The sequence below is a fragment of the Momordica charantia genome (genome assembly GCF_013281855.1).
Source record: "Momordica charantia cultivar OHB3-1 chromosome 10 unlocalized genomic scaffold, Mcharantia_2.0 BLBB01000010.1, whole genome shotgun sequence".
NCBI lineage: Eukaryota > Viridiplantae > Streptophyta > Magnoliopsida > Cucurbitales > Cucurbitaceae > Momordica > Momordica charantia.
In genome coordinates, this window is record NW_028275158.1 from 20518501 (window position 1) to 20590589 (window position 72089).

At 35.4% G+C, this 72089-nt stretch overlaps 4 protein-coding genes across 9 annotated transcripts in view; 3 read left to right on the forward strand and 1 right to left on the reverse strand.

Annotated features, from left to right (window-relative positions):
- The first annotated feature begins 669 nt into the window (after nucleotides 1–669).
- On the forward strand, nucleotides 670–14271 carry LOC111021383 (O-fucosyltransferase family protein). Its single transcript, XM_022298334.2, has 9 exons — nucleotides 670–1458; nucleotides 1586–1676; nucleotides 2917–2993; nucleotides 3202–3290; nucleotides 3399–3588; nucleotides 3890–4071; nucleotides 11812–11914; nucleotides 12073–12401; nucleotides 13425–14271. Exons 1-9 carry the CDS (start codon nucleotides 1186–1188, stop codon nucleotides 13741–13743), a joined length of 1653 nt encoding a protein of 550 aa, XP_022154026.1. The 5' UTR covers nucleotides 670–1185; the 3' UTR covers nucleotides 13744–14271.
- A 1838-nt stretch (nucleotides 14272–16109) lies between these two features.
- Nucleotides 16110–42529, reverse strand: G2484-1 (protein). Its single transcript, XM_022298291.2, is given in 19 exon segments — nucleotides 16110–16401; nucleotides 16490–16586; nucleotides 17232–17327; nucleotides 17329–17552; nucleotides 17622–18078; nucleotides 18157–18269; nucleotides 18358–18425; nucleotides 27407–27587; nucleotides 27822–27930; nucleotides 28078–29843; nucleotides 29916–30023; nucleotides 30105–30157; nucleotides 30456–30730; nucleotides 30732–30917; nucleotides 31051–31427; nucleotides 33151–33291; nucleotides 34198–34719; nucleotides 34817–36615; nucleotides 42142–42529. Coding segments are annotated over 18 exon segments (6576 nt in total). The 5' UTR covers nucleotides 36606–36615; nucleotides 42142–42529; the 3' UTR covers nucleotides 16110–16387.
- Nucleotides 42530–57634: 15105 nt separating this feature from the next.
- On the forward strand, nucleotides 57635–65943 carry LOC111021361 (DWNN domain, a CCHC-type zinc finger). Of its 4 annotated transcripts, none has more exons than XM_022298299.2 (15): nucleotides 57635–58609; nucleotides 59036–59132; nucleotides 59428–59509; nucleotides 59601–59767; nucleotides 59856–59932; nucleotides 60064–60129; nucleotides 60262–60418; nucleotides 60502–60650; nucleotides 60839–61003; nucleotides 61086–61379; nucleotides 61579–61620; nucleotides 61755–62007; nucleotides 62644–62763; nucleotides 64144–64234; nucleotides 64938–65943. In XM_022298299.2, exons 1-15 carry the CDS (start codon nucleotides 58444–58446, stop codon nucleotides 65592–65594), a joined length of 2583 nt encoding a protein of 860 aa, XP_022153991.1. In that variant the 5' UTR covers nucleotides 57635–58443; the 3' UTR covers nucleotides 65595–65943. The 4 variants fall into 4 exon arrangements, with proteins under 4 accessions (XP_022153991.1, XP_087973759.1, XP_022153990.1 ...); XM_088117633.1 differs by having other exon boundaries at nucleotides 60073–60129; XM_022298298.2 differs by having other exon boundaries at nucleotides 57636–58609; nucleotides 64141–64234.
- Nucleotides 65944–69005: 3062 nt separating this feature from the next.
- LOC111021362 (formyltetrahydrofolate deformylase 2, mitochondrial) overlaps nucleotides 69006–72089 on the forward strand; it is a 4257-nt gene continuing 1173 nt past the window's right edge. The window contains exons 1-6 of one of the 3 annotated variants that reach the window (XM_088117635.1): nucleotides 69006–69344; nucleotides 69427–69755; nucleotides 69948–70060; nucleotides 71492–71642; nucleotides 71722–71795; nucleotides 71871–72030. In XM_088117635.1, coding sequence (XP_087973761.1) covers nucleotides 69606–69755; nucleotides 69948–70060; nucleotides 71492–71642; nucleotides 71722–71795; nucleotides 71871–72030 — 648 coding nt within the window. In that variant the 5' untranslated portion in view covers nucleotides 69006–69344; nucleotides 69427–69605. Of the gene's footprint in view, nucleotides 69345–69426; nucleotides 69756–69947; nucleotides 70061–70085; nucleotides 71386–71491; nucleotides 71643–71721; nucleotides 71796–71870; nucleotides 72031–72089 lie in introns of those variants that run through there. The other 2 variants (XM_088117638.1, XM_088117641.1) reach the window with 2 other exon arrangements.

Genomic DNA, 72089 nt, shown 5'->3' on the forward strand with positions numbered 1-72089 from the left:
TTTTAAAAAACTTATTAAAAAAAACACTCTTTTTAAATTAAAATTTACCAATATTAAATTATATCAATATTAGTACTATTTTGTCAAATTCTTTTATGGTATTACTAATATCGGTTCACCCCTTATATTATTTATTTATTATTTTTTTTTGGAGTACAATCCCTTATATGTTCTTATGTCAATATTGAACTATGATTATATAGAAATGTAAATGAAAATATCGACATGTCAATGCAAATTTAATACCCTAGCTAAAATATTATTCAAAAACTATAACAGCTAAATTAGTAATGAGATGTCAAAACGAGCCAAACGTAACAAGAAATTTCAAAAATAGCACAAAAAGAATACGTATTTATATATAACATTAGGTTTAGAATTTTACAAAAATACTTAATTACGAACTTATACAATCCTATGAGACCAACTAAAAATTATTTTTGCGAACTTAAACTTAGCTTAACTGATTAAAACGTCTTATTGTATTAAAAAAAAAACAGAAAACGCTACTGTGACAGTAAAAAAAAAAGGTAATGATATTATTATTGTAATTTAACAATTATTTATTTCTTATAAGGAGTGATTAGACTATATTGTCGAAACACCCAAAAAAAGAAAACGAGAAAAAAGAGAAGAGTGAAATGTCGATTCTGTCCTCGGAGAAATATGGAAATTCCCAGAAGGGCGTCGGCAATATGGACTGCCGTCAGGTGAGTGATCTTCTTCGGTTTCCTCATTAGCCGGAGTTCAGCTTTCTCTTTCTTCCCATTTTCAGTTATCGATCGCTTAATTCCCATTTTCTTTCCTCCATTTTCACTCCCATTTTCTCTTCAATCTTCTTCTAAATTCCTTCTGTAAATCCAAATCTTCTCCCCATTTCTACCACTGCAATGTAATGTAATCTAATCTGATTCTCTCCATCCTCCGACGAACTCTTCACCCTGCGCTCATTCGATTCAAAACCACGCTCTCCACTGCCCGATCACGATTTCTAGGGTTTCTGCTTCAACTTCCGAGTTCGCATTTGCCTTGTAATTGTTTGCATTGTTGTTTTTTTGTTCTCTCTCTCGCATTCTCTACCGGGCTTTTGCGTTTTCTTCATTCGGAATACGGGACCTTAGGGGAATTTCGACCATGGATATTGGTGTTATTATGCTCGTGTAATTAGGCGGGAGCTGGGGTTGAATGGGAGTGGCGAAATCTTGGAGGTTTAGCTTGATATCAGCGAACCTGGCTCTGTTACAGCCGCAGAATAGTGGGAATAGTTATGCCATTAGTAACAAGAATGTACTGTCGAGATCAGCGTCGACGCAGAGGAAGACGACGTTCTCCTGGTCGGTGTTGTGTGGCGTGATGCTATTTGCGTTAGGTTTAATTTCCTTGTTCACGGGCCATGTCGCTTCTGATCTTGAATGGTACTCTCAGCACTTAGTTAACAGGAGGCTCTACTCCAGTCTGGTAATTTGTACTCTATTTATCTCTGCACGTTAAATGTGTTGTCGTGGGAAATTGTGTGGGTTTTACTCGAAGGATGTTTTTCGGAAGAGCGGGTTCGTTAAAGTTCATCGTTGATCTGAATTTCTAGGATGGAGCAAGTCGCAGGCCGATCAATATCTGGGAATCTAAGCTTTCGAAGAACTATTATGGATGCAGCAAAAGAAGCCCAGGTTTTGCTCGTAAGTTGATACACTTACCATCGCTCTCTGTAGGAGGATTTTGGCGTCGCTTGTTTTAATTGGGCGTTTTTATTTTGAATTATTTTTTTATTCATTTTTGGTGATTTTTTACTTCCATGCTATTTCGATGTGTAATTTGGGAAGTTGACAATGAAGCCTACTGTTGGTGGTATGCACTCCCTTTAAACCCTTTCAACTAAGCTCCCAGAGATTGCTTTCTTGAAATATCTGCTTAGGATTTCAATACAATATTTTCTACCCTCCAGGTTGGAGGAATCTGTCCTTGTAAATTCTGTCTCCCTGTTTGTGGTCTTAATTTTTTGCTTCTTCACTATCACATTTGAAAATATTTTGTTTCCTAGAAGAGGTGCCAAATGCGAAAGCTGAATTCCTATTGATGCTTGTTGTTGAGGATTTAATTAATCATGGCTACTGGGGAGGCATCTATAGATGTTAATTCCTCAGGGACTTGTTGAGATTGGTGGTGTTGTCATTGTTCTTTCTTCTCTCTCTCTCTGTTTTTATTTATTTCTTTTTTTGGTATAGGTCACCCTTGAAAAAGAAAAATTCAGTTAAATATATGATACGATGGTTGATATATTTTTCCTCAATACCTTTTGGGTATTTTGGTGAGCTGGCTTGATACCTTTATTATTTCCTCATTCCTTATTACCTTGGGTGCTAGTAAAGTATATGATGTTAGATAAATATACTAGCTTAGATGGGACGCCAATGTCTTCTTTTCTTGTATGACTACCTTCATGCCACCCGAGTTTTTATTCTTTTGCATATATAATTATTTGTTCAACATGTAGGAGGTTTACTTTTTACCACGTATGTTCCCTTCCTCTCTACTTGAATGTTTTTCCAACTACTTAACTGCCTGGTAATTCATTTTTCATGTGCAACAAAGAATTGGGATCATTCTATTGCTGTGCATAACCTTTACAAGGAACACCTAGCTTGAGATGCATTTTTTCAAATTGTACCTTTGAGTGGAATATATGAGCATTTAGACTCCTTGATCGATGGTACGGTTGTTTGTTAGCTGTTAACAATTAGTTGTCAGTTGGTTAGCAGATGACAGTTGGATCCTGTCAGTATATAATATTGGTGTCCTGCTTAACTGCCAAAGTCAACACTCTTGAAACTTCTCATTGTATCCCTACATGATTCATTCTATTGATGTCTATAATTTGATATGGACATTTTCCCCCTAATACTATGACTGGAAATCCAGCTGCTGTTAATGAGAAGTCATCAAATGGCTACTTGCTTATTGCAACCAGTGGAGGCTTGAATCAGCAGAGAACAGGAGTAAGTGATGTTTTTTTTTGTAACATTTTTGTGTCAGAATGTAGAGTAGAAAATCTAATGCATAAATAAATTCTATCTTATCATGATTATGTCATCTTTGACCATTGACATCAGGTTCCAAAAGATTCTTGGATCAATTGTTTCCTAAAAATTTCCAATTATTAATAATCTTTGAAATTAATGCGTGAAATGTGTTTCTGTTGCTTAGATAACAGATGCTGTGGCAGTTGCCCGAATCCTTAATGCTACACTTGTGGTACCTGAGTTGGATCATCATTCCTATTGGAAGGATGATAGGTACTTAAAGATCATTGACCCATGAATTGTAGCTTTAACCTTTTTCCTAGTTTTTTCTATTTTCTTATGATAGTAATTGTTCATGCAAGTCTTTCTTGGTATGTGCAGTGACTTTGTCAACATTTTTGATGTTGGTTGGTTCATTTCCTCCCTCTCAAAAGATGTGACTATCGTTGAAAGAGTTCCTGATAAAGTCATGCGTTCAATGGAGAAACCTCCCTATACCATGCGCGTCCCTAGAAAATCAGAGCCTGAATACTATCTTGATCAAGTTCTCCCTATACTTTTAAGGAGACGTGTAAGGCCATTTCACCAACATTTTGCTGATGCATTCAGTGTTTATTTAATTTTTTTTTTCTGGAAATTAATCGTTTCATACATTTTTTTAGACAAATAATTTCTTGCACACCACTTTAAGATATTTCTTTCTAGAATACACAAGATTTGATAAAACCACCATGCTTTCAACTGTGAAGAACTAGTATTGGAATTGTACTGTGGGGACATAAATATCTGTGTTACTAATGATCTCATGCCATATTGAAATGTCAGTTTTATGTCATTACCAAAGGGGGAATTTTGTTGATGTAAATTTGCAGGTTGTCCAGTTGACAAAGTTTGATTATAGGCTTTCAAATATGCTTGATGAAGAGCTACAGAGGTTGCGCTGTCGAGCTAATTATCATGCCCTGAAATTTGTAAAACCTATAGAAGATCTTGGTCACAGACTTGTGAAGAGAATGAGAAAGATGGCAAAACGTTACATTGCCATTCACTTGAGGTTTATTCTTATTTACCTTATTCAGAATTTTGTTTGCTACTTGACCGTACCATAGTATTGTTGTCCTGTATTTGCAGTGCTAGTCATCTGGTAGTTATTCTATATGTTTTCATTTTCCTTTTTCTTTTTAATTAAGAAACAGAAACATATACGCTTGTCTGGTAAAAAATGTTCTTGGTCCGAACTTGATTGTACTGGTAATCTGTAGATTATATGTTAAAGACCCTGTTATCTTCATCACTCGTTGAGGGACACGCAAGCTTGACCACTTAACGGGGGAAAAAAATCACTCCCCCTCCCTCTTTTTAATTTTTAATTTTTATAACAAAAAACAAACTTTTATTAATGAAACATTACTAAAGTGCTCAGAAGATACGAACTCCTGGGGAGTTGGAAAAAGAAATAACACAATAGAACTATCTAAGAACAAAAGCTTCCCATGAGGTTAAAATGACGCCACCATTGAGATGCTTAGAACTTAGCTAATTCAAAACAATCAAAGACCTCTCCTTAAAAATACTCCTCTTACATCTTAACAATATACCCCCAAAGACCTTGCATGCCCAAGAACCATCGCTTTCTTTACAATTGGGGAATTACCAAGTGTTTCCCTAGAGAATCCTTATACTCTTGAGTTAAACACAAACTTAAAACTAAGCAACCATAGGAACTTGGCACTTGCTTATTCTCTCAATGATATTTTGGCTAATTTTTTACTTGTAACCTCTTTTGGTTTGGGGTTGGGGTTCGCTCTCCTCCCTTTCGATTGTATATTTCATTGATTTATGAAATATCTCTGTTTCTAGTTAAAAAAATGCAAAACAAAACAAAACTTGGCACTTACTACAGATACTGTGAGAAAATGGAAAGTGAATTGTTAAAGGTTGATGATCCTTATATCACTCGGACAATCTCATCTTCTGTGGCACATGATGTTTTAATTTATTTTTGTATATATAATGGTGATTATAAATAATTTTGATGTTTTTCACTTTTGTTTTATTTAAATGATGGGATCTCCGGAAGGTGATAATTACTGATCTTTGAGGAATAGTTGGCCTGAACTGGATTAACAAACTATCTTTCTGTAGACCCTTTTTTGGATGAGAAACAATAATTTGTTCTTTTTTTTTTAAATGTTTACGGGAATGAAATTTACAGAGAGCTTCCAAGGAATTACAGAAGGCATTTCAATTGGAAAAAATAATGGAGGCGGAATGATAACAAAATTCTGTAGATAAAGAACTCCAGAGGGAAGCATCAAAACAATAGCGCTCATATTTCCTCCCAATTCCAAACTCATGAAAAATGCTGTTTCCACTCGAGCCAAATGAACCTTGAGACCTTGGCTTTTTCTTTTATAACGGAGCTGCATGGCAAAGAGTGTAATCCCTTGCTGCTACAAGTGGGGGAGGGACAGATTCATGTTGAAGCTTTGAGGCAGTTTCCTCCAAACGTTGAAAGACAAAAAGCAGCTCAAAATAGGATCAACACTCACTTTTTGTAATTACGAAGGATGTACTAGCTTGGTTGGAGGGAACAATTAGGAAATCTACTTTGGACTTTGTCAATTCTTCTATCTTCATTAGTAGTATAGGAGCAACCATGAATATTCTCCATTAGTTCTAGCCAATCTTCCACCCTCCAGATCCAAAAGTTTCGTCCAGAGATCTAAAGTCCAGTAGCTTAATTGTGACTATTCTAGTCTGGACCTATCACAGCTTCTTATGCTTGGCGATGCTGAACAGATTGGAAATTTTTAAGCTGAGGGGACATCCATTAACCCAGAGTCCATCCAAAATAAGACTCCAGTACCTTGGCCTACCTTAAAGACCGTGCTCTTCATTAGATCATTTAAAGCAAGGATCTGTTTCCACGGACTACTATTGTTGGCAGTATTAGTTGATTTTAGAGGTCCCTCCAAAAGTCTCTCTTATGAGATCTTGGTGACCACTCTATGCCGAGAGTGGCTCTCTTTTCAATTATACTTCCACAACCATTTATATATTAGGGCAATATTTCTTGTTACAATGTCTTCAAACCTCCAGTCTCTGCAACAGGTTCTTGCCATCTCCATCAAACTAGGTGGCGACCCCCTTAAGATCTACTTCCTCCAAGAAGGTTCTCTTAGTTTCTTGGTTATATATTTAGCTATGCCAGTCGGTGCCTTGAATACAAACAAATAATACTGGCAAGTTCAAGGCCTTGGAAATCAATCTTGAAGCTTCAGAATCTGATTTTTGACTGTATATCACTCAAGATTGGTGATGTGGCAAACATCTCCTTTTGGGAAGATGTTTGTCTGTCGGATGATTCCTTAGCTCGAAAGATCCTTCTTCTTTTTTCACTTATCTTTCAGTGAACAGGATGCCGTTCGTGAATTTTGGGAGGCCGAATCGGGTGTTTGGAATCTCAAGGAATCTCAAATTGAGACAAAGTTTAAAAGATGAGGAAATTGATGAATGCGCTGAGCTTCTACGTTATCTCTCCACGGCTCATCTTATCAATCACCCGGGGACACCCTTTTGGAAGCTTGAAACAAGTGGTGTGTTCTCAACAATTCTCTCATAAGGGATCTATCTATGGAAAGATTGGTTGTTGCCTCACAATTGTATGGCTCCCAAAAAAGATAAAATTCTTTCTTGGGGGCTTAACCATAAAACTATGAACATCCAAGATAAACTCCAACTAAGGATGCCCTGGATATATCTCCGCAATGATTCTCACTATGCAAGAGCAATCTAGAATCACAACAACACATCTTCATTTTCTGTGAGTTTGTTGAAAATTCTTGGGCTCATTTTCTGACAACCTTTGCTATTCATATGGCTCTTCCAAATGATGCTCTGATTCTCCTCTAAAGCATCCCTGGAAATCACCCCTTAAAAAAGGAGCGCTCCTTTTGACCAGTTTTTTGATGCTGTAGTGTCCTTTTTTTTTTGGTTTTTTTTGTTACTTGGTGCAAATGTTCTCCCCTTTTTCACTACTATGTCTATCCTTCTCTGTTATCCAATTGGATAAGTTTTTTGTTTTTTTTTTGGGATAGGAAACAAATTTCATTGATAGCATGAAATATACAAAAATCCTATCCAAATGAAGTTACAAAAAAACTTCTCCAGTTGGATATAAGGGAATTAAGACTGTAACAATTAAAAGGATTTACACATTTAGACCAAGATAAAGCCAGAAAGGTAATGGAATCAATCAATTGTTGTGGCAAATGATCGATGTCTTAAAAAATTATGGAGTTCCTTTCTTTCCAAACCATCCAAATGAAAGCCCTATTGAATAAGTTTTTTGTAAATTCTTTGGATCAGGATTTGCCCCATCTTTTGTAATTTTATACCATCAATGAAATTGTTTCTTATTAAACAAGAATATCTGTAATTTGGTAAACTACTCAAGACTGCTTGACCTTAAGTTAATTTTCCACCTATTGAAATAAGGATCCTTCATTTATTCAGATAGGTTATACCATTATAGGCCTCCTCCAAACGAATCTTAATAATTTCACCTATTTTTCCCTCCTCCAATCCTCCTTCAACTTATTAGGAAGAAAAGTAGCTTAGAATTTAGCTATAGTTTTCAGCGAGCAAAACAGCTCGAGTATACACGGACTTCTGCACAAATTTTGAAATGGCCCGAGTCAAGCTAATGAGTGGGTAATATTACACGCCTTTTGCATCTACCTATCTAGGGATGGGGGCTATGAAAGCTTCATTTGTAGTAGTGTGGACTATTCTTCCCTAATAAACTCGTGGAAGAGTATCATGATATTTAGTTTGATAATGAAATTATGCAAAGAAGGATATGGTTTTCTGTTCAACGAAATACCTAATGTTTTAAAAGACTTCGGAGGCTTATGCCTCGAGGCAAGACTCTAACTTTTAGCCCTGAGACTTACGCCTTCTTTGGATCATAAGAGTCTTACATCTCTTTGAAGATGCATTGAGGCTTAAAGTCTTTACGCCTCGTGTAATAATTAGAATAATATTACTAATTTGACCAAGTTTTAAAAAATATGAAGGTTTCTTTGTGTATGGAATGATAATGCAGGAGCTGTAACAATTCAATCTATTACTACTTTTACTGCCTAGACTTTAAAAACATTGGAGACAAAAATTTATAGAATATAAGTCAATCATATTAGCAATAATAGTAGTGATATTAAGGATGCTCTTTTAGAATTTTTATTTAAGTGGCAATTAATAAGTGAGTTTATAATAATTTTATATAACTATTATATTTAGCAATACTTAATTACACAAATTTTAGATTTGTATAATTTTTTTAACTCAAATTCAGGCTTATGCCTCTTACCGCCTTGCGGGGCCACCTTTAGCCTTTTAGAATATTGGAAGTACCTATTTATTTCCACATGTTTTGTACGATCATGTTTCATTGGATTCTTTGCTGTGCTTACAGTTGTCTAATCTTCACAAAATATTTTTATTTGCTCTTCATTAGGGTTTGTGAGTTTAATAAGGACATTTTTTATCTGCGTTCCTTCACAATTCCATGACCCGTCGGTGTTACTTTTTCCTTTACACAGCTTCTAGGGACAACTAGTTGTTTCTTCTTTCTTTGCCACTTGACCAAATTTTCCATGTGCAATATCGAAAAGTGGACATCTTTAAGGAGTTAATTTTGTCCAGTCTGTCTCAATCTAAATCTCTACATTTTTTGTGTTCTTGAAGTAGAGTCCTTCACTTTGAATTCTTTGTAGATATATTACTATTTTGTAGAGTCTACATTTGTTCTTAAGTAGGAACCTTCATGATTAGCCTTATTCTACTTACTATAAATCTAATGTTGGATCCGGTCTGAGTTAAATTGATGAGCTTTCCGGCAAAATTGTTGATGTTTACTTTTGTCCCCAGTACTTGTATCTTTGAACTTCACATCATTCTCCATAGGAGCACTTGCTGGTTTACTTTCCATGATTTCAGTTTATTGTTCTGTTGCTGCTCAACTTTGGGACTAGGTTTTCCTCTCCTTTAATTAACTAGAAGTCCTTCCTAGAGAATCCAAAACTCTTTTCTCTTGTATTCACTATTCAGTGGTGGTTACCCTTTGAAAATGGAGAAAACATACTTTGGACTCAATTCATATTCATTACAGCTTTTCTTTGAGCCACTTGACTCGAGAGAAATAGAAGAGTTTTCCAGGATGAAGGAAGATCCTTCAAGCTTTTTTGTCTTTTATTTTTGGATAATCTCACTTTTGTTACTTGGTGCAAATTATGTGTCCGCACTTCTTAATGCATTAAGTTTTCTTTGAGTCATCAGAGAGAAATAGGTTGAGGCTTTTCTCCTTTTCGTCTTAAAAACTTATTATGTTCAATGAAATTAATTTTCCTCTGACAGTGCTAGTTTTGGAATGATTTTGTTTGTTATAATTTGATTCTTCTTTTTGGCAATGAAATTAATTGTCTATCGGAAAAGACAAGAAGCTTATAAATAAGAACAACAACAAGAAAACGTAAACAAGATACCAAATTTGAAAGAGTTCATATTCTTAGATCAACAATGCAATAGATAGGGTCACAGTGGCTGTAGCAGTTCTGCATGGAGTCTGAGGGCACTTTTAAGAATCTGTGGAAAGCTATTTAGGCTACTCCATTTATTAAGTGGATTGAAAAGCCATCATCGAGCAACCATCTTTGAACAGGGACTCAAGGATGCAGAGATTGTTGAGTTGGCTGCCCTTTTCAACAGGGACTCCATTGCTTGGAGATTGGAATCCCATGGATCCTTCACTACAGCTCCCTCATTAAAGACCTCCAAAGCATCAACACATCATCTACTCCACTGGATCTTTATAGAGCAATATGGAAGGAATCCTACCCAAAGAAGATTAAGTTCTTCCTATGGGAAGCTAGCCACCAAGCATTGAATACTCATGACAAACTACAGCGACGCATGCCATACATGGCCTTATCTCCACAATGGTACCCTCTTTGCAAGCAAAGTCCATCGGACATGTATTCCTCACATGCCCCTACACAGCAGCTCTTTGGAACTAACTCTTACCCCTATTTGGATGGTCGGCTGCCCTCCCAACCGATATGTCTCAACTGCTTGCTTTGACTCTTGTGGGCCACCCATTCAAGAAAGAAAAAGCTAGCCTATGGATCCACTTCATTCGGGCTTTTCTTTGGATTACATGGAATGAACGGAACCGTCGAATCTTCCAAGCTTTGGAGCGCTCACCACATGCCACTTTTGAATCCATTGTTTTTTTGGTGATTACTTGGTGTAAATCCTCCCCCCTCTTCCACTCGTATAGCTTTGCCTCCTTATTGACAAATTGAAGAGCTTTTTTGTAACCCGCCTGTGGGTCCTCATTCTTTTTTGTAATCATCTCTCCCTTTGTTCCTTCATTTGTATCATCTTTTGGGTATAAGGTTGTATTATATGGCCTCTGTTTTGCCTTATTCAAGTAATTCCCCCAAAATTGTCTTGGGTTTCTGTTGGTCTTTGTCAGATAGAGAGCCAAATGATGTGTCAACTCTTCTTGGTTTGTCAAGGGACTTCCATGTTAGAGGAGGAGAAGGACCTTCGTTTTTGGGCCCTCAACCCTTGAGGGTTTTCACCGAGCTCTCTCTTTCGTATTTTGTGTAACCCTTCCCTCCTAGATCCCCTGCATTCTCTTTTATTTGGAAGGTTAGGATCTTCAAGAAGGTCAAATTCTTTGCTGGGCAGGGCTCGCATGAAAAGTTATTACTATGGATTATAGTCAGAGGCATTCCTCCTTTTTGATGGGAGTGCAATGGTGTATCTTGTGTAGAGGAGTGTCTGGAGATATTATTCATATACTTTGGAGTTGCAAGCTTGCTCAAACGATTTAGGACCTTTTTTGGAAGTTGTTCGGTTTTTGTTTGGCATGTAACAAAGACATTAGTTCTATGATGGAGGAGGTTTTGATGCATCCTCCCTTTTGAGATATCAACAAAGTTCCTTGTCAAGCCTTTTTTTTGTTATCTTTATAGGGTAATTGGATTGAGAGAAACAAGAGAATTTTCTTTCCTCTAACACATGCTCCCAAGAAAGCATCCTCATTTCAGCAGAAGCCTGAACAGGCAATCAGAGGAAGACTTGCTCCCGTAGCTGGGAAATTGGCAAAAATTGAGGAAGAAAAATTTTTCAATGGGAATCCTACCAAATCAAATTCAAATGTTGTTGAGCCATGTAGATCTAACCACCATATTCTAATTCTACCTCTGAAGATATTATTCATATACTAGTTTGCTCAGAAGATTTAGGACCTTTTTTTGAAGTCGTTTCGTGGCATGTAACAAAGACATTAGTTCTATAATGAGGAGGTTTTGTTATCTTTCTAGAGTATTTGGATGGAGAGAAATAATAGAATTTTTAGAGGGGTCGAGAGGATTGAGAATATATTTGGTCTCTTGTTAGGTTTGTGTGGGCTTCAGTTTCTGAGGATTTTTTTTTAAAATTATTAGTTATCTTATTCTTTTAGATTGAAGCTCTTTCTGATAAGGGTAGCTTAGAGCTTGTTGTGGCTCCTTTTGTTGATCTATTTTTTTTTGTATGTCCTTGTATTTTTTTAAAACTTGGTTTCGCTTAAAAAAATTAATTGGTGACACTTTAAATACTTATGATTCTGTGGATGTCCATAAACACTCTTACATGTGCAGCATGTAGATTAACTAATAGATACATTTCTGTTAGTATAAGTTTTTATTTCTTTGTAAATGTATCGATTGTTTTTATGTAGGTTTGAGCCTGATATGCTAGCCTTCTCCGGATGTTACTATGGTGGAGGTGAAAAGGAAAGGCGTGAACTGGGTGAAATAAGAAAGCGATGGACAACACTACCTGTAAGTAGTATTCCACCTGTTTTTGGGTTTCAAATTTATCTTTTAATATTACCTATTGATTTTAAAAACTTACTTAAGTATTGCTTCTTCATAAACTCTGCATATTTGGACATGCATGTGTTGTGAATAAAATAAATAATTTCATCATTGTTTTACAGGATGTAAGTGAAGAGGAAGAAAGGAAGAGAGGGAAATGCCCACTTACTCCCTATGAAGTGGGTCTGATGCTACGAGCACTTGGTTTTAAAAATGACAGTTATATTTATGTTGCGTCTGGTGAAATCTATGGTGGAGAGGAAACTCTGAACCCTCTTAGAGAACTTTTTCCAAATTTCTATACCAAGGAGATGCTTGCTGAGGCAGAGCTGAAACCCTTTCTTCCATACTCTTCCCGTCTTGCTGCCATCGACTACATTGTATGCAATGAGAGTAACGTATTTGTCACCAATAATAATGGAAACATGGCAAAGATTCTTGCTGGCGAGAGGTACAAATCTCATTTCTTTTCTATATTTGTTGCTGCATCATTATCAAGAATGAGATCATTAGTGTAGAGTTAAAAAAAAGGCTGTCTTTTTTCATCTTCCTGATGGGCCTCTGTGCTCTGCATGAGGATAAATTTGTACTTATTGACATCCAAATCTTGGAACTCTCCTCCCTGACCTCTTATTATAAGCTCTATATGTTCCTTGGGTTGCTGTTAAATGAGAAGATTCATATGCAAACTGATTCCCGGACTGTAAAGATTAAGGGCTTGTTTGGGATAGAGTTTTCAAAGTAGTTTTCTGTTTTTGTTTTTAAGCATTATATTAGGGTAGGTAGCTTGACAATTATTGTATACTCGAAATTACTATTTATAAACCCCTAGAAAGGACAACTCTTGTTCTAAAAAACAGCCATCGGTAAAAAGAAATAAAAAAACTAAAAATGGAAAAGAACTTTTAGAAAATAGTTATCCAAATATGTTTTTGTTGAACTTTTGTTCTAGAGCTCCCAACACCCCTTAATTTTTCACAATATAGCTTTTTTTGTATTTTTTCTTGAACTTTTATTGAGAATTGTTCAATATAGCACAACCAGTGTTTTAAAAGGCTGTAGTTCCTTTTTGAGGCGTTTTCTCCATAAGTGTGAGACATAAAGTGTTGAGACAATATAAAAAATATTGATAATAATTGATAATAATTATTATATAAAAATAGAGAGAAAATAACTCACTTCTATGCATTGTCATCCTAAAAGACTTTTAAAGTCTTTCTCAATCATGTATAAGTGAACTTTTACATTTTTGGAGAATAGGCCAAAAATTAATATGTTATTTACACGGGGCGTAAAGACCTCAAGTCTTTGGGCATTTTCATGCAGGCACAAGCCTCTCATGAGCCAAAGAATTTGTAAGCCTGGGACCTGCCTTAAATGCTTTTTGAAACATCAATAGATAGGAAGTTTAAAGTTCTTTTGTATAAATTTTGTCTTGCCTTCCTAACATTGTTCCATGATTTGTGTATTTTAGGAGGTATTCAGGTCATAAAAGGACCATTAGGCCAAATGCAAAAAGACTCAGTGCTTTGTTCATGGAGAAGAACGAGATGGATTGGGATACATTCGCCAGAAAGGTGAAGTCTTGCCAGCGAGGGTTCATGGGTGAGCCCGATGACTTGAAACGCGGTAAAGAATTTCATGAATTTCCTGACTCCTGTATTTGCGAGAAACCTTTCACTGAAAAAAAGAACGAAGCTGGAGGCATTCATCATGATTTGGAATGGAGAAGTAGTCAGGGATTATTGGAAAGGAGAAACTTGGTGGAGCCCATAACTTCTCCAGAGTATTAGACAGTTTTTTTCCAGGATGAAAAACGCATAGATCAAAAGGTGAGAGAGCCATCTCTCTGGGGCCATAGCATCTTCGTCCATGGCGTAGAAAGTTCGATCGGCCCTATCGGCTTCATCCATGGTATAGGAAGTTTGATCAATTGTTCATAACTTAGTTTTTGCCATAATTTCTAAGGTATATATAGATGTGTAGTTCTGTTCAAAACCTGCTGCTGCTCTAGTCTTTTATGCGCAAGCTAACACCCCCACTCCACCCTCTCTTGATTCATTTTATTTGATTGTGGAATTATGATGTATGAACTGAACCCATGTGACATGATGCTACGACTGGATACAGCTCGAGTCGAGAACGTGCTGCCAAATTGTGGCAAGCATTACTGACTTCACGTGATCGAGCCCGTCAGGTACTTGTGAGCCTAAGGTAATATTGGTATTTTGATCTTTGTTTTTCATCTATGTAACTTGTAATTTTAGAGAATTTTTGTTTACAAGCAAACATAATGGATCATTTTAGTTTCCCCCAAGCTATCCAGTGGAAGTTACAACTGTCCATCTAGAAAAGAGTTAATTAGGTTTGATTAACAATTATTATTATTATTATTTGAAATTTAAATGTATTCTTTTAAATGTTATAATTTCTTTCTGAAGTGATTAATTAATCTTGATCAATAGTATCCGATAGTGCGCAGAGAATTGATGTGTAAATCAAAATTATAGAATAAAATTGGACTTTTAGATGTAGCGTGTGTTTCTTTTTAACAACCCGAAATCAATAGCTCTTGCTTTTAGCTTTTTGCTCTTATAATTGGAGGCACTCGTGCTTGCTCAAAGCTTGGACTTGATACATAAAAACAATTTAGTATTAAGTTCAACCAAAAGTTTGAACTGATAAGTGATACCACTAGATCTCATATCTTTACCAATTGAATCATCTGAGTCTACATACATTTTTGAAATACATTTTAACCCTCCAATCAACTTTGAGTCTTGAGTTTAAGTCTGGAGTTTAGTAGAATTTTAATATGATAGAGATAATGGACTTATCTCTTTGTCCTTATATATGAGCGTAATGATTAACTACTAATTGTTAGTTGATAGTAAAGTGACATTAGCATGCTTGCCAATTACAACTCCTTGTGATATCAGTTATATATTTAGTTGTAATTTGCCAAGATGTCTTAGGTGAGTTGGCCTCACTTGATTAAGCTACGACTCATGTCGCATTCTCATTTGGTTGGCACACTCGGGTATTAATATGTCGATCCCGTTTTTTAGAGAATTTTAACCATCGAGCTTGCAGAAAACTAATGCATACATTTCGACTTTATCGATATTTTCTTTTTTCTTTTTTTTTGGGAGGGGGGTGTAAAAGTTTTGAATTAAGAAATTTAAAGAATATATATATATATATATATATATTTTTTTTTTTTTAATTTAAAATTTTGAATTTCATTAACTCAAGAATGGGTGTTCAATTTTTAAAATAAGATTCGTAAAAGTCTAGAATTTTACTTATTTGTCATCTAACATGTAAGGAGTAATCAATTATATTGCATTACAACAAATTTATTAATGGAATTTTATTTAACAAATTATTTCATACTCAATTATAAATTAGAAAAACAGTTTGAAATAAAAAAAATAAAAATAAAAAAAAGACTTGATTATTATTATAATAATATTCAAACAGCAGCCCCAACCATGGCAGGAGACTTCCAAAAACAAAAATGTGAAAATCATTAGTAATTGGGAGAAAAAAATAGCAGCAAAAGATTTAACCAACGAAAGAAATAATTTTTATTATGAGAATTCACCAAGTTTTGAAGATACTTGGAAGGGTGCAATGGCCAATAATAGATCCTAAAATTCATTTCCATTAGAAAAGCCCAAGGACCAAAATGCCCCTTTAATGGCTTCTCCATGATGAACAAAAGTTAACCAGAATCTCATGATTAATTGATTTTTACTCTCAGATTTTATAAAAAGCCAAACCAACATTTACATTTTCAATACACCTCCACCTATAACTTAGGCATACAATACATAATATAAGCACACAAAAGAAAGGGATTCCTAATTCATGGAAAACTTTACTGGTAAGTGACCATAAGAGAAGAATCCAACATTACTCTTTCCAAATAGTTCAAAGAAAACAAATTTTCAGTTGTACCTGAACCTTGTGACCACTTCTTCAATAGTTGTACTTGGCAGTGTGAATAATGAGGATAAGTAACAAATAAAATGCACCAAGTCTCTATTAACTCCGCACCGGAATGAAACGGAGTAGATGCTTCGATTCTGAAATCACGCAACATCAAATGTGATATTATTTATAGATCATGGGTGTGGGAGATGACATAAATGGATAACCAAACTACCTTCTTTTGAATTCCAACCGACCTACAAGAAGAGTTTCAATATACATCCTGTTATGGTAGAGGAGGAGCTTGAGAGAACACAAATGTGAGGGAACTTCAATCAATATGAACTACAGCTAAACTTGTAGGAGTATAACTAAGGAAGCAAGAGTTTCCTTTCCTACATTTATCTATATTAAATACAACAATATAAACTACTGTTAAAGTCACATTAAATGATCGGCAGAGGTCGTTTCCTGGCCTAGAACCAAGTTCCAATAGCCTTCTTAGATTTTGTTCCCTGTAACGATCAAGTGAGAAATTTTTGTCATGATGTAACGTAAATTTGAGGCAAAGTTCTGGAGTGAATCAGGCACATCAGTTCTTACCTCTAGATGCATTCCTGTTCTGGCTTCGGTGACCTTTATCGTGTGAAACAGAAGGAATCTTCGAAATCGTCAATGAGCTTTGCAATCCCTCTAGTAACTGCAGTCACCGAGATTCAGAATGCACATGCACATTACACAAGATATATGTGGGTAAATAAAATACAGAACTAATGGATGAAACAAAGTTAAAAGGAAAAAGAGATTCGTTTCAATGGTTAGGCCCAAGGGAAAATTAATGCAGCAGTTGGATGACTGAAACCAGTGGACGCTATAAACAGATAAGAGTAATGGGTTCAGATCTTTTTCTAAAAAAAAGAAATCTAATATGATCATTATTATTTCATAAGACGAGGTCTATGAAAATTTATATAATAATGATAGTAATTAAAATTTCGTGACTAAGATACAACCAAACTAACAGCTACTGCAGAGCACCTATCAGTAATGATGACGGGTCCCTAAATCATTCTATCAAAAAAAAAAAAATGTTAGCTAGAAAGATAGCTATTGGTATTACTCAATCGGCAAGTTTTGGTAATTACAGCTTCTCTATAGTCATCAACAACTGGAAAGCCATCATTTAGTATTTTTTGGGTGGGGTTCTATCCTCAGCCTCCTTAGGCTGTTTTCGGCGCTTTAGTTTATAATTCATATGTTTCAGGTTTCTTATTAAAAAAAAAAACGGTAAGCAAGAATAATGTCAGAATACAGATTGATTAAAGTTCCCACATCGAAGACTTACTCTTGATGTAGGCTGAATACGGCGGTTTGATCTACGTGGCTCAACAACATTTGAATTTGATTTCGTCGGATTCCCATTGAAAACCTTTTCTTCCTCAAATTTTTGCCATTTTCCCAGCTGCGGGAGCAAGTCTTCCTTTGTTTGCCCGTTCAGGCTTCTGGTGAAATGAGGATGCTTTCTTGGGAGCATGTGTTGGAGGAAATAAGACCGAGCCCTCTGGTGCTTCTTCAATGCTACAGAAAGAAGTAACATCCATCTGGTCGTTCTTCCCTGAAGCACTCTCAATCTGGCTTTCAGGATCCTTGCTGATAACTGCATGTTCTGTTGCCAAATGATCAAACATCAGCAGAAACATTGACAAAAGGCTTTCACTCTATGAAATAGTTTTACCTGATATACTTGGCTGCTTTCCGGACTTGGCACCCATGGGCTTTGCATCGTTTGCAGATTTATCTTTCATTTCATATTTAAAAGTTCTTTTTAATCCTTTGGATGTCCCTTGCAACTTAGCTGAATCATTTGCTTCAGTAGTCCGAGTGTCGGCATCATAATGCTTGCTCACTTCCATAAATTTTCTCTTTTTTCCAGGCCTGGGAACACCAATAATCACTCTCGACGCCCCCTTCTGCAGACCAGTCCGACTGGATTTTAATGGATTAGATTTTTTCTCAGTTTGAGTATTTCTACCAACATTAAATACTTTTTCATTCGCAGATATCATAAGTAAACTCGAGTCCGCTGGCTTCACTGATTCTACATCCTCCACAATCGTTGGCATTTTATCCTTCCTTTTCACCTCTGCAGCCGGACTACCCAACTTCATGCGCTTTTCCTGAGGCACGACAATCTGAAAGCAATAGCAACTCAGCATTCAACAGATTATGGATTTAAAATCAGAGTAAAAAAACACAAGTACAGTAAGAACCTCATGAGAATAGTCATTAACATATGAGCCGGAAAACTCAAACCATTCCCCATCTTTCCATATGAGAGAAGGTCGGAGATTCCAAGCTTTGATAGTTGATGTTTCCCCTCGAGCTGCAAAAAGAACCAGATGACGATTCATTTATACAAGACGAGACCTATAGAAAAAGGATCAATGAAATTCTGAGTAATAGTGACATGCCTGGGAAGCGGACAATATATGTTGTTTCATCTTTTGCATCCTTCTCAACAACCACTCCTTCATGCCAGCTGGGGAAACATATAAACAAGCAACTGATTGCATATTGAGCATGGGGAGATATTGAAGGTACCTACTCACAAAATCTTCCTATCATATAACAGTGTGACGGTTGAAACACTTGGTCAGGTAAGGCGCCCCTATCACAGCTACTTGGTCCTTAACCTATTTAAAGGTTCAGATTCATTTGTATTTGATGTAGATAGTTTCATAATTTGGTTTTTTTTTTTTTTTTAGTTTTTAAAAACTTAGTTGTTATTTTTTAGTTTTAATCTTATGTGAATTTGCATCCATCTTCTGGAATAGACTACTCGGGACCTTTGACTGTACTACACAACAACCCCTTCATCTTCCTTAGCTCGCTGTTGAACGGCCATCCTTTTAGGAAGGGGGAATCCTATGGAAACAATTCGTCCGTGCCTTTGTTTGGAGAATTTGGTTGGAAAGTAGCAACAAGATTTTCAACGCTGCTCTTCTCCCATTTGAGGTTTTTTGATAGGGTTATTGTTTTAGCATTTAGATGGTGTAAATGATTTTATCCCCCTTTTAACAACTACTCTCTAATTGCTCTTACCTCTAATTGGATGGCTTTCTTGTAATTAGCCACCATGGTTTTTTGGTTATTTCATACCATCAATGAAACCTGCTTTCTTACCCAAAAAAAAAAAAAAGAAATCTTAGTTGTTAATTCCTCTATAAATAAAGGCATTTGACTTTGTAATTCCGGAATTATTAAAATGAATTTCAATTGTGAATAAAGATTTCTCTAGTATATTTTTTTTGAATCAAAGCAATCATGTGATCCAACAATGGTTGTCGTTGATAGAGGCCGGAAACTCTTGCTCATGCAGATAGCAAGAAGGAGCTTCGTGGCTATGCTTGTTATCCAGCAGCGCACACCAAAATACAAGAGGATACCATTTAGAGTGCCATCTTTTGAAGAAGAAAGAAGAGAACAATAGTTTTACGGCCAAGAACGATAATTTTACGAACAAGATTCCAATGCAATATTTGCATGAACGAAGAAATACGACCTAAGAAACATGTGTATTTGAAGATATGACGCACAAGAAAGACATTTCAACAATACAAGGAAAACCAAGATTTGATTCTGATTCGAGCGATGAAGGAATTGAATACAATAGAAATCAAGATTGGGATATTGATTTAAGTGACTATGAGGAAGAATTTGTGTATATTTCTTCAGCCCAAATTCAATCTCAATGTTTCAATTATGATTCACGATTTCACGGATTTGTACGAGAGTTGATGAGTGCAAGAAAGAAATACCCTTCGGTTCGAGGAAGACTTTGAAGAATATGAATTCTAGGATAAAAGCAAGAAACTTTTGGGTCAAGAAACGTTACTTGAATAGTCGCTTGCATGAAAGAAATACCCTTGGGTACGATAAACCTTAATTCTCAATTCCACCACCAGAACGGTCACTTGCCACCCTTTAAGTTCGCCAAATTGTTCGATCCAAACACTTCCTGGGATAAGGATCAACTAGGAGATGTGCTGCATTCGATGCGCTTTTATGTGGGCTGCTATGGGGTTCCATACCTCTAATTGGCGGCATATGGTTCATTTTATTCTTGGTGAAGAACTTTACGTGAATGATCAATCTCAATTCACATTATAATCAACGATAATACCCATAAATTGTCGAGGATTTAGATGAATCTGATTGCATTTGGGATATATGAAGGTCAATCTTTAAACAAGAACCAATATCATACAAAATTTCAGCAACCAAAAAGTTCAAGCAACAATCTTTGAATTTTCACTAAATCAATTTCTCACATCGAATGAAGTTTACCCATTTAAACCTGCCAACATTATGTTTCAAGATTCAAATTCGGTTGGACAACCAAGGCTTCACATGGCTTTAAGGTTTTTCGAAGAACAAGAAGTTGCTATTGAAGATTTATCAGAGATTTTCCTTACCGAAGATTTTAATATACTTTTTGCAGAACATGAAGTCCCTTTTAAGCTCTCTTGGGAAGGTGGATACTTTGCTTTCTCCTTCTAGCCAACAGCTTTTGGTAGTTGAAAAAGGCTTCTTGTGCTGATAATCAAAATTTTTTCAATATTTTGAAGATTTTTGCATTACCCTAGTTCCAATCCATGAATGCGTAGACTCTTATTAAGGGCAACAAAATTTTTTGTTGGTGCCACATTGCAGCAGTTTTGAGGGTTGAGACTATTTTTAAGTTCTTCTTGGCTTTAAAGGAGAGCATTAAGGGTTTTCAAAGAACTGAGCTTCTGAAGAGCTTGTCAGCAGCATTAGGTGACTCTTTTCTTGGAGGGGGAGGTTTTAGATTCATTAATTCTTGATCTTGGCAGTCAAAAGCTTTATATTGGTTAATCATGAAATATTTAGCTCCTCAGTTTTGTGTTTAGTGGTTGTTTTAGTTTCTCCTTAGCAAACAGTCATTTTGGATTGGCAAGCTTCGTTAAAGAAAGTTTTTCGAGTCTCTGATCTTTTAGCCTTTTGCCATTTCTTTGGCTTTAGATCCTTTCTAGATTTTTGATTGTGGTTTTGATTATTTGGTCTATTATCTTGTTTTTTTATCCTTTTCTGGTTATTTTTCTTCCTTTTTCGCTTGCTTTGGGAGCTTTTATCCTCAAATATTTTTCTTCCTTTTCATCTTATCAATGAAAAGTTTGTTTCTTGTTAAAAAAAATTATGTTGGACAACCAAACCAAGCCCTAAATTCTTCCAATGACGGCAGTCTGTTAAATGAGATGAAACAAAGGAAGATTTCAAAATATAATCAATATGAAAAGTCAAAAGAAAGAGTTTGGATAGGTACATAAATATGGAATGTTCAATTGACATGGATGGAAGTAAAGAATTGGTGGGCAACGGTAAGGAAGATTTTATTTTCAATAAACCCAAATGCACCCAATTGGTCAAAAAGGAAGCTAGAGGTTTTCTTCTTAAGAAATCGAAAAGAAAAGTCATTAACATGCGCCATAAATGCACCCAATTGAAATCTGCCAAAAAGATGTTGAGTTAAACTCTCGAAGTACTAATTCAAAGTTGCTCCCAAAGGGAAAACATCCTCGAATTCTGATATGACTCTTGGAAACCCAAGGCACAGCTAAAACATATCTTTAATTCTTACAAGTGACCTTTCAGCTTCAAATTTAATGAAGAACGTTTATTCTCGAGGAGGGAAGATGGGAAGGCTTCACATTACTGCCCCAATATACCAAGCCTTGAAGACGACTCCATAAAAGCCTCACTGCCTAGGTTCGACGTGGCTATAAGGTAATAGGATTGCTTGGAAAAATGTCCACCCGATTAAAAGCTTCCTTCAAAGAGATAATATCCTCAGACTATGATATGACCCCTTGAAAACCCAAGGCACAATTAAAAGCATATCGCTAAAGCCAAGTGACCTTTCAGCTTCAACTTTAATTAAGTGCAATATTCTCGAGGAGGAAAGCTAAGTAGACTTCTCATTAATGTCCTGATATACGAAGCTTAAAAAATGACTCAATTAATGCCTCACCACCAAGGTTACACGTGGCTTTAACGCAATTGAAATTCTTGGAAAAATATGTTCAAAGAAAATGCAATCATACATCTCGTAGTCACACCCGTACTTCTTGTATTCCATAAAATTATCTTTATTATTATTAGTTTTTAATATCCGTCCCAGCTTGCGTCCATAAAATTATCTTTATGAGAAATGATTCTCTGATTTTTTTCCTTTTTCTTTCACTTTTTAGAATGATTTCATAGACTTCTAATCAGTGTTTGCAAGGCGCACTTGAGGCACTTTTTAGAATGATTTCATAGACTTCTAATCAGTGTTCGGCGCACCCAGGCGCTCGCCTCAAGTGCGCCTTGCAAGGTGCCCAAGCGAGCGCCTTCAATCAGGCACTCGCCTCTTGCTTGAAGCGAGGCGATCTACCCTTTTTGTTAATGTGTTATTTTTTTAAAACACTCTTCTCCCTCGCGAAAAACCTAGAAGCCCTAACTCATTCCCTCTGCCTCTCGAGTCTCGACATTCACCTCACTTCACCACCCTCAATCTCCGGTCGTCGCCCCTCCCGTCTCCAACCATTGTCGTCGCTGCCGTCTCCTACTGTCGCAGCCGCCGCCTCCTCTGTCTGTTGCTGTCACGGCTCATCCTCGACTTTCGTAGGTTTTCCTTTTTAATTCTTTTATCTCATTTATTCCTTTTCTTTTCCTCTCTTTCATTTCACACCCATTCTTTCTAGATCTTCACCATGGCTTTCTTCACAGTCAGTCATTCCTTTACATTTATTTTATTTGTTTATTTTTTTATCTTCAAAGTTTTAATTATAATAGGATGGAAGGTGGAAACAAACGTAAGTATCCCGATTGGAATTACGTCTATTGGATGATCCACAAGATACAAACACATGCAAGTGCATGTTTTGTGGAAAAGTTTCTAAAGGTGGAATTTGTCGAGCATTTGGTTCGGGGAAATCGAAATGTAAAGGCATCTTTGAAATGCCCAACTAATGTGAGAGAAGAATTGAAGGAGTATCAAACAAGAACAAAATTAAAAAGGGAAGAGAGTAATGCCCTCCCAACGTATGAGGATTTAACCTTGATTGAAGAAGATGAGGAAGATGAGATGGAAGAAGTTGGTGGTAGTGGTAGTGGATCAACATCAACCCCAACGAACAAGCAAACAAGAACAAGTACAAATGATAATGTGAGTGGTATGGGTGGGAGAGGGAGAGGGAGAGGAAGAGGAAGTGGAAGTGGAGGAGGAAGTTGTAGTAACTCTTGTAGTCAATCACAATTAAAACCACCGCGATCAAAGGGGCTAATGGATAAATTTCCTTATCAACATCCCGGAAAAGTTGTTGATAATAGAAATCGATTGAAGAGGCTGAAGCAATCAACTATTACTGAAAAATATGATAAAGAGGGGAGGGCTGTTACAGTGCAATTCATCACGTGTTGGATATATCAAGCAGAACATTCCTCTAAATACTATTCGTTTGAGAAGTTCTGAAGTGATGCTAGAAGCTGTAGGGCAATTTGGTCCTGGTTTGATACCTCCTTATCATGAAACTCGAGTAACGTACTTGAAAAACGAAGTACAGTACACGAAAAATCTAATGGGCGATCATGAGGTAGAATGGAAGAGAAATGGTTGTTGATGTCAGATGGGTGGACTGACTGGAGGGATAGGACACTAATCAACTTTTTGGTTCATTCATCTATTGGAACAATATTTTTGGAATCCATCGATGCATCTTCATGCATAAAAACTGAAGAAAAGATTTTTCAACTCTTAGATGGCATGGTAGAAAGGTTGGAGAAGAAAATGTTGTCCAAGTTGTGACGGATAATGCCTTAAACTACGTCCTAGCTAGCAAACTTTTAGAAGCAAAACGACCTCATTTATATTGGACACCATGCGCTGCTCATTGTTTAGATTTAATTTTAGAGAATACTGGAAAGATGGATCAAGTTAAAAGGTGTCTTAGAAAGGTTGTGGCACTTAGTGGTTTTATTTACAACCACTTGTACGTGCTAAACATGATGAGGGAATTTACTAATCAACGTGAATTGGTAAGACCAACAGTGACTCACTTTGCAACCTCATTATTAACCCTATCCAGTATTCACAAAAATAAAGCTAATTTGAGAAAGATTTTTATTTCTGAGAAGTGGACCACCTCAAAATGGGCAAAGGACCCAAAGGGGAAGAGAGGAGCTGAAACCGTTATGACGCCATCATTTTGGAATTCGGTTGTGTATACTTTGAAGACATCGGGTCCTTTAGTTCGTGCGTAGAGGCTCATTGATGGTGATAAATCGGCTATGGGTTATTATTTATGAAGCTACGGATAGGGCAAAAGAGGCGATTTAAGAGTGGTTTCAATGAAAATGAGGCCAAGTATAGACCGATTTGGGAGATTATTGATAAAAGGTAGGATTGTCAACTTCATCGACCTTTACATGCAGCCGGACATTATTTAAATCCATCTCTTTTCTATGACAACAAAGAGAGAATTATCCAAGATCCTGAGGTCATGGATTGTCGGATCAAAGTTGTGGAACGATTAATACCATCTATCGATGGTCAAGTTCAATGTACAATTGAATTAGAATTGTACAATGAAGCGAAAGCATATTTGGGAGTACTATAGCAGTAAGGACGAGGGTTGTTAAAACATCAGGTAATGACATTATTTATTACTTTTAGTTTTAATAGACGTGTTTAAGTTTGAACTGCTAAAAGTCTAAATCATTTATTTAATACGTGCGCAGCTGAATGGTGGTCTCTTTATGGCGTCAATGCTTCAATTTTACGAAAGTTAGCCATGAGAGTCCTTAATCTAACGAGCGCAATTGGAGTGTTTTTTAACATGTAAGTGAGAATAATTTGGTTTTTCCATAGTTAATTGAAGATTTAAAAATCCACTTTTGACTCTAAATTCGTTAATAATTTTGTAGATTCATTCCAAGAAAAGGAACAGGTTAGAGCAAAAGTGTTTTAATGACTTGGTTTATGTAAAATATAACCAAGCACTTAAAGAGCGCTATACTCTACAAGACCAACATGATCCGATTTCTTTGGATCATATTGATGAAAGTAATGAATGGTTGATTGGAACACTCGAAGAAGAAGGTAGTCAAGAAGAAAATGAGTTGGTGTTTGATGATGATGACCTCACATGGGGAGATATAGCCGAGGCCAGCCAGTGGTGTTGGAGAGCCCATAAGGCAAACTAGATCTACATCAGCAAGATCTAAAGGAAAGTCGCCTGCTACTCCCACTCCCACAACTTTTAGAGTTTGAAAATCAGTGCCAGTGGTGGTTAGTGACGATGATGACGACACCGAAGAAGAAGAATTGGAAAAGGAAGATTGTGAGGACGACCAAGATGAAAAAAATTTAGATTTAGATGAGGATAATGATCCTTAATCACTTATATTTACTTTTGTTCTATTCCATACTCTATTATTTCTTAATGTTGCTTGTCTTTATTTGGAACTAAACTTATAAAATTTGGTTGTTTTATGTATCTTGTTGACATTTATTATGGCACTATTTTGGTATTGAGTTTTTAAAGGTTTACTATATAAATTTATGCACTATATATATATAATTTTTATTTATTTATTAAGGTGCGCCTCGCTTCACTCGAGCATCGCCTTTGTATCGCCTCTAGCCTCAAGGCGATCAAAGGGCTTGTCGCCTTGCAGTACGCCTTGCGCTTCGAAAACACTGCTTCTAATATACAATTTTGAATAAAAAAGGATAATTTTGAAATTCCATTACCTGGATTGGAAGATGAAGGGTCAAGATTGTTCTTGTTTTCTAGAATGGGTTCTAAGAAAACTTTGATGTTTTCCTTTGTTTGAGGGATGACTTCTTCTTGGAATAAGGAATCGAGAGCTTCCTAGAATGTTGATCCATTTAACTCCGAATTGACTATAGGAGAGTAATCCTCTGTATCAAGGCTGTTGACACTTACATCTAATTCTTTATCTGAATAGACTATACTATCTTGAAAGAATTTTTTGTTGTTAAGTCCATTTATTTTTCAATGAGAACCAGCTATTTCATTGAGAGAAATTAAAAAAAAAAATTACAATAGCATATAAAAAACCAGCTCAACCAAAGGACACCCCTAGGAAAAGAAGCTCCAATCCAAAAGAATTAAGCTTAACTGATAATTACAAAAGATCTTAGAAACTGATCCCCACAAGGATGTATTACTATTAAATCTAATAAGCTCTCAAACCACCTCACTGGATCTCTCCATTCATTAAAGACTCTATTGTTTCTCTCAAGCAAACTTCACCACAAGATAGCAAAGAAACAGGTTTGTCACAAAAACTTCCCCTATCCCGAAAAGGGGGACAACAACACCTCCCCTAAGATTGCTCAAAAATCCCAGTTATGAGTCGAAGACACCTCAAAGCACCCAACAAAGGATCCCAAATATCTCGAGCAAACTAGCAAGACCACATAATATGGTCAAGATCCTCCGAGGCACCTTTGCAAAACACACACCATAAATGTCCCAAAAGAAAATAAGAAAACCTTTGAATATGATCAAGGCATTGACTTTCCAAGACCCATTACCTAAAAAATTTGATCTTTTTTGAAATCTTGACCTTCCAAAGCAAAGCAAACACCAGGGCAAAAGGAGGAAGAGGGGGAGAACTCAACCGATGGAAGAAAGTGAGGGGTTAGAGGGCCAAACCCAAAGATCCATTCTCCACCCACAAAAAGGAACGCCTGACAGCAAAAGAAGCAGGGCAGAAACCTCCGAAGTCCCTATCCCTCAAGGGATGCCTGATACCCAAAGAAAGCGAAAGCACACTCCCCCGACTCCAAAATTGAGGCTAGATAATCTTGAAGGAGAAGCTATTTACCTTGCCATGTGATGATTCATCATTCAAATCCTTGGATGGAACTTGATGTAATAAATGATCAGTCTCAGAGTTGTAATCCTATTTCAGGAAGTCATAACAGTTCCATTCATTTCTCTTCAATTAAATCATAATGGAGATTTTCAGCTCTAAAATCCTTTGTAATCGAAGAGTGATAGTTGTTGCCTTTTTTTCATTGTATAATAGAAAGAAACACTTCATTAAAGGATTTTTTGATGTCCTTAATATTTTGGGAATTGGAGAATCTTTTTCCAGATGAGTTTCACTTCACCTAGGACTGCAAGCAGCTTTTCGTTTTCTTCATTTAAATTTGGCTGTTTCTAGCCAAAAGCTTTTGGAATTTCTCCATTCTTTTAATTAATTATAGAGCATTTTTGTGATCCTCAGGACTTTATACAGGAGTATATCCTTTTTTAAATTATAGAGCATTTTGGAATTTCTCCCCTTAATTAATTATAGAGCATTTTTGTGATCCTCAGGAACTTTGTACAGGAGTATATCCTTCCCCTTCTCACTGTATACTTCCTCACTCAATGAAAATTGTTTGCAATAACGGAATCAGAAAGCATGAAGAGAAAACCACACCTATTCTGCATCCAAGCATCAACTTTGTCTCCAACTGACCAGATGTAATCCCCTGCAGCTGCTCTCCGTCTCTTCCTTGTTCCTTCATTTCGCAAGGTAGTCATAGGACGAGAAATCCGTATTCTTGGTGCCATACCGCCTTGACCATCAAGAGCAACCCACTCCTTTAGTTGGCCTGACCCTGCACAAATCAAGAAAGTAACAATCTGTAGAGAGGATTCAAGAACTACACCTGTTTTTAAAGCTCAACATATTCTTATAAACTTGTCAACAAAAATTTATGAACCAGAAACCGATAAAATAGTTACACTGCAGCTTCTCTTGAAAGCAAGAATCTAATAGTATTCATTAGTAAATCTTAAGATACTAAGACAAAGGCCCATCAGCTTACACTGTATGCTTTGCTTTTCATTACCTTCTTCAGGTAGAAGTTCAGTGTAGGAAACGTAAGCTTTCCCTTCCTTCAAACTCAGAACATTGGCTGTGAACCAAGATGCTTTTAATCCATTTCCATCCTTGAAAACCTAATTTATAACCATCATATCAAAAAAAAAAAACCAATAAGGTTAGTACGGAAACAAGAGTCGGAAAACACCAATCAATAATCAGCAAATGCAGAAAAAAAAAAACAAAGGTGAGAAATTGAAAATTTATATATAACAATTTCAGACCTCGACATGGGAACCTTCCTTGATGCTACTCTGCCTTAAATCCTTAGTCTTTTCACAGTTGTCCTGGGAGGATCTTTCCCCAACTTCGGATTCTGGAACAACACCAATGGTTTTTGTCAAATCAGAAGCATTTTGGTCCTTCTGCCCTCTCACATCCTTCTCACGAGGAGCTACTTTACTTGTGATGCCATCGAACAATCTGGGATGATTCTCAACAGAACCCATGGATATTTCTCCAGGAATTAATGCCTTGGCGTTGACACTTACCTGAATTTCATTCTTACCTGATGGTCGCTCTCCAGGATGCTTAATTGCTGAACTGGTACATCCTCCATTAACATCATCTGATCTCATAACTAGCTCAGAAGACACTTGAGGTACTTTCCAACAACCCTCCGGACCAGCTTCCACTAATTTGCCCAACGGAAGAGGGCCACCCATAGCAACTAACTTTCCAGCTTGTGACACAGCTGCTGCTGCCAGCTCGGCAGCTTTGACAATGGCATCCACATTTTCAGCATGCTTAGAAGCAGCCGATGCTGCTTCAACCCTCTTTCTAGCTGCCTCCCTAGCAGCAACAATTATAGAACTGGAACCATTTCCTCCATCTTCTCCCCTCAAGATGGATGCTGGAGTAGCCTTCCCTACACCAACGGCACTACCATGAATAGAAATTTCATTGCTCTGACAGGAAAATTCATGGCTAGATGAAGTCAATGCTTCATCAGCCATCAATTTTGCTTGACATGCAGCATTTGATGCCACATTGGCAGCAGCTGCTGCAGCCTTTGCGACAGCAGCAGCTGCTGCTATTGCAACAGCTGCAGAAGCTAGTTTAGCTTCAACATCTGATACTAGTTCAGAGTTCTTCTGTCTGTCCAACTGACTCCAAACTTCTGCACTGTGTTTAACAGCTTCAGATGCAAACAGTGCAGCATCCTCGGCCAGTTGTCTAGCCTCCCTAACCTTGCCAAGTGTTTCCTCTGAAAATATAGCTCTCCCTCTCAAATCTTGACCTGCATTCTTTGGATGAGTAGTCGGACACAATGGAGATGCAGATAAAATCAAATTCTCAGAAGCTGCCTTAGGGTGGACAGATGGAGATGTTGCAAGAGTAGAAATTGTAGTTGTAACCACAGCTGATACTGGTTTTAAATGAGGTTGAACCTGCATAGTTAGAAGGCCAGGATCCTCAGAAACTGTAGTCTTCTTTCTTCTTCTCATTTTTGATTCAGTGGAACTTTGCCCCGTGGTTACTGACATCTTTTTCAACTCTAGCAGGGGGGAGGCCCCAGTAAATACATTACCAGGTGCTCCATGAACCATAGAACCAGAGGGTTTCACGGCAGAGGACTGTGGCACAGATGATTCCTTTAGTGGTGTTAAATGAACTGGCTCAGTAATTGGCAAACCAGAAAATCGCGCACTGGAGTCAGGTGTCGAAGTCTGAGTAGCACCCCAGGTACTATGGAATGGGGCCTGAGAGAACCATGAAAGATTATGACCAATGAAGTTCCTGACAGGCGGAGTCTGATAAGGATGTAACGGAGTAAGTGCCTGCTGATAGTCTATGACTGGACTTCGAGGCATAACACTAGATTGTAAAGCATTGGAAGGTGTGGAAATACTCCAGAGTGGTGAAGAAAGAGGGATCATAGGATTTAACACTGTTGAAGTACTCTTACTGCTAATTCGACTAGCTGGAGGAGATATAACTTTGCTTTGCAGTGTACTTTGTTTATTTGCTTGTTCAGTACTCCTACTACCTACAAGACAAATTTTCAAATTGAAAGAGAGAGAGCAATAAGCCTAGAAATGCACAAAATGCCTCAAATTACCAGATTGTGATTGCAAAGGTGTCTCCGGGTTAATAGGCTGAGATTTTTTTCCATGAAGCCTATCTACAAACATACGCCAGGCATTCTCCCAAAGGTTTGTTCCAGCATCTGAATGTAAAACTCACACAAATAAAGAAAAGGCAACATTCATATGGTGACCATAATGAATTGATAGGGGGGAAATTTTACCAGGACCTCCAAATGCAGATAACATGTATGCCTCATCTGGGGCTGTACCTTGACTGCAGCAACAATTTAATCCATAAAAATCACTCAGTAGAAAGAAGCTCAATTAAACAAACTACACAACAAATCTTTGGTGCTTTATTCAAAAGGATGAAATGACTTTCTGCTGTCTACCTCCTTTTTTAATAGGACAAGACTTCAACCTCTTAAACTTTTTCTACAGTTATGAAAGGGGGAAAATTGCAATGATTTTCAGTTCTGACACTAATGCCTCTGAAACATATACATGCAACTGAATAGAGCTATAATTTCATTAAATTGTGTTAAGGATAAGAAAATAAATTAATAACTCACATCAAAGCTCCGTAAACAAAAATCTGAGCACGCAATTGAACTTGCTGCAAGTCTGTGAAAGGCTGCTGAAACATTGGAGACGAGGAGGCAGAATTGTTCAAGTCTGGAATGCTAGAATTTGAAGCACCAATAAAGACAAATGGTTTTGCACCACTTGATTCCACATGTCCATGATGTTGCATCTCATTAGGCTGTGCAAGCTGGAAAATCCCAGGATTACTCATGGACAAACTGTTAGATTTCTCTACTTTCTCTGACTTCTTCGTGTGATTTCCCCTTTGTAGATGACTCTTTCCCCAATCCTTTCGCAGAAGCACGTCTAGTTTTACGCTCCGGAGTGCCCTTGGAACGAGAATGTGCAACTTTCACCTCCGACACCTTCGGGCTCCTATGCGAAATATCCTGAGCACACTTGATGTCCATTGTGGGTAGGCCAGAAGATGATTGGGGTCCCTCCACAACCTTCAAGAAAAATAATCCACAATATGAAGAATAAAACATGAACAGAGAAATATATATGTTCCCCTGTGAACAGGAAGATGATATGAAGGGAAAAAATTTTAATGGCACTAATGACATGAAGGAAAAGAATCACCAGAGAGGCGTTAGCTGCTGGTGCAACTGCAATGCCAGAATCTTTTTTTGGCAGATCTACCAACGAGCTGGACTCAAAGGTAAGAACTGTCTCACTTTCAGAGACACTATTTCCTATCGGGAACTGGGAACCAGAAAGTGCATTGCCAATCAGCCTACCCTTGGCCTCTGGAACTTCAACATTCTTAGTTGACGGCCCCTTAATGTTATCCTTTCCATTGGTATCACGAGACACCACAATAGTTTTGACGACATCAGGTGAATGAGGAGTAGGTTTATCAGCAGCAGTAAGATTACCACTCTCCTTCTCAGGCATCTGTTCATGAGATTGAGGAAGAGCAGCAGAACATAATGAACCTTCATTTTTGCCTGCATCACCTGCAATCAAGTAGCAGGAGAAAATTAAAGTTTTAAGAAAATTTGGGAATTATATACAAAAAGCTTTTACAACAATTCCAACACCACACCACAGAAACAAGAACATATCATTCAATTTCAATTCATTTTGAGGAAAGACGTGGTGCCCCTTTTACGTTTTCTATGTGTGTAATAGTTTGCTGCATGCGAGTTCTTTTTCACACAAAACATTGTAATTTATCATAAGGACATTGACCAGACACAAAACAACAACAATTTCTGTAGAAAATGATAAAAGTGATGAACTGAATAAGCAAGCATATGAGGCTCAGAACTGACAGTTTCGGTCGAAGTCTAGTTACATATTAAAATGCACAAAGAAACATTGTATTTAATTTTGGAGGCTCCGTCATTTCATGTTTGCCTTTTGAGGGGGGGGGGGGGGGGGAGCCATCCAAGGTATCAGTATAATAACTACTTTTTTTTTATGAGACAGTATAATAACTACTAATTGGAAGTTTCTTCTTTTGTATATAAAAATAATAATAATAATAATAAATAAATAAATAACCATCCCCTGACTGTAGTATAAGGGGTTGTTACAATCACACTCCAAACTTTAAATTTGAGTAATTACCCTTAAAACTATGAAATCATAGCTTTTTTTTCTGACAAAAAATCATAGCAATTAAGCCCTATTAGAAAAAAATGAAGAAACCACCCATGAATTATAATAGTTGTTATAATTAAACCCTCCAACAATAGCATTTGTTAAAAGTAAACCCTGAAAATTTATATTTTAGGAATTATCCCCAAAACTTTAAATTCAAGAAAATTTAATATTATAATATTAACTCTGAAAAGCTTATTTAAAATTTAATAATTAAAAAATTGTTAATTGATTGATTGAGCAACATCTTGTTCAGCACTTGTTTCTAGATTGGTTTGTGTCGACAATGGTAGCTAGTGAAGAATTGAGTGTTGTTTACCACGCTGGCTGCAGTCACCAAAGGAACAGAAAGTGTGAGAAAGTTTGATGGTTGCTTGTCACAGTTATATCTAAAAGTTCATATGGCACAAATCACTCCACATGATTGTTATAACTACACCTACGGACTTTTAATTTTAAAAATTAAACCCTCGAACTTGCATAAGTGTAAAAAGTAGGTTCTTTGGTCTATATATGATGAGACAGAAAAGTCTCTCCTCTAAAATAATTCATCACACTCTATACCAAACCCCTCTCTTTAAAAGACTCTCTCTCTCTCCTCTCTAATAAGGTCTCATTTTTTCTCTCTAACACACTCCTCCCTCTCTTAAAAAGTCTTCTCCTAGGTGTATTAGAGAGGATGATATAATAGAACATCTTAGAGATAACTCTTGATGAATAAGAAAAATGGATAGGGATGAGTATGATATTGTGAACTCGAGTCTAGAATCAAAGAAAACAAGACATGCCGCAACATATCCGTTTATCTAGTTTCTAATGGGAAGAATGAAATCAACTTTTACAGCCTATTACAACAATCTATTAATGAATGGACCAGAGGACAATATTGATAAATAAGTTTCACAAATCAACCGAAAATCAACAGCCACAAGCAGAATGTGCTAGCTGAAACAGGAAATTTACCACAAAATGTTAAGCAAACTCAACATTCAAACATCAAGAACCAACAAAACCGAATAATTGGTCATAACCGATTACTTCACATGCATCTAGAAGTATAATTTGGTTACTCACTGTCAGTGTTCGCTTTAATAGCCTGCTGACAATTAATTCCCACAGATTCTGAAACAACTTCAGTATTTTCCTTATCTTTCTTATAAGAATCGTGTGCTTCTCCTAACAGTGGAGTTAAAGACGAGTCAGGAATATTTTCATCTGAAGAAAAAAAATCATTTAACTTGATCGTTAGAAACATGGAAAAGATCCACTGAGATAATTATGCAAGTTAAGTGATCCAAAGCAACACGATTAATAAATTCAAATGTCATGCAATAAAGGATTCTAAACAGAAGGTAAATCAGATAACTGGCAACACAATTAGCAATATTCTACAAGTGAATTGAAATCGTTGTTGCAGAAGCAAGGGCATCATTGGTTTGTAATTATCCATAATGAAAATTGACATCAAATGGGATGCACGGAGGCTAAGTTACATAGGAATCACATGATAACATTTTTAGCGCATGTCTCTTGTGTTTGATTTATTAAATTGTGGCAGTTGAAATCTGGAAATCAGATTCCTGGCACCATCTACAAAGAGAAATAACAACAGAGAGAAAACTATTCAAATAAAGTTGCAGAATGCAATACAGCATCATAGGAATCCGTCCAGGGTTTTAGACTAGAGTTCACAAGCCTTAACACCCAAAAAAAAAACTCCGCTGAAATATAGGAAAAGTAACAGTATTTAAAGAAAACAAACCTAACTTAACACGGAAGCAGTTACAATTTAATCAAAATTAGGTTCTCAAGATATGAGTTCTACTTTATCAAATACACAATGCAACACAGAAGAAAACAAACTAAGATTAGGATTACTGGAAACTTCTGCAGATTATTGTACCCCCCCCCCCGGGGTTTTGTATCAATGAAAGAAGAACATGTGGTGCGAAATACAATCCCATTCTCTCCTTCAATACAAAATATAGTAAGACTTGGGTAGAAAAAAATTAAAGGAAAAAAATTAAATTTACTTCAGTTAGTAATAAAGAAATATACACATTTAATTTCATATGGAAACTTGAAAACTTTTAACTAAACCATAAATCTAAACTGGCGCACCTGACTTTTTGACACCCCTATCACATGCTTTTGCGGCTGACTTCAAAAAAGTGGGATCAATATCCATTTCTTGTCTGCAGTCCTGGATCACATCATTAGCAATGTCTGCTTGAGGTACATATTGGCTTTCTGTGTTACAATCATCTGTATTCAAATTCTTTGAAATAGACTGATCAACACTTTCACCTAGTCCCTGTCCAGTAATGATACAAGCAGATTTCTCAGCTTGAGGAAGAGGATGAAACTCAGCCACAGGTTGAGAAGTATCCAACAGAGGAAAACTTCCTTCAGCAGGAATTATCACAACACTTTCTTCTTTTCTATCTGATTGAGTAAACTCCACTACAGCCGGTGGCAACTGGTCCTCTTTGTCATTTGCATCTTTGCTGTCTTTCAAAGTTTCAAGTAGAGGTAATGAGTCGCCCAGTAATGTGCCACATGTTCCCACATCGTCATCCTCAAAGGTAGAAACTGATGTATCACGTATTGCCTCAGTAGTATCTGCAAAGGTAGAAACTGATGCTGCAACCATATGAAAAAGGAGAGAGAAAAAAACTAGCTCAATATACATATATGACCTTTTGAACATCCTCCAAAATTATGTATGTTTATAACATACCTGATTCAACACCAGCATTAGCATTGTACTCTAATTTTGTATCTATCATTTCACTTTCTACACCACTTTCTTTAAAAGATGGGGATACAATTCTCTTATCTGTGACAGGAGACTCAGCAGTCTTGCCATTCACACTAATTGAATCAGAATACAATCTTCCTTCTTCCTTGTCAGTGACAGAAGCATGTTCAGCATGGACATCGCTTGGCTGGCACAGTTTATTTTCCTCACATAATTGTGTTGATTCAGCCAAAGTGGTAGATGGCATATGTCTTTCAGAATACAAGGTTTCTGTGGGAAGTGCGCAGTCATGAACATCTCTTGAACTGCTAATATCATGTGTTTTCTCTGGAAATTTATCAGGAATTTCTCTAATGTTTTCACCCACCTTAGAGACATTACTTTCCTGCATGGCAGATGCAGAAGACTCGGATTTACTATTCTGTAACTCAATGGCCAAGGGAAAACATGGCTGCTCCTCAACAATTACTTTCTGAGTATAAGCCATCTGCTCATTTGAATCCATCTTAGGCCCTTGAAAGGCACAAACTTCATCATTAATGTTTTTCACCTCACCTGTGCAGGCTGCAGTTCCAGCATCACCTTCAACAACTGTAGGCAATACCTCCTGCATGCTCGCATTAGACGGATTCCCAATCTCCGCACCAGTACATAAGACCTTATCATCAAACTTACCAGTTTCACCAGGAACTTCCGACCTGACCTCTCCACTACCTGAATGGAAAACACAATCCCCCTGCAACACCATACTTGCTTGGGACTGCAAATTAGCAATACTAGAATCAACAACCAATATTTTTCCTGCATCTGAAGGTGATAAAAGACGGTTTTGGTCTTCTTTACTCAACTCATCTGAATTGACCACATGTTCAGTATTGCCTGTCTGTGTATTTTCAGGATTATCACATAAATCATTTATTTGGTGTTGAATTTTTTGATTGCTCAACTTTTCACTGCCTGTTTGCGTGCAAGTAGCCAAATCATCTATATGCTTCCCTGAAGCAGAAAAATCATCTTGCCCTTTGTCTTCGAAGGATATGGCAACAGAAGTATCAGTTGTACTTGGACTGGTTTGCTTACTATTTTCATCAATAGCTGCAGTTCCCTCACTTGCAGGCACGTCAACAAGTTCATGGACAACACTAGGATCAACCTCACTTAAACTTCCATCAACAGACCGAACCTCTTGAAATTCAATAGAACCATCCCTCTGCGGCTGTTGTTGCTCCCCTCTTATATCCTGATTAACAACATGCAATTCCTCAAAACTTATATCTGGTAGCAATGTGGGCTGTAAATCCCCAATTTCACAGAAACTACTACCATCGTCTTTTAAAGTAGGATCCATTGGCTTTGTTAAGTAATCCAATTTATCACGAGCATTTGACTCCCCAGTAACAGATGGTGCCAAATTGATATCTTCCTGCCCAACGGATTTCAATAACATTTCAACAGATTCAGAGGAAGTGGCCTCAGACCAAACATTTTTCCGTCTCAATATAGAACAAGATTCTGCTGCACAAGAACTAAACCCTATCCCACTACTTCCACGAGAATAATCTTCAATCCACTGATTATCTTCGTTATTCTCAATACCTAAAAACACCTCAGTTTCAACCAAGCTATCAAATCTTACATGCCCCTGAAGGGTGTCATCAAAATCAAACTTCGGAAGACCATATTGTCGAAGAACAGGAGGGAATTTGGCGCTTCCTTCACCAGCTAAATGAAGATTCTGGCTTTGAAAGTCATTGTCGTCATAATCCATGGGTTTATCTCTGCTTTAAAAATATCAGTAAAAGGAAAAAAAAAAGGTAGTTATTAAGAGTTCAACAAGGAGATGGGACTTTCAAAATCTACATATTTGCACTAAGAATCATTCAAAGGGAGTAAAATACAGGCGCAATATTAAACTTATAATATTATAAAAAGTCCTTTGTCTTGCGGTTGGACTTATTTATCTAAGCAATGAAATCACTTCACAATCATATCAATAAAAGGAAAGGAAAGAGAGAGAAAAAAAAAACTTAATTGAACTACCACCAAAAAGAAAAGGAATGTATAAAATTATTTGTATTACACTTTAATCCACATATCACTCTCGATACCCATGTTTGTGTAGATGGTAAGAGAAATTAGGAACACAGCAACTAGTGTTTTAAAAAGCCCATCAAGGGTGTCCAACGTCACAATTGCAATTTCTCAAGACTTGCTTAGCAATTGTGCGGTACTTGCTTCTGCCCTCAAGCAAGTTAGCCAACTAAAAATCGGATAGCCAGTGACACAACGACTATACGTTGCAACCTCCACCCCGTTCTCGGAAAAATGGTTTTGAAAAATGAGGTTAGAGAAAAAGGTTTTGGAAAACGTTTGAAAGCATTTTGAAAAGCTTTTTGTATAACTTGAATGCAAGAGAATAGATAGCGGCAAGTCAATAATACAACTCTTTGGAGAAAGGTGACTAGGCATACCCCTATGGTACATTTTGGAGCATTTTGCCTATGGCAACATGAACATGAAAAGTGGCGAGGAGTCACTCACCACAGGTAACATGCCTTGTAGGGATGTTCAAAAAATCCGACAACCCAACGAACTCGATGAACCCAACTCAACACTTGGTTGGGTTCAATTAACCCTCGGTTCGAGTTGGGTAGCAAAATTTACAGGTTCAACTTTAAAAATTTCGGGTCAACCCGGCCCGACCCAAATAATACCTTTATATGTTTTTTTAATTATAAATATATAATAATTTTTTATCTGCAATCTCAACTATCCATTGAGTTTTAATCCTAAACCTTCATTTAATAATTAGGTTAGGGTTTTCTCATCTTCTTCATTTTGAATCTCTCACTTTCACTTAAGTTTTTCTCTTCTCCATTTTCTTCTCTCACTCAAGCTTCCCACCGTTGACCTCTATTGCAGTAGCTCCCATCGCCGCCCACCTTCGCAACAGCTCCCATCGCTGCTTGTGTTCGTCAAATTCTTCAGGTGCTGCACTTCAATTCCTTCTTCTCTCCCATTTTCGGGTGTTCTCTTTTGTTTCTCTACATTACCAATTTTGGGTTCTGTTTCTTTTTTTTTTCTGTCTTTCTCGGCTACTTGGGTTGAGCATAGAATGTTTTTATATAATTTTTTTCAATCCAGGTAAAAAAAAAAAAAAAAAAATTAATGCAACCCGACAACCCAACCCAACCCAACTCGAAAATTTTAGGTTGGGTTGGCCATCGATTTTAGGCCCGTCAATTCCCATATATGGCCCGTCCAAATTTTTGGGTTGGTTACAAAAATACCCCTAACCCAACCCAACCTAACCGTGAACACCCCTAATGCCTTGGACAAGCATGAACACGACAGAGGCAAGTGCTCCAACACCTTACATGGGAGTTTAGAGAAGGGGCAACTTCGTTAACTTGAGGAAAGTGGATTTAGTGGTAAAACCTAGGTGGCACAAACATGCTAAAAATGAAGAAATGTCGGTGTCGGACACATGTTGGACATGTGTCCAAATTTATTTTTTTATTTTAAAAAACCTAACATGCTCGGGACACGTCTAGGACACAGGACGTCCTTTTTTTCTTTCCGATCTTTCTCCTCCCACTTCCAGATTCTCTTTTTTCCCCTTTACCTAGTTTTCTTATTTCTTCTTACCTAGTTTTCTTAATTCTTCCTCATCAATCGACGACCAAGCTGGAGGTCTTCTTCCTTCTCTAGAAACCAAATAAAAATTAACCCAAAAGTCACGTACTCCCCCAAACTTATAAAAGATAGGTGAACAAAGAAGAAGATAAAGGAGAAGGAAGAAGAGGCGGTGACGTTGAGAAAGGAGAAGGAGGAGAGGAAGCGAGAAAAAGAAGAAGTAGGAGGTAGCGGAATGTGATGAAAGAGATAAAAACTAGGGCTAGATTATTAAGTGGGGAGAGGGAATCAAAGATGAAAATTAGGTCTTCTTTATTATGAGAGAAAATTTAGGGCTAGAGTTTGGTTTTCTTTTATATTATATTATATATATATATATATATATATATATATATATATATAATTTTCATTTAAATATTAATTAAAAATCATATAAAAAAATTAACGTATCCCCAACATGTCGTGTCCTACTTTTTTGAAAATTGACTTGTCGCCGCGTCCGTGTCCATGTCGTATCCGTGTTGCGTGTCCGTGTCCGTGCTTCTTAAGGTAAAATGTTTCTCACCTTACAAAGCCCACTCGACCTTGTCTTCCCCCAATCCCCATTAAAAGGAATTCAACAAATCCACCAGTCGCACCCAACTGTTCAGCTCTGTGTACAAAATTCCTCTTCTAAAACCCAAATTCCTATCACTTCGCTCATTATTCCAGCACTCTGACACAATACTTTCTTTCTTAGTTGAGATTCTATACAAATCTAGAAATTTGCCTTCAAAAGGGGTGTCTCCAAACCAAGTATCCTTCCAAAATTTGATTCTACACCCATTTTGAACCGGCATTGAGAATCACTACCATAGATACTCGAGATCACATGCTTCCACAAGGGATTTTCCTCTCAAAACCTCTGCAGCCATTTTTTAAGAAGGGCATTATTCCTATGCTTGTAGGCACCCAGACCTAACTCACAGTAAACCTTTGTCAAAGATGCACGATCCCAACTCACCAAATGCCACTGGGGTGACAACCATTCCCATTCCACAAAAACTTCCTGACAATCATCTCCATTTCCATAACAACTTTGTTTGAAATTTTGAAAATTGCGAAAGCATAAAGAGGAATGCTATTAAAAATTGAAAGAGACAAAGTAAGCTATCCCCCTTTTGAGAGTATAAGGTTTCTCCAGTTTTCAAGCTTAGCCTTGAACTTATCCACAATATAATCCCAAACAGACACTTTTATGTAATTTCCTCCCAAAGGCACTTCCCAGTAATTAAATGCAAACGAATGTCAAACGGCAACCCTTTTCCACCTGGCATGAAGAATACCAAAAGAGGTTCCTTCTTAACTGTAAATCCCAACCAACCTTCTGAGGCTTCAGACCAACATTGGTTAACAAGATTCCCTTTCGAATTAGCAACACTATAAATCCCAACCCCATCAGTCTTGTCTTTAAACTCACAATTCCACCCCCAACTCCACGGTCTAACCTATACCCAGACATATTCCACCCTTTTCAACTAACTTCCACCCATGTAACATCAATTTTCCTTCCCATGAAATTTTCCTCCCCACTAAATTTTTTCCCCTTCCACCAACATTTCCAATAAAATTCCCTATCATGATTTGTACAAAAGATTTCTCTTCTTCCCCCAAGACAAAAAACATTTCTACCCGAATTCTCCCATTCTAACACTTCCCCTCATCCAATTTCCTCTTGAAATCTCCCAACGGCTCCCCAAAAAACACTCCATACACCCTTGTTAGCCCTTTTTAGATCCCAATACATCTCTTGACACCACCATTAGAAATAAACGTTAAAAGGTAACTTCCACCCTCATTTTGCTTATGTAAAGTAATCTCATTGCAAAAATAGTTTCCAAATACTTTACAATGCAGTGACTTTGACTGATATCTATTTTAAAATACATTACCAAACATATCCATAAATTACGAACCAGTGATAAATATGAAACTACTACCAAAATACATTTTAAAAATGGAAAGTAAAATGAACAAAATATTGTTTCAACTTGTTTTCTTTATTTTCAAAAACACATATCTAAATCAACAACAAAATAAGCCGAACTAGTTAAATCAACTTGAAGGGAAAAAATCTATTTTAAAATTAAAAATTTTAGGCCCTAAATTTTCCGTAAGGAATGAAGAATTTGACTCTCCATAAATAGCCAACAAAAAGAAGAAAAAAAGAAGAAGACACATAGGATTTAGGCTTCGGTATGGTCAATAATTTTTCAGCATAATAAACCCCCAAGCCTCTTCCTCAAGGCATAATTGGTCGTGAGTTCGACCAATATTGGTCCAAGCTGATTGTATGCTAGCTTCAGTGCTTCTTACACAGTAACACTAACATATACAAATTGTGTCAAATGGACTCTACATAGTGTAACCCACTTTACGAGATCGGATAAAGGACTGTCCATTTTTCTATATCTATCTATGCTCGGCAAGGTTTCTAACTTTCCACCCTTTCTTGATTCGTGACATCTTGTAAGTAGTAGGATGACTAGCAAGGGACAGATTGGTCGATTTGACTAGAGTAGAGGAGACTATATTTTCATTACTCCTACTGCCAATAATCACTTAAAAAACCCTATTTGTTAACAGTGTACCTCATAATATGTTATAGCGATGAGAAGGATTCTATATGCTTGGAGTTATAAGTATCCTTTGAGCAAATACATCTCACCTTCATCACCTTACAAGGAAAAAGACTTCCTTGTTTTCCTCTTCGTCATCTAGTTTTTTTTTTCTTTACAAGATACTAACTTTTCATTGATGGATGAAAAAAGAACAAAATTGTTCAAAGATACAAACTCCGAAATGAGTGAAAAGAAAAATAAAAGGAAAAATATGAAAAAAAGGACAAAAAAACCGAAAACTAAACTAACTAGAAGTTACAATAGTCTCCCAATTCATACAAATCATACTAGGTGAATGACTATCAAAGAGATCAGAGAGAGCACACCATTGCGAGGCTTTGAACTTGGCAATATCAAGCACTCCAAATGAGACTGATAAATTCCTTTGAAGACTATTTGATTTCTTTCAAACCATAATTCTGAAATGATAGATTTAAATCCATTTACCCAAAGAAGATTAGCTTGAGGATTGAGTCGTAACCAATGTCAACAATTCCAATACTTATTACATAGAAAGAATCTCCAACAACAGCATCTGCAAAAAACATCTAGGTGTCCATTCTCTAAACTTGTCCGTTGATGTAAGTTGTAACACACGGGACGCAGTCAACATACTGAGTAGACGTATTAATAGGCCAGATACTATCGGAGAAAAGTTACTGGAAAAAACAAATCGGTCTGCCCCCCAACAACAACAACAGAAAAGAATCCCCCATATACACATAGTCGCAGGACACGAATCCAATATTCTAGGACATTGGCATTCAGCCTGTATCAAAAACCCCCAGCAGAGAGTTAACAATTAATGAAAACTGATCTCAGTACTACTTCGAAGAGCACCCTCAAGAAGTTCATTAAAATTCTAGCCTTCCGAACATACAAGGAGAGCACAGCTCATCGTTCCAAACCAGACTGGAAGAAATACTCACTCTAAGTAATCGTAACAAAAACCATACGATGTACAAGCCCAGAAAAAGATGTGGAACAAAAAAAGGAAATGAACAGTACCAGAAGTAAGTCTAGAGACGCTACCTCCCTCCATCCGGTGATGAAAACCAACCCGTTTGATCTCAGCTGTTCCCTTGTCTCACAGTCATCTACTGCTTCAAACAAAAACCCTAGCCTAGCAACAAATTAAGCAGTCGCCGCAGTAGCACCTCAAACGGAATAGAACCCGCAAACCCTAGCTGCATTCAACGAGAGAGCCAATAGATTGAACAAGAGCAGAGACAGAGAGCTTCGGCTTCTCCGAGTATCAAAATTAGGGTTCCGGCAAATCGGCGGTGAGAAATTATGTCAGAGAGTGAGATGAAGACGAACACAGACAGATGAGAGAGAAAGAGAGAGAGAGATAAGAAAGAGGAAAGAGAGCGTTGGGACCTTTTTTTTCCCTTTTTAATTTCTTTTTTTAATAAATTTGTGTTCATACTTCATAGTAGCGTTTTTTTTCTTTTTTTTTCCCTTTTCGTTGAAGCAAATAAATAATTATCAAAATTAAAATATGTGACCAAAGAGAGTCCGACACGTGGCACATCGGTGTTGGTGGGGGGTACATTTTTCGAGTTTAGTACAGTTATCTCCATAGACCGAAAAAAAATAATTAAAAAAACGAACAAACATTTCAAAGAGAGGAGTAAATCAAATATTTATTGTGTTTAATTGTTTAATTTGGATAATGAAATCATCTTTAAATTTTTTATTTCATGATTAAATTAAAGGAAATTTTTTTGAGAATTTACTTTTCCAGAGATTTGTGACTTATTTACAAAATTATACCTTGGGTGCTAGGTATCCTTATTTGATGGTGTGATTCTCATTGTATTTGGATAGTTTAGTTTGATTTTGGACATCTTTTCCACAGTTAAATTTTAATGTTTTGATATTGATTTTGGACATATCTGACGGTTTGATTTTGTGTCATTTCATGTATTTTCACAGTTGAATTTGGACATTCAGATAACTAGATTTTTTTATATGTATATTTTATTAGTATAATTTTATGATATTTTATTTAAGTTTATAGTTAAGTATATAAAAAGTTTATGGGTAATTTTGATTCCATTAGTTAGATCTATAACTAAAATAATAATAATAATCTTTTATTTATTATAAAATCTATAAGGATTTCTATGGATTTACTGGATTTTTTTTATCTGTATACTTTTTTTTTCAAAACATTAAAAATATATTTACATATAATATCATACGTGGGATACATGTCCATATTTTTGTAACTTTTAGATTTCTTTGATTTTACAGGACGATATTGCTTTCTTATTGAAAAAATAAAAAATTTATAATTATATTCAATGATTCACAGGGGAGTAACTTTGGTTGTGACTTACATTCTACACTTTCTTCTTCTTTTTTTTCTTTTTTTTCTTTTTTTTTTTTTATAGTAAAAGTCCAATTTTGATATTTGCAACAAATTGACTCATCAAAATTAAATAAGTACAAAAAAAAAATGCCCAAACAAAAAAGTAAATGTATTAATTATGTGGTAGATCCTAGAGCTAGGTTGGGGTTATGCCTACTTTTTCACTTTGCCAAAACCCCAAAACCAAATTTGGACAAATGTAGGCTTTTGTTTTGTAAGTATAGTTTTAATTTTTTTTCAATTACCGTTAATCTAAGCATATCTCAATTGATTAAAGTATATATTTATACGTAAAATAATAATCGAGGGAATAAATTTTATTAATAAATAATTTTGTCGCCCTACATAAATACAATATATTGTATCTTATATAAATACAATCAAGATCATTTTATAAATAACAAACTGTCTAACTACCAAGAGTATGGTTGACAGACCATAGTTAACTCTAATACGTATATTTTTTATAAAAATATCGAGATTTAAACCTTCACCCCACATGTTGTTTAATTTAAAAAACTCTACCAGTTTCTAAATATTTATAAAATATTAGGGGGAAGCATGCACGTTAGAGAATCAAAACATTGACTTTTGAAATAATAATATTAATAGGCATCTTATCCATCGTGTTACTATTCACATTTGCAAGATAATGATGAGACGAATACATAAATATTTAAGAAAATATAATTTTCAAGGGAAAAATATTTCAAAGCGAACAACACTAGACTTGAGTGCACTATATATAAAATAATATTTTAGTACTGATCACCACTTAATTTTTTACAATTAGGAGAGAGGTAGGGAGGGATGAGATGTTCTTTTATAAACTCTTGCAACATGTGTAAATCATTTGGTCCAAACACTCTTGTCATTCGTGATAATTAAATATTCTCTTGATCCTTGTACTTTCAAGTGTAATTCATTTTAGTCCATATAGTTTGAAAATGTTCATTTCAATTCTTATTTTAGTCCTTGTACTTTAGAAAATTATTCATTTCCGTCATTGTTGTTAATCTACAGTTAAAACTAACACATTAATGATGTGGATGGACTAAGAGGATTGCCTACGTGGAACTAATATGATAATGTGGCACTGTTAATCTACCTTGTCGACAAGAAACCCATCCGTCACCACACGCCGTCAACAACGTCCTCTACAGAGTCGTCCGCCTATCTCACTCCCCCTTCACCTACTCTCTTCCGGTCACCGTCAGTCCCTAATTTCTCCGCCCCTACTTCTTAGTTCTTACCGAGGTTTTAAATGGAAAATATCGAAGTTTCAATTTCATGAAAATATCGATAAAATGTCGATGTCGATGGATATTTCTGTAAAAGAAATATCAAAAAAATCGTAAAAAAATATTTAAATTAACAAATAAACATTTTCCTATTTGTAAATGAGTTAAAAACAATTAATATTAATAATATATATATATTGGTGACATTTTGTTGATTTGTTTTCATAATTATGAAAGAAATGTCGATTCATCCCTCATGTATATGTCGATCCATGAAAACGTGGATATGTCGATAGAAATGTCGACATGTCGACGGATGTTTATGGTTCTTACCCGAAACTTTCACCGTACACGCTGGAGGTTCTTACCCGAAACTTTCACCGTACACGCTGGAAACTCGACTCCCGTAAAAAACTTCAGAAAGTCCAAAAGTGGACATCTCTGAATTCTTATGCCTTTGTCAACGAAATCGAAGTCGTCTCCAAGTCGAATCTATTACTCTCTCTGTATTACCAGCGGTGGCAATGCGTATCAGACATGGGAAGGAAATATTCTGAGTGTGAGATGGGAAGGAAGTGTTATGGGTGTGAGATCTATGCCACAAAATTACTCTCCTGTAATGGAAGAATCAAAATCCATTAAATATGAGCTTGATTTTGCAGAAAAATCCCTTTAATATATGAGATTCAGAATGTAGAAAGAGAAGAGGGGGCTAAGGGTTTGAGAGGGGAGTGGAGAAATTAAGAGATGAAAGAGACAGAGGGGTTTCTCGAGCGGGGAGATGAGGATCACTTGTCTCTACTCTTCGAGTTTGATCGGAGCTTCCCAGAAAAGTTCTCCGATAATTCTCGAAGTTCATCGTTCTCACCCTTACTCACGAACTAGCAACCACCTTATTTGGCAATTAAATTTGCCACTTGGACTATTAGTCAACGCCACATCATCAAATTGTTAGTTTTTAACGGTAGAGTAAAAGTCCATGTATCTATATAATAAAATCTTATATTTCAAAATTTATGTTATTATTTCCTTCTATATTATATTGATATTTAATATATTGTTCACTTATATAACCAAATAATGTAAATTATCGATAAAACATAATTGAACTTTAATTTACTCACTCAAATAATTTTCATCCATTGATATCGATATTTCCACAAATAAGTTACTGATATTTTACATGATGGTGAAAAGTGATAAATTTTAGTCTAATTAAGATACAATTAATGTTTCATTTACTACTTCAAACAAATTTTCATCAAATTTTCATAATTTATGTGATTTTTCTCGAAATATCTATCAACGTCGAAATTCAAACATTGGATACGACTCTTATTTCACATTATTTATGAACTCCCATAATGTTGGCATGATTCAATTTGAGAACATATCCTGATTTTTTTACAGATCAAAGTCGTATTTAATCAATTAACATCTTACCGATTTTAATTGCTTAATAAAAAAGCAAAGGATGTGCAAGATATTTGTTCACTTTGGAAATGATGTCCGGTCAAAACTTGTTTTTGTAGGTAATCCAAACTCTGCTTTCTAGATTAATTTAATCAAATTGATTCGGTAAACATGCAGAGGTAAATCTGTTATTCAAATAATTATGTAATCAAAAAATAAAAATTTTCATAACTAATATTTTTTAATTTTAAACTAGAATTACATTAAAAAGAATTAAAAACATAAAAACTTTGATAAATATACTATTTAATATTATAAACTCACTTTATTTGTTTAAATTATTTAACCAGGTTAAACATAACATATTAAGAATTATATAACATGGTAAATTATTAATTATACAAAATTTATAATATATAGGTTAACAAATTAATGAATAATATTTTATGTTGAACTAAATATTTAATTGTAACAATCGCTAATTTACAAATATATTACAAAATACACCAAGAACGATTTTTAAATATGTTGTAAAGCAAATATTCGTTGCATCATTCTTGTCATATTTTTGTTTTTATATTACCGACCAAACGTATTATAAATTTTGTTCCTTTTAATCGATGCAAGAATAAGGTCGGGAATCGAACATTATTTGAATTGATTATCAAATAATATTGTTTTAAGAAAATGAAAAGTTAGAAAAAAAGAGCGCCACAAAATGGGATATTTCAATTTTTGCGATTCTCATTTTTTAGTTTTTTTTTTTTTTGTTGTTGTGAATGCAATGAATTGAAAAGGATGAAGTGATATTGAATTTGATTGAGTTTGAATGGCTATATTTGTTTTCTTTTATACATTTTTCTTCTAACTTTATGCTCTCTCCCACTCATAAATTATAGGATCGTGATGATTGTAATCATAGCTGTGTTTAGTTAGTTAGGCGTTCGTGTTCAGTTGGTTTAGTTTTCCAGCTTGTTTGTTTAAAGCTGTTTGAGTCCTCCCTATATAAAGGAGGCTAATCTCTATATTTGGGGACGTTTTTCAATAAGAATTCCATTTTTTCTTTAATTGGTCTACACCAATTGGTATCAGAGCTCTTTCTTTCTTAGGCTCAAAGAATGGCGGGCAAGAAAGGTTCTTCGGGAGAACTTTCCTTTCCGACGAAATCAACACTCGTCCTCTCTCCATGATATGCAACCAATCATTTATTGATGGTTGAGGGGTTGTCGAAAACCTCCAACAGAATGTGGTAGAGATTCACCAACTACTGAATATAACTGCTGACAAGATAGATGTGATCAGCCTACAACAGATTCCTCCAAGATTGGATCAAAATAGGGAGGGTCGACAGCCAATGATCGTAATTGGTCAAGGTTCTCAGACAGCTGCGCCAATAATTACTCAAGAACATGATCTGCCAGCTCCAAGAATGCCTCAAGAACCTATTTTCATCCCTCAAAGAAATCAAGACTGGCGAGAAGAACCTCTGCAACATCAGAGGAACCCCTGTTTTTACCGATGGCACGATATTATGGCTGATTCTTCTAGTGATGAAGAGGAAGAATATATGTGGCATGCTGGTCAACAACAGAATATACAACGCCACAAGAACTTTCGAGAAGATGGAGATTATAAAATGAAAATTGACTTACCTACCTTCGATGGGAAGATGCACATTGAAGGATTTTTAAAAGGAGTCATTCTCACATCACTTAAAGGAGAAATCATAGCCTTCCAAACTCCTATAGTGAGGATCCTGACTTTAACAAAGTTTGGACACAGTGCACCAACCATAGTAATACTAACGATTTCCACATAGTCGAAGGCTATCTTTTCAAAGATGATCATTTGTGTATACCGCATGTGGGTAACATTTTTTTTAGGGAAGTGGTACGCCTTCATGGCATTCCTAAATCTATTGTTTCAGATCGAGATGTGAAGTTCCTTAGCCACTTCTGGAAGACACTTTGGAAGAAATTGGTACGCCTTCATGGCATTCCTAAATCTATTGTTTCAGATCGAGATGTGAAGTTCCTTAGCCACTTCTGAAAGACACTTTGGAAGAAATTCGATACAACTCTCAAATATAGCACCACAAGCCACCCACAAACGGATTGCCAGACGGAAGTCACAAATCGGACCCTAGGCAACATTATTCGGTGTATATGTAGTGATAAACCTAAACAGTGAGATATAGCTCTTACTCATGCGGAATTCACCTTCAATCATATGCAAAACAAAACAGCAGCGAAGTCCCCCTTCAAAGTGGTTTACACTAAACTCCCACGGCGTACAGTATATCTCGCTAATTTACCTTCTTCTGTGGATTGTAGTATGGAGGCTAAAGCTATGGCTGAAAGGATATTAAAACTTCACCAGGAAATACGGGAGCATATTGAAATAAACAATAAAAAATATAAGGACGCGACAAACAAAAAGAGAAGACCAAAGGATTTTAAACGGGAGATCTAGTTATGATCCATTTACGAAAAGGGCGCATACCAGCTGGATCATACAACAAACTCAACAAAAAGAAAATTTGTCATTTTGAGATTATGAAACAATATGGACCTAATGCATATCATATAAACTTGCCTCCTCAGTACAACTTTAGTCCTATTTTTAATATTGCTTATATTACTCCATATGAAGCTCCAGACTCTTTCACACTTGCTTCATAGAAACTCGAGGGATAATTTGTTTTAAGAGGGAGGCAATCTGATGTAATCGGTAGGTGTGTTTAGTTGGTTAGGTGTTAGTTGTTCGGTTGGTTTAGTTTTCCAGCTTGTTTGTTTTAAAGCTGTTTGTGTTTGAGTCCTCTCTATATAAAGGAGACTCCTCTCTGTATTTGGGGACGTTTTTCAATAAGAATTCAATTTTTTCTTTAACTAGTATTTTCACACGTGCAAGGCACGTGATATCTCTAATTTATTTGCTTATATATTAAAATTAATGGTGAACTTATCAATTTATATTGAATAGTTATGATTTTTTTAAGATTAAATTAATGAATTACAGCCGTACAAATATTTTTCGAATAAAAATAACAATTAAAATTAGTTATAAAATATATATCATTAATATAGCCATACATGGGAGGAAAAGAGAAATTTTTTTTTTGTAGAAAAAAAGTTGAAGGGAGAGGTGTTTATACTATTGTAAAGGTTGTTGAATGTTACATTAATTTTTAAATAAAATATCAATATTTTATCCAACTTTAAGCATTCATAAACAGTAAAAACATTTATAACATAGTTTAACTAAAAATAAATTTTAAAAGTTTAAAAGCACATAAAAATGTTAAGTAATAACATAAATTTAAGATTAATTATAAAATCATATTAAGACTAATAGTTCGTAAGAAAGAAGAAAATCGATGTGCACATAATAAAAAGAAAATTTATCATGTTTGAGATTGCTAAACAATAGTCATTATGGTGTTCAACTACCTTCAATTTAGAAACATGAAAATATATAAAATAAAATAAATTTAGAGGGAAAAAAAAAAATATATATATATATATATATATATATATATATATAACTCAAATGGTTACAGGAAATGAGTGAAAAAGAGTCCTCCTATAGCTATAGAAAATAAAATAGTAACAAAAAAAAATTAAAATGAAAGAGTGAAAAAAAAAACTTTAAAGATGCCAAAACTTTTAATATTCAAAATTTAAATATAATTCAACACTATAATTAGGAGACTAATTTATGAAAGTTGAAAATTGTCAAATAAAAAAAAAATTATGTAAGTTGAAAAGACAAAACTTTCCCGTATTATATTTTATGATTTAAATTAAATATTAAATCTTAAAAATATCTTATAATATTTAAAATTAAATAATCAATCATACCTATGGTCTTATTTTTATCGAAATTGTGGGTAAATGAGTTGGTTGAATTGATATAGATAATTACTGGATATCTTGGTTTAATAAAAAAATATATTATCAGTTTGTTTCACAATTCTATTGATAATATAACATGATCAAATTTTCTCAAAGTATGCTCCACAATATCTTGAAATTTTTCATTATATGTCACATAAAACAAAAATACCATAATAATACTAATAGAGTAGCAAAACAGCCAAACCGAGCATAGCTCAAGTGGTTAAGACACATATCTCTGATCTAGCAAAACAGCCAATGCGAGCATAGTTCAACCGCAATTGGCATTGTTTGAGCTCAAAATCGCTGAGCTCGGATAGGTAGTAGGTCGGAACGTACAAGATGAGCTGCCTCAAACTGCCCAACACCCTCAGAGCACTAGCGAAACCTGAAAAACAAAGTTAGCACTCTGACGAGCAAGTTAGTTGAGGTCCGAGCTAACTTGCCAATTCTCTCTCGAATTGCGTACCTTGCATTTAAGGCTATGGTTTCTATTTATAGAAACTGGACCCGACAGGAACCCTGACACACCCTAAAAACGCGGCGTGTTGTCGAGTTCGGAAGAGACCAAGTTACGGATTTTATCGAAGGTTGGCTCGGCTGTTTAGGTCATACCTTGACTGCCGACGTAAACGTCTTTGGTTCGATTTCCATATTTCAGGCGCGTGTCAACTCAACTCACATTTTCGATCGTGACATGTGGCAGGTCAGAATTCGTATCCAACAGGCATATACCTCCAACCAAGAGGTTGTGAGTTCGAATCGGCCCCTCCCCTCATGTTGTACTAAAAAATTAAAAAATAAAATTTCAAAAGAGTAAAGTGAAAATATTATTAGGCAAATAATATTGTGAAAATATTATACCTCTTCATCCATCATTAATATTTATAGAATTATCTATATCTATACTATATTAAAAAGGTAGGATGTAGGAAAAATATTTTTAGACACTTTTGCCCTTTACTAAATTTACAAATTTACAAATTATGCCATTAATATATTATTACAAATATTAAATTAATTATTAATTATTAATTATCAATACTATAAATGCATGGAATATAAAAGGTTAGAATGCAAAAAGTTTTCCAACAACATAAAATTAATTTTTTCTTTAATTAAAATTCATACTAGAATTTCAAGAGTTTTAGAATTTGAAAAGCTTTTGTAACGTTTTATCCTCTACTACTATAAAAATAAGTTTTCTTCTACATGTTTTTCACAAGTTTCAATACTTTTTTATTTTAGTTCCTTGAAACATCTCTCAAATATGATTCAATCTTAAAAACATCTCGAGATATTTGTGACATATTCATCAAGTTGCAAGAGAGGCATATGTTGAATCTACATATCTCGAATACTAGGTTTGTAACATTACCATTCCACAATTTTACAAAGTTGAATAATAGTATCTGTCAAGCAATTTTCAAGAATGAGCATATTTACTCTAAAAGATGAGTGTATAGTAAGTACTTGGATTTTTTTTTGTTACTATTGTTATTTTTCTAATTAGTGTGTTTTTTATTTGGAATGTTTCTTTTTTTTAGCAATTTTATTTAGTTTAGGATTTGGACTTTTTTTTTGTTACTAATGTTTTTTATTGTTTAGTGTATTTTTTTATTTGGAATGTTTTTTTTTAGCAATTTTATTTAGAATATTTGTTTAAAATATAGATAATTACAAGCTCATGTTCTTATTGTTGAAAAAAAAAAACAATCATAGAAGCCAGTATATAAAAAAATTGTTTAATTAATAAATTAATTATAAACAATAATTTGTATAGAATCGTAAAAGGTGGAATATAAAACTTTTGGTCATTTTATTTTCTAATATTATAATTTGAAGAAATTTTTTCTTTAATAATTTTAATTATAATATAAAATTAAATCAATAAAATAATTTAGTTTTAGTTAAAATATTCAACATATACAACAAAATATCAGCCCTAAATAAATATTTAATAAACAAACAAAATATTAAAAAAATAAAATGAAGGACCCATATTAGGTTGAAATAATTCAAAAATAAAAATATTAAAATACCTATTTACTTTTTTATTAATATATAATTTTTTCCTTTACTTTTAATTTATTTATTTACAAAATATATCATTAACAATTAACTATAAATAATATATTTTAAAAATAATTATAAATAGTACATTTTATTATTAGTAATTAGCGGTCAATAATAATAAATATATATAAAAATTAATCTTAATTATTTTTAAAAATAATTATACTTAAAATATTTTATGTGAAATTATATAAAATTTAAGTTACCTTATAATTAAAAAAAAATTTATACGTGCATTGCACGTGGTAATACACTAGTAGTGTAAAATGTGAGAAAATGCAAAGTCCAATGAAAAAGGTAGTTTTTTTATTTAATTTAATTAATATTAAAAAGAATACTATATATATATATATATTAATATATCAAATAAATAATTAACACTTAATTATTTATTATAAAAATAAAATTATATTCTATAGCATTTCTCTCGTATAACCTATAGTCATAATGTACATCTTATGCACATTATTTTTAACCTATAGTTTTAATATGAATCGGATTCATATTAATTTTATTTGAATCTTATTCAAATAATATCTCTCATAATATATAGTTTCAATTAGAATTAACTATATATTATAATGTATCAAAATACATATAATTACTTGAGCAATTTGAACATTTCAAAATTTTCCAAAGTATTGATCCTTTTTTTATCCGTTATGAGCTAGCAAAGAAACCTAATGGACCTACAAATCAGAAGCTCCAACAATGCGAGATTAATCGGTCAAACTCATTGACCGAGTTAATTAACATTCGTTAACTATGAGTCACTCCACTAAAGACTCGCAGCTGCACTCTTCTTACTGCATAATGTTTTCGTGTCCATAGATATACGACCATTAATGACAAGTCAATTTTTCATAAGTGCTCGTAACTCAAGCTGGGTCAAAATACCGTTTTACCCTTAAGTTACATCTTACTTCTTAAATACCACTGCTCCTCTAATGAACAGTTATGGTCCGACCAGTAACCGGAAGTCCCTCTCGGGCCAGTGAGAGGGTGAGATCCCTTGTTCAAGTCCTGGAGTCAACATTTAAGAGAACACCCATCTACTCCTTAAAGTCGGGGAGGAGTGAATTCCATTTTTTGAAGTTATGTTCCCAGCTTCTCACTCGGTCTCGTCCCCAAAATGGTAGGAATATTGAATCGGCGACTCGGGCCACTTTCACCCATACAGATCAAATGACGAGCCCTTACAGGCAGGAGTCCATAACTCACTTAGGATTGAGAATGAGTTGTCTGGTCATCCTATGAAACAGCAATCTGTTAGTCAACGACGTTACATCTAAAGATTAGCTATTTCGCGGTCTGGTCTTATACAAACTCATTGTATAGGATACCCCCACTCGCATGTCTCCACACGAACGACCTAGATTGAGTCGTCTGTAACATTTACAAAATGGACCGTATCCATAGTGTTGCTAGGATAAGGTACCCAACCTTATCCATATACTATAAACCCTTTAGGTTATTCATGAGACATTACCCACTCGTATATCAGAGGTATATCAAATATATACCTAATATATATATTGTCCTGGTTACATGATAATAACATTTGATGTTTAGTTTATTGAATTTTGGACAATGCAATCCTATGAATTCAACAACAAATTTATTGAATAAAACTTTATTGAATATACATTGGTTTTTATATAAATACAAACTACGAGTTTAGGGCAATACACCCAACACTTTGTACTTTAGATAAGACCAGTTATTGTTTTATGTCATAATGTGATGTTCTAGAAGTTTATAAAGGTTAGTTGCTGAAATTAAAAAGAGTTCTCAATAATGGGTTAAATGTTCTTCAATGAGGAACGACCATATGCTTTGTAAATACAGTCACTGATTCAAAGTATCATATTGATGTGTATTTTACTTCTTAACGATCCAGTGTTCATTCTAGTTCTCAACCTAGGGCCTACTTGAGATTTATTTTTATGATGGAATATTTTATTTGTTTGATAAATGTTCATTTTAGTTCTCAACCTTTGATAGGGCTTACTTGAGATTTATTTTTACGATTGAATATTTAATTTGTTTTTTCAATACGTGAACTATGTTTTTGCTACTGTTTGCTAATGTTAGTCTTTTACGTCTTCTTGGTGTCTTGGAGACATTATTTGCCTACATTTTGTTATTTTTCTGCTTTGATCTCAAGTTGTGAGGTCCCTCAATTTACTCCCAATATAAATAATTTTTGCACAAAAAAAAGGAAGAAAAGAAAAGAAAAAGTATATCTATGGATCAAAATTAGCTTCATTAACTATATTTGATGATTTGAAAACAATAGGTATTAGGTAGGGGTGTTAAAAAAACCCGATAACCCAACAAATCCGACAAATCAAACCCGTTGGAAAATTCCCAACTTGGTCGGGTCGGATTGGGTCTCGAGTTGACCCCTAAAATTTTTGGGTCGACCCGACCCGATAATGCTTTATTTTTTCTTTTATATATATATATATATATATATATGATTATTTATTGTAAATTATAATACCTTTAAAATTGTTATCTTTAATCTGAACCCTCCGTTGATTTTAATCTCAACCATTCATTTAACAAATTTTTTTTTCTTTTTTCTTTTTCCTCTTCTTCCGTCATTTGAATCTCTATCTAATCTCTTCATCTCTCCCCCCACTCAAGCTCTCTCCATCTCTCCTCCCATCAAACTCTCACCGTCGTTGCCGCCCCTGCTCCACTGTTGCTGCTCCAACGTCCACCCACTGCTCCATCTCTCCCATTCAAGCTCTCACCATCGTTGCTTCGCCCACTGCTCCATCTCTCCTCCCACTCAAGCTCTTACCATCATTGCCCTTGCTCCATCGTCGCGCTCCGCCACTCCACCGTCCGCCCACTGCATAGTCGCTGCCCCTTTGTCTGCTGCATTCTCGCCGCCCCTCTGCATAAGCTCTGGTCGCCACCGGTGAGGGAGGTAATGTCAGTAGCACTTTTTTCTCTTTTGCTTTATAAAACTATCACATGTTTTTTTAACTATTTTATTACATGTATTGAAAGCAGATTCGTCCGTGAAGTAGATCCATCTGTTGCCGGTGAAGGATCCATTTGATCCAATTATTTTCTAGGCGTACTTTAATCGTTTGAATGAGAATTTTCTGAAGTTATAATGCTACATTTGAGACTTCACTTATCTATATTCGTGGGTTTTGTGGTAATTTTGTTATTGAATATTGAGTTATTGTTTCATTGAAATCATTATGTTTTCGAACTGTATGTTTCTTTAGAAGTAGAAGTTTGGCTTCGACAAACACTTCAGTAACTATTAGATTAGTCTAACCTAAATCTCATGAGATAAGCCGTAGATGATTAATGAAGTGTGACAAAATAAATTTAAAAAAAAGTGCGACAACCCGACAACCCAACCCGAATTTTATGGGTTGGGTTGGCCATCAATTTGGGTTGGGTTGGGTTGCACATATGACCAACCCAAAAATTCGAGTTGGTCCCAAAAAACCCTCTAACCCGATTCAACCCAACCCAACCCAACCTGTGAACACCCCTAACATTAGTAGTTTTCAAATAACCCGATGACCCGAACAACCCGAAACAACTCAACCCACAGGGTTCGGTTGGGTTGGAAAATATTTCGATTTGGGTTGGGTTGAATTATTTTAGAATTGAAAATTCGGTTCGGTTTACGGGTTGAAAGATCTTTTTATCGGTTCAACTCGAATCGAACCGAATCGACCATAAAAAAAAAAATATATAACTAGGGTCTGTAACCCTAATTTTCTTAGCCGCCTCCCTCCCACTCATCTTCTTCTCCTCTTTCTCTTTGTCTCCTCACGCTGGTCCTCTTCCTCCATCGTCTCTCTCTCTCGTCCTACTCGTCTCCATCGACTTACAGGGCTACAACAGACGACGCCATAGATTCCAGGGTTTCCATGGCTGACTTTTCCCCTTGTTTTTTTTTTTTTGGTTTTTTGATTACATGTAGATTTGTAGGCTTCCACGACTGGCTTTTCACCTCCCCCAATCCCTATCTCACGATGCTTCAATTCATGATCCCCTTATATACTTGGCAGTGAAATTGAGCTTTTGGAATGCGGTCACTTTTTGGTAACGGTGTTTTGCTTCTATTAATCATTCCCTTATTTCTCCTCCCCATATCCGTCCCCCTCGTATCTCACCTCCCTTCCCTCTCGTCTACCATCGTTTCTCATCTCTCGACTCTCGTATTCCGGCCCTCTGCGCATAATTTCTTTGCAACCTGACAACCGAATCTGATCCAACCCAAAAATATAAGGATGGTTGGGTTGGGTTGCAAACTTGTTTTTTTGGGTCTTTGGTCAGGTTGGTCTAAAAAAAATCCATCCAACTCGATCGAACTCAACACGTGAACACTCCTAATAGGTATAATAAAAACACGGGGTTGTATTCGATGTTTTCTATTGATTCTCAATTTTAAAAAAGTGGTCATTATTTATTTAGTAATATACTTGTAAACTATTCAACGTTATATGTTGCTTGCTTCGATCCCTCCACACCTAGGACGTTGTGTGGGCCAAGAGCCATAGTTAGCTGCTATGTTTATTTGCATGGGAGTCTACCAACTATGAGTGTGTTTCGGGGGTGATAGTAGAATAATTGATTTTGAAAAAATAGATTTAAATATAGTTAATTTTCCAAAATCATATATACGTTAAAATTCAATTTAGAATGATTTTAAGCTTTCCTAAAATCAGTTTATTAATTTGTGAAATGATTTTGACCCTGCCAAAATTACTTTCAAACACACCCTAGATATTTAGTTTGATCTAAAATATTAGCCATTAATTTATTAACAAATATGTTATAGATTTTATATAATTATTATCTTAAAATATATTATGTTTTAATTAAAAAAAATACGTTTATGACGTGAAATAACTTATTTATCAATGTGTTAAAGTTACTTTAAATATAATGATACATTTCAAAATTTTAAATTCAAAATCTGAAATCAAATATCTTTTCTAAAGTTCCACTCTTGAGATCACAAAATGCAACCAATATATATTTTTTAAATAAGCCAAATAAATATCTTGTTGATTTATTAAATTTGAAAAACAGAATCTAGATATCTAAATTCTCAGCACTAAATTTGTAATAGACCCCAGAAAATAAAACAAATATAGAGAAATTATATTCAACGACATAAAATAAATATATATTTATAAAAATATAATTAATTTTTATTTTTTAATAAAAATGTCACAAGACTTTTGGTCACTCTATTGTATAAGTTCCAATTATACTATTTTTGTAAAATTTTAAACGTAATACTATATATATAAACAATATGTTATTTTTGTAATTCCCTTCTGAAAAAACATATAGAAGCAAAATAAAAATTGAGCTTAATTTTGATCAGCATAGCAAAATAATTAAAGATCCACCTCATAAATTAAATAACAATAAGAAATAATCCGCGGCTTTTATCGGCAAAAGCAAAACCCAATCCATTTGTGGACTATAAATGGAGAGCCTTCACCATTTTTCTCAGCTCTCTCTTAAATCGATGCCTCTTTTTTCTCTTTCTCCAATTCCCAATTTTCTTCTCACAACCCTAACGCAACTCAGACGCGCTTGCTCGCTTCCAACCGCCAATTCCTCCCTGGATCCGTCGTGGATTTCCGTGCCTGTTCTGGGATTTTCATGGCCGCGCTGTTGAAGAATCCGACCGATCTTTGATATTTTTTCATCTCCCGCCAGTGGGTTTCTCGGATCTTGATTGCTTTCCGGAGATAGGGTGTGTCCCTGATGGGTGGTGCTGCTTTGAGGATCTGATCTCTCGCCGTCGCGGTTCTTCTGAAGATAAGATTTCTGACTCTGTTGGGTTTTTTCTGATCGGGCTGAAGACTTGGTGCTTGCATCGGTGGGGGCTTTGAGGGGTTTGTTTATTTCCCTTGAGTAATTTGTGTATCTCGACGGGCTCTTCGATCAAGGGGATCCTACTATTGCTCCTGCGATCTACGGAACTGCATTGGAATTGAGAGGAGGTTCTTATCGTCCTCCGGCTCTCGACCGAATCTATTAAGATTTATTGTACTTAGTTGGACGAGAATAAGGGGAATTTCAGCGAACGAAGTTCGTAGAAGCTCTCTTTTCGGCAGTTCGATTTGTTCCATCCCGGTTTTGTTGAAGGGAAAAGTGTTTGATATTTTGTATTGTTTCATTTGTTCGAGTTAAATATAAGGCCCTTTTTTCTAAAGGCCTTCGAACTTTTTTTTTCTTTTTCCTTTCTATTCCTTGCTTGTTCACTTGGCTTTTATATATTATTTTCTGAAAAAAAATTACTATGGCGGTGTATTATAAATTTAAGAGTGCAAGAGATTATGATTCAATTCCTATGGACGGTCCTTTCATCTCAGTTGGTACTTTGAAAGAAAAAATATTTGAATCGAAGCACTTGGGAAGGGGCACTGATTTTGACCTTGTGGTCACCAACGCCCAGACTAATGAAGGTGGGTTTTGGCTCTAATTGAATTTAGCTAATTTTCGTAGAAACATTTGAAACGATTATGGGTTGCGGGCTGCTAGAAGTGTGCTACTTGCGATCACTGATTACCTCCACTAATTTTTGGGGGAGATTTATCTTCATTTCTATAGTATAAAATTCCAGGATTGAGGGCATTAACTTGGATAAATACTTAAGTCAATTTGACTTTTCTAAAACTAAGGAGCTGTTGAATTTGAATGGGATTTGGTTTAATGTAATTGTCAGTAGAACAATGTTGGATAGCTTACGAGATTATGCTCATATTAATATGGAAGATCAATAATGGGGTTATTGTGATCGTCTTTGGAGAATCACATATTGTAGGTCTGGTTTTTGGATTGATATCTTATTAGAGTTTTATAGATTCTGTTATCTCCTTTGAAATTTTCAGAATATCTTGATGAAGCAATGTTGATCCCAAAGAACACCTCAGTTTTAATTCGACGTGTTCCTGGAAGACCTCGTTTACCCATTGTTACAAAACAAGAGTACGATCTTAAACCTTTAATTAAATGGTTTTTTATAAGTTGATGTTAATTTGTGTTTGGTTTCTTCTAGTTCAGATCATACCATCTTTCTTAAACGTCCTTTCCTTTTGTGTAAAAGAAAGATGTAGAGTGTTCACTGTGTTACATGAGTTAGCAGCATTCAGTCAGTGCCTGTAAACATAAGCCTAACCAACAGAAAACTGCTGGACAATGAAATGCAAATGTGAAGTCGGTTTCTAATGAAGATAACTTTTGATGATTTGAAGACTTAGTTAGGATGTTTTTGGTTTTGCAGGCCAAAAGTGGAAGCTGAAATTGAAGAGACAGAACAAGAAAAGTCAACTGTCCCAGTTGCAGATCCATCAGCCCTGAGATTTGTGAGCTAGTTTTCATACTATGAATTTGTTTTGGTTCTTCTGCTTTATATGATGTTATTGCTTGTTAGTTACATATTTTTTGATGGGACAGCCTGAAGATTCCGAGTGGGATGAGTTTGGTAATGATCTGTACGCTATCCCTGAAGTGCTTCCAGTTCAGCCAAGTAATCCAATTCCAGATGCAGCTCCTACAAATAAAGCTGAAGAGGACAGCAAGATTAAGGCTTTAATTGATACCCCGGCTTTAGATTGGCAACAGTGAGTTACATTCTATTCTTATTGCAAAAGTTAGTTGTGATTAATTTATGGTTGATTTTGCTTACCACGGTGCATTTGTGGATTGCAGTCAAGGTTCTGATGGCTTTGGTCCTGGTAGAGGTTTTGGGAGGGGTGGTGGTGGAAGAATGGGAGGACGTGGTTTTGGTATAGACTTGTCTCTGACCAATTTATATTTTATTAAATGATTCATGGCAAGCTATATTGCTGCCACCTGCTTAAACTGCAAAATGAAAAAAAATCAGCATTCAACTCTAATCTTTGTATCATTTGTTGAGGTCGTGCAGGGTTTGAAAGGAAGACACCCCCACAGGGATATGTGTGTCATAGATGTAAAGTTCCTGGTGCGTTCATGTTTTTTTTTATTGTACCCCTAAATCATCTCATTTAAGACATTCGTTGGCTTACTTATTTTATTTTTTCATTTTCCTTTAGTTTTTTTTGGAGACCTAATGTGCATTAACTTCTGCATCCAGGGCACTTTATTCAACACTGCCCCACAAATGGAGATCCAAATTATGACATAAAAAGAGTGAAGCCTCCCACTGGGATTCCAAAGTCTATGCTGATGGCAACTCCTGATGGCTCATATGCTTTGCCAAGTGGTGCTGTAGCTGTCTTGAGGCCGAATGAGTAAAATATTCTTTTTTATGTTTCAGTTTTAATTGATGATTTTTCCAACTGTACCATTGATTCGTTACTTTGAACTGAAACAGGGCCGCTTTTGAGAAGGAGATTGAAGGATTACCTTCCACACGTTCAGTTGGTGACTTGCCCCCTGAGCTTCACTGTCCTCTGTGCAAGGAGGTTATGAAAGATGCTGTTTTAACAAGCAAGTGCTGCTTTAAGAGCTTCTGTGATAAATGTAAGACCACAATTTTGTAATAATTACTACCACGTGGTTCTTGCTACTAAATAACATCTTGGAATTTAGAACTTCATTTATTTCATGTATTTGGTTTAGTTTCCTGAATTCAGTTGTTCTTGACCATGTTAATTACTGAAAATATACTAAATGTTAGTTTTGTTGAATGTGTACAAAATTCATCACAGGTATTAGAGACCATATTATCTCTAGGTCAGCATGCATTTGTGGAGCAACCAACATTCTTGCAGACGATCTATTGCCAAATAAGACGCTCAGGGATACAATCAATCGCATTCTGGAGTCTGGTAATAGTAGTGCTGATAACGCTGGTAGTACCTTTCAGGTGCAAGGTATGCATTAATTTTGGTCTTTCACGACTGAGATATCTTTGTGCCATATTTCTACTTGTTCTGATTGGTTATTCATGTTTAGATATGGAATCTGCTCGCATTGCACAGCCAAAAGTTCCTTCCCCAACGCTATCTGCTGCTTCGAAGGGAGAAAAAAACATTCTGTCAATTAATGAAGACACTATGAAGACAAAGGAGATAGAGGAGGGAAAGGCTATTTCCTCTGGACCCCAGACCTTAGAGAAAGTGAAAGCCACGAAAGCAGTTGAATCTGAAGCTACACATGAGTCAATGAGCGTGAAGGAACAAGCTTCACAAGGGAGCGCTTTATTAGTTGATGAAGAAGTGCAGCAGAAGATGGCTGCTAGTGAGGCAGGTAATTTTTGAGAGGAAGTGTCTTGAGTGTTCTCCTCGTGTTGGCTTTTATGTACGACTGTAATTTAGAGAAGTTCTTTCATGTAGTGCTCTTTAGCAATTTGGAAGGGAAGTTTCTATAGCATACGACATGTCGATGGCCTCTTTTATATTTTTATAATATGGATTGAAACTTATGATTATCTTATTTTTTGATACAGTGAAGAAAAAGAAGAAGAAGAAAGTTCGCATGCCTGCAAACGGTATTCAAATATGTTCCATGATGTTTTTACTTGAACATCTCTAAAGTTATCGCATTTAAAGTTTTTCTTAAGATGTGAACTTGCTTGAATTTGCTCTAATGTCTGGGATATTATGGTTTTTGGATGTTCTTCAGACTTTCAATGGAAAACTTCTCAAGATCTTGCAACGGAGAATTATATGATGCCCATAGGTGGCCCAACGCCATATAATCCATATTGGACTGGCATGCAACCTGGTTTTGATGGATATATGTCTTCATATGCTGCTCCCCTGCCCTATATGGGTGGTTATGGGCTAGGTCCCTTAGAAATGCCATTTGGACCTGTCATGCCTCAGGATCCATTTGGTATGCAAAGTTACATGTTTCCTGTTGCTCCACCTCAGAGGTAATGTCTTCATATTTTATATATGATGTGCAAATATTTAATGAGATTTTGAAGGAATGGCAGAATTCTTGTGTGGTATTTGTGGTTGGAAAGGAATGATTAGAAATTTTGAAAATAAGAGCAGGGATCGGGTGTATTATGGGATTTTTTTAATAAATATCATAAAGGTGATTTTGACTGATTAAAAACACTTTTCAAATTTATTATGGGTTGCTACACATGAAATTAACGTAGGTCATCTATAGTGTTTTGAAGAGTTCTCTCCCCTCTCATTTGAAGTGTCAGGTGTAAGAGTGTTTCTAACACCACGCTCAAAAGCATTTCCGAACAAGATCTTAACTGAGTTCTATTCTTCGTTTGACCAAATCTATTGTAACTACTCTACCCTCCTATGCCTTAGTTCCCTCACTATTTTGTGTATCGTATCTAGTTTACATTTGTTGTGCTTAGCTGCATGTGTAATTCCAATACTCATTGGAAATGAGATCTATTTTGTGTGGGAATTCGACTTATTGCACAATTTCTTATTACCTATTCTGTCCTTCATATTTGTGCTGCGTTATTGACAACTACTGTTGAGATTTTTCATCATCTTATCTCATTGCTGAAGAGATTTAAATTTTGGGACATCTTTAGGGATCTTGCGGACTTTAGCATGGGTATGAATATTGCACCTCCTGCAATGAGCCGTGAGGAATTTGAGGCCCGGAAAGCTAACATGAGGAGGAAGCAGGAAAGCGAGCGACGGGTTGAAAGGTAATATGAAGCTTTAATATGCCTCCTGTTCTTTTTAAATATTAAAATTTTTAGCTTCCTGTTGGTTTAAAATATGTTAATTAAGTTTAATTGCTGAGCTGTTATGTTCCGTTGTTAAACGAATGTTATAAAAAACGAATGATGTAATATATTGGCTATATTTCTTTGATTTTTGTTTTTAATCTCTTGGGTGCAAGTGTTTAGTCACACTTATCAACACTCTAGAATGTAAACTTTTTATGTTTTTTAAAATAAGAAACAATTGAGAAAATATTGATATGAACGATTTACACAATGGTGGGATGAGAAATTTTTGGGTAGACATTGTGACCTAAAAGGCCAAATAAAGTTGGGAAAAAGAAAATCTCTAATACCCTTGCATATGAGGAGGGTAGATATGCATAAAAGTCTTTGGTTGCAACCACACCCACAGTGGTCTAGTGGTCAATATGAGCCAATGTAATTAAGTCTTACTTAAAGGGATGAGTTCAAGTCATAGTGGATACCTACATCTACATAGGATTTAACCCTACGAAAATCTTGGCAACGAAATGCAGTAGGTTTAGGCGGTTGTCTCAAGCTGGCTTGAACCTCATGGTTATAAAAAGAGGAAAAAAGAAAAAAAGAAAGTAGGAAAACAGTCTTTGATTGAAATAGTCAAATCCTATAGCAGGATATGCTTCGGTTTGAGTATTTTTTCCTTTTTCCATTTAATGGGGGTGGGCAAGACTGGAGACTTCAGTCTTTTGGGTCCCATGAGGCCCGTTCGGTACCGTTCCCATTTCTTGTTTCAATTTTCTCATAATTGCATGGGTTCAACACCCATGGATTCAAGTATGAAAAAACATATATTTTTATTTATGTTTTGCAACACCTTAGACACAGGATTAAGAAACTTGTTTGTGTTGTTTTCAAAATTTCTATACAATTTTCTTGGATTTTTGCTTACTATTCTCCTAATGTGCCTTATATTAATTGGGGAGCTTTCATCTTTCCTATATAGATACGTAAAGGATGTTGATTGGTTCTTATCTTTTTTCACTGCCTTGGGAGTTTGTATCTTTGAACATTTTATGTTCTTTTTCATATCAATGAAAAGAAACAAGTTTGTTTCTTGTTAGAAAAAAGAATTTCACTCTCTTAAGAAAAGTGTGAAACAAAATGTATAAATAGTTGCCAAATACTTGGTTCCTTAATAAGATTGGAAACCGGTTTCGAGAAGCAAGAAATGTGAACTTTACCATTCTGGTCCATATTAGCATTTTCCCACATACTGGTAGAGTTGACATTGTGAATATTGTGACGCATCAGGTCTTTTATTTACCCTCTCTCTTTAATGACTAAATTTATTATTTTTTGTTCTGAACGATCTTGCAGCAGCAGGGAGCGGGAGCCTCCAAACTCAAAAGATCGGGAGTTTGGAAGGGAAGTGAGCAGCAGTGGTGATGTCCCTCCAATGAAATTAAAATCTGTATGTCATTTTCATCTCTCTATCGAACTTCTAATTCTGTTTGAATTCCTTTGGTAGTGTCACAATTTGGTCAGAAAAGACTAGTTTGCTCCTTGAAAATCTTCATTTTTACCTAAGAGAAACAAAGCAAGAAAAATTTGCTACATTGATTCACCTTATCATGTGGGGCGTGGATGAAAAATCAATGAACTTTTTTTGACATGTTTGTTTTATCTGTTCCAAGAAGAGAAACATATATAAAAAATTAAATTCTTTTTCAACCTCGCTCTCCAACCTTTTGATAGAGGACTAACCAGTCGAGTTATGCTTTCGTTGACTATATAAACGAGGTTCTATGATGGCGGATGTAATTAGAGTTTTTCTCTACCCTAAGTGAGCATGATTTTTTTTTTTTTATTTATTTTTTATTTTTAGAAACAAGGACATTGTATTAGAAACAAGACCCAAAAAAGAGGCCAATACAACCTAAAGGCAGAGGGCAGAGAATTACCCTCTCCAAGAGACTATACAATCACTGATTTCCAATTTTGCATAATAAAAAAAAGGGCTGTAGTTACAAAAAATTTTCTTAGAATCTGAGATTGTAAGCAGATATTATAGTGAATCAATTTATACCGTTCTGTTTTCTTTATGGATAAGAGAAATACACAAATTTGAACCCTCTCAGATCGATTGTCTGACCCTCTCTCCTTATTACGTGCAGAAATTTGCACCCCAAACTTCAGCTGCTGAACACAACCAGAACCGTCGCCGATCTGAGAGCTCCCCAGACATTGCTAGGAATGCTGGACCACCTTGCCCGCCGCCACGTAAAAGGAAGTCGGAGCACCATGATCATGATATTGACAAGGACAACAATAACGATCACTATGATCATGGCCACCATCGCCATCATCGTCAACATTCAGAGTCCCGAGCAGCCTCTGAAGTGTCGGCTAAATCCGCAGCCACAAATTCAATCAGCGCAGCTGCAGACCGCAAGCAAAAGATGAGCGTGTTCTCTCGTATCAGCTTCCCAGAGGGGGAGACAAAGAAACGGAAATTGCACTCGTCAAAGGAAGCACCACCAAGTGACTCTGGTGCATCAGCAGTGCACCACAAGGCATCATCCAATGGATACTACGATGACTACAAGGCGAAGACAGTTGCAACGTCGGTCACAAGCAGTCGCGGGAGGAGTAGTGCTGCATCTGTTGACTGCGAGTCGAGTGACGACGACCGGCATTTCAAGAGAAAACCATCTCGGTATGAGCCATCGCCACCTCCACCAGCAGACTGGGATCAGGAGGAATCAAGGCACCCTAGAGGTTCAACAAGAGTGCGGGAGAGCGAGCGCAGTAGCTACAGCAAACACAGGTAGTAGTGCTGGAAGCTATCACAAAGAATCAAGGCACCCAGAGAACGCAGCAGCCCCTGGAGATGTGCCTTGCCACGGGTTCAAAGCACCCCCCTGCTCCGGTCAAGCGGTGGTACGAGGCCGGTCAGGAGATGGTGTCTGAAAGTTGCAAATTGGTTTCTGTATTGGGTTTAAGTGATAAAGAGTACAGGCATTATACATGAATGAGATGCCATTGTTGTGTGGCGTCTGGTGGGGATGACACTGTTATAGAGAGGCTTGTACGTTGTTTTCGAGCTTCTTCTGTATTTGCTTTGCTTGTCAGTTGTCATTGATTTTAATAATAATACGAATGAAAAATCTTCATTCTCTATTTCTTTTGATGCTCTTTATCGTCTCAGATCTTTGTTCTAATGAATTTTTCATTATTGGGGTTGCCATTTTTCTTTTTCCATTTTCTGACACTCAGAAATTTTAATTTCCACTTTATAGTCGATGGTCCAGTTAAAATGGGTTTCAGTTCTTTGACGAGAGATTGTTTAATTTCACTATATTATGAACAAAGAATATTTTAGTTCTCGTTGTACTTTCAACTTTCTTTGTTTTAATATTGTTTGTTATAATATTAGTAATTTTAAATTAAAAAATTATTATTTTGGTCTCTTCAATTTTATTTTTATCTATTTAACATAACATTTAATTGACTAAATTTTGTAGAAGGTACAAAAACTAAAAGTAGGAATCAAAGTAAACGTTTTAAAACTAAAAGTATAGGGATCAAAATAAATGTTTTAGAAGTATTTTGAAAGTGTAGGGATAAAATGAAAAAAAGAAAGAACAAAAACTAAAATTGTACGGATCAAAATAAATGTTTTAGAAGTATAAGGATTACATGAATAAAATTCAGCGCACAAAGACAAAATTATAGAATATGTAAGTATATATTTTTAGAATAAGAGCAGTGGTCCTTTATTTTTGTTTAATTATTTATTGATTTAAAATAATTTATGAAAATATTTAATGTTTTTCTGTAACATGGGTTTCCATGATTCCACGTCGAAGACATCATTTGTTGATATTTTTATCCCTTTGTTACTTTTTCATATATTTTCTCGATCAAATTTCTTTGGTTTTATTTGTAATTTTATAGTTTAAATAAATTAATATAACTCATTGACTAATAAGCAATTAAGTATATTTATGTATTACATGTGCATGTAAAATAAACTTCAATTAAATTATATAATATCTCTATTTACTTTTAATATTTGGAATGAATTATTATGAATAATATCTATTATCTTAAATACAACAACATTTTTTTAATGATCAACTTACTTTGGATATTTTCCTTTTTAAAAGAATAAAATTTGATAACATAATAAATAAATTTTACCTTATATAACATTAATTATATAATTGTATTTTTTTAAAAATATTAAAGTTGAAAATGAAATTTATATTCAATATTAATTACTTTTAAAAAAGTCTTATATTATTATGAATTCTACCTAATAAAATACAAAAATTAATACATATACGAAATTAATATAAAAAATCTAAAATATTAAATTAATTTTAAGAAAATGAATTATATAAATGTAATTATATTATATTAATGTATAAAGTATATGAATATTTGTAAGGGCGTTTTTGGAACATTATATAAGTTTAGAATATTTCGATGAATAAATCTTGCAAAACAAACGTGGTTATCCAGATATTCTCAGACATCTTTATATATTTTCCTACAAAACAAATATGATGTTGGACATCTAAAATTCCGGGTATCTAAAATTCCAGGCATCTAAAGATGCGGACATCTGCATTTTCAAAAAACAAACTGCCCATAATTTATAGGTAAGAATTAATAGTATTTAACAAAAAAAAGGTAAGAATTAATAGCAATGAAATATTTGAAGATGTGGTTTGGTTGTGGGCTAATTTCATAAATAATATAATTTAAAAAATAAATTACAAATTTAAGGTAGATTACAAACTAAAATTTTAAAAAATGTAAATAAAATAATATAAATTCAAAATAGGGTACATTCTAAAACTATTGATAAAATAGGGGTGGTTATGGTCAATGTCAAAACTCGTGAACAACTACGAGTTACACGTGTCCGATGTAGTGGGAGGAGGGTCAATTGAATTAATAAATCGTGTACACGAGTTTCTAGAAGAATATATATATATGTACACACATATTTTTCCTTCTAAATTAAATACCAAGTGCGATTTGTCTTGATTTCTTTTCTTTTTTGTGCAAAAATTTTTGAAATTTTTTCTTATTCTTTTGTTGCTGGCCAAATTGTGAACTAAATTAATATATACAAGTTGATTAATAAAAGTTCAATATACTAAATTCACGTAGTACATTATAACAAAAATTAACTTAAACAATAAACTAATTTCAAATCCATTAATAAAAGTTCAGTTCACAAGTTGATTTAAATGTAAATAAACTGAAATATTATAGAATATCAATAAAAACTCATGTAATGACCATCTTCTCTGAGCTCCACGACGAGGTTGAGGCATAACAATATATGATGATGGACGATGAATTATATCATTCATATCTTATTGTGTTACCTCAATAGGTGATGACTGTGGTAATGAATTCGGTGGATGAATTGAACTTGATGCGATGACTGAATGAACTACAAAGGTAAGAATTGTAATAAAATCTAACTAAAACAAAAAAAGGGAGGAATGAGATCACCTTCGACGACAGCTGGTGGAGGCAGTGATGACAACAAATGATAATGCGACGACGACTGAGTTGAAATTGTGTACATTGTACACGAGTTTGGTGAAATCGTGTGCAATGCACATGGTTTCTTACAACACATGTGACTCCAACTGTGTGCCGTTAAAGCCACATCAGACGAAACTCACTGTTCGATAGACACGAGATTGGTGAATTCTCTAAATCCTACCCTACATCTGCAAATAGCTTCAAACTCATTTATTTTTGTTTTTTGTTTTTTTTTTACATTATTAAAAAAAAGAAGTCCTTTGGCTGCATCACAGAATTTTTACGTGGCTGTTAATAAATCACATAAAATTTTTGTTTGGAATGGAAAAGATAAAAGAAATAAATTTTAAATTCTATGATTTAAATTTAGAAACGAGTAAGATTTGAAATAAATATAATTAAAACTTTTTGTTTGAATGATACAAACGAAAAAAAAAACAACGTACCTATATAGATTTTAAATTTTAATTTATTAATTTCCTCAAAATTAAATTAAAATATGATACAACGGAATAGGCAATTTACTTTATAATTTTATAAAATCCAAAATTTTTTATTACATTATATTTCATGGCAACTGAGCGTGAGTTCGAAATCGGCTAGCATGATAATCACGAAATCTATTTTTCTAAAAAACAAGCGTTTTAAACCATTAAATCAGGACAAAAAAAAAAAATTAAGGAAAAAAAAAAGGAAAAAAAAGTTCCTCCACACATTTCTCGCCCCCCTATCTGTCTTCTCTGTCATCTCATTCTGACCGTTGATTTGCCGGAACCCTAACCAGGTACCGGCGTCTGTTCTTATACTTCTCATTGGCTTCCTCCTTTAATGCAATTGCCAATTGGAATGCCCTCTCTCTCTCTCTCGTCCGTTTGTGGCATTGAGGCCAAGGCCAGGTTCTGTTTGAAGCAGACATTTCTGCGAAAACAGGCCAACAATTGAGATCAAACGGGCTCGGTTTTTTCATCAGTGCATGGAGGGAGATAGCGGGACGAGAATCCATTCTTCTAGTACTGTTCTTCTCTCTCTCTCTCTCTCTCTTTCTTTTTGTTGTGAATTTATGGAGGGTGATTTTATTTTTTGAACTCCTAGATCGGATTTCAGTTGCTGTTCTCGCAGCGGAGTCGTTTGTGCGTCATGAATCCTGAACCCTGTGGAGCTCGGAAGGTTCGCGAGTTTGGAGGGGATTGGGACGTTGCAGGGGAGAGAGGGAGGGAGAGAAGAGAGAGAGAGAGAGAGAGAGAGAGAGAGAGAGAGAGAGAGAGAGAGAGATGGCCCTCATTCGCAGAGTTTCGTCCAGATTCCCTCAAGTTGTTAGGTTTGCAAACAGGTCCTTATATTCTTTGGATTCTCCTGGCGAGCCCTTGGATTTTCCGATCACTTCCTCTTTCGCCCATGGAATCCATGTCTTCCAATGTCCTGTAAGTTCCCGTCTCTCTGTTCAATCTCTCTCCGCCTCATTCATCCTGCATAGTTCCACTTGCGTTTATTTTTATTGTTTTTTGGTTCATTGCCGATTAAATTACACTGCTTCCGCTCCAAGTTCCGTTTGATTTGAGATTTCTAATTTCTGATATGAAGTCGAAGGGAAAATTGAATTTGTTTTGTGATAGGATGCCGTGGGAATCGTTGCTAAGCTATCGGAGTGTATAGCTTCCAGAGGGGGAAACATATTAACCGCAGATATTTTTGTACCTGAAAACAAGAACGTCTTCTATTCCAGAAGGTAATTTTGAATAAAATAATCACCCAATTGACAAATAGAGTATTATGTTGAAAGGAAAGACAAGTTTACACCAAGTAGTAGTCAGTAGACCGCAAGGAGACACTATCTAGAAATTGTCCCCACAGGTTTTCTTTGTTGAAGAAGATCCTATCGTTCCTTTAGAGTATGATATTCCAAGAAAATGAAAAATTAATTTTAACCATACAAGTCATGCTGCGGCGACCATATTAAATAATATCTCTGCTTATTGAGGGGTCTTTGGGGAATATATTCAATTCTCCCACAAAAAGAAAAAGTGATTCATCCAGAACCTATCAAAGGGATTCATATTTTGTTCTGTATACTGAGTAAAGAGGAGTCTGTTATTGTATTTTCGTTTGCAAAGTTACAGACTTACTGCCCGGCTTCTTTTAGCACCTCAATTTCGCATTCTAACTCATGCAATTGCATACAAGGCTAAGTCAATCTATTCCACAAATTTTGCATTCCGAGTAAAAGTTCTTTATTGTGTTTGGCGTACCTATGAAACATGGATACAGATGGAGGATAATAATTATGGCAGGTTCATGTATGACTTCTTCGTTTGATTGTTAAGTAAACTGTTCCATCATTGTGCGGTCAGTCAAGAAATATGGACGGAAATATGTCCCCATCCATATTTCATTTTCTATTAGATTTCTTCTTGTACCTCTCGAAGTCGTGTCCTTTCCAGAGATGTTTCTTATATTCTATCAGGAGTGGTTGGAATTTTCAAGAGTGAAATTTTTTATCTGTGTTCAACTCTGTTGCTCAAGGCTTGCACCAGCAACTTCCAAGATTATAATCGTACTTAAATTTCTCCTTTCTGGGAATGTAATTGAAGACTTGCATTGGTAACTTGAATTTGAGGAACATTATGATTTTACTTTGGTTTCTTCTCTCTGGGAACAGTTGAAGTTCATGCATACTTTATACTCTCAAAGTTCTTTTTTATTTTTAATTTTTTTTAAAAACTTGTGTGAAAAAATTCCTAAATTCTTCCTTTCCTATCCAGAAACAGCAGTTACCAAAGACTAGCATTAGTGGCTAGGGTTTTGAGGATTATTACTGCTACTTTTTGGGTTTCAAGGAAGAGTATCGAAAGTAGTTGATAAGAGAACGTCTTTAGTCTTGTGTTCAAGAATGTTATTCAAAACTTGCATTTGTGACTTGAAATCAAGAAGTATTCTGATTGTTCATGAATCCCTTGTGGAATTAGTTATGATGCCGTGCACCTCTTTTTGTCAGGAATAAATCAGTACAACGTTTGGTTTATGATTAGTTAACTCGGTTGTGATGAATATCAGGTTGTTCTTTATATCATTAAGGAAGCAATTTGGATTTATCTAGTGCACTTTGCCGAGCTTGACATTGAAACTTGGAACCTGTAATTGACTTTCGTTTCATGTGCAGTCAGTTTCTTTTTGATCCTTCTAAATGGCCGAGGATAGAAATGGATGAAGACTTCCGTAAGATCTCGAAAATGTTTAATGCTTGGAAATCTGTTGTCCGTGTACCAAATCTTGACCCCAAATATAAAATTGCAATTCTTGCTTCTAAACAGGTATACTTGTCACTTTTATGTCATAAGCCTTCTTGTTTTGCATGGCTATTTGGGATTAAATTTTCTTTTCCCATTGAAGGATCATTGTCTGGTTGACTTATTACATCAATGGCAAGGAGGGAAACTTCCAGTGGAAATAACTTGTGTTGTAAGGTAAATTTTCTGAAATTACTTCTTTTAATCCGTTTCAAAGTGCTGTGACCTTCCTTATCAATCCATTTGTTTCAGTAATCATGATAGGGCCCCCAACACCCATGTGATGCGCTTTCTTGAAAGGCACGGTATTGCCTATCATTATTTGCACACATACGATGATAATAAAAGAGAAGGAGAGATATTGGAATTGGTGAAGAATACTGATGTTTTAGTACTTGCCAGGTACATGCAGGTAAATTAGATCATATTACTTCTGACTACTACCTTAGCAGCATAATTTTTATAAGAAGA

Excerpts from the sequence above, each read along its gene's own strand:
- LOC111021361 (XM_022298298.2), top strand. The coding sequence starts at position 58,444 with ATGGCGGTGTATTATAAATTTAAGAGTGCAAGAGATTATGATTCAATT. Across the intron at positions 59,510-59,600 it reads ATCCATCAGCCCTGAGATTT|CCTGAAGATTCCGAGTGGGA; the intron begins GTGAGCTAGTTT and ends TTGATGGGACAG. Across the intron at positions 64,235-64,937 it reads CTCCAATGAAATTAAAATCT|AAATTTGCACCCCAAACTTC; the intron begins GTATGTCATTTT and ends TATTACGTGCAG.
- LOC111021383 (XM_022298334.2), top strand. The coding sequence starts at position 1,186 with ATGGGAGTGGCGAAATCTTGGAGGTTTAGCTTGATATCAGCGAACCTG. Across the intron at positions 3,291-3,398 it reads TCCTATTGGAAGGATGATAG|TGACTTTGTCAACATTTTTG; the intron begins GTACTTAAAGAT and ends TGGTATGTGCAG. Across the intron at positions 4,072-11,811 it reads TACATTGCCATTCACTTGAG|GTTTGAGCCTGATATGCTAG; the intron begins GTTTATTCTTAT and ends GTTTTTATGTAG.